At 31.1% G+C, this 72,089-nt stretch overlaps 5 protein-coding genes and 1 pseudogene across 5 annotated transcripts; all 6 read right to left on the bottom strand.

Annotated features, from left to right (window-relative positions):
* Window positions 1–3,280: 3,280 nt before the first annotated feature.
* LOC132938221 (uncharacterized) lies at window positions 3,281–3,838 on the bottom strand (annotated as a pseudogene).
* Window positions 3,839–5,653: 1,815 nt separating this feature from the next.
* On the bottom strand, window positions 5,654–10,277 carry LOC132939241 (uncharacterized). Its single transcript, XM_061006315.1, has 4 exons — window positions 10,101–10,277; window positions 7,708–7,866; window positions 7,003–7,173; window positions 5,654–6,937 (listed from the first exon to the last, which is right to left on the bottom strand). Exons 1-4 carry the CDS (start codon window positions 10,188–10,190, stop codon window positions 6,761–6,763), a joined length of 597 nt encoding a protein of 198 aa, XP_060862298.1. The 5' UTR covers window positions 10,191–10,277; the 3' UTR covers window positions 5,654–6,760.
* Window positions 10,278–39,892: 29,615 nt separating this feature from the next.
* On the bottom strand, window positions 39,893–41,825 carry LOC132939835 (uncharacterized). The gene is made up of 4 exons (XM_061007232.1): window positions 41,659–41,825; window positions 40,523–40,675; window positions 40,276–40,446; window positions 39,893–40,209 (listed from the first exon to the last, which is right to left on the bottom strand). Exons 1-4 carry the CDS (start codon window positions 41,746–41,748, stop codon window positions 40,027–40,029), a joined length of 597 nt encoding a protein of 198 aa, XP_060863215.1. The 5' UTR covers window positions 41,749–41,825; the 3' UTR covers window positions 39,893–40,026.
* Window positions 41,826–51,529: 9,704 nt separating this feature from the next.
* On the bottom strand, window positions 51,530–52,932 carry LOC132939089 (uncharacterized). Its single transcript, XM_061006108.1, has 4 exons — window positions 52,811–52,932; window positions 52,645–52,749; window positions 52,086–52,581; window positions 51,530–52,012 (listed from the first exon to the last, which is right to left on the bottom strand). The coding sequence occupies exons 2-4, from the start codon at window positions 52,718–52,720 to the stop codon at window positions 51,892–51,894; spliced, it is 693 nt and encodes a 230-aa protein (XP_060862091.1). The 5' UTR covers window positions 52,721–52,749; window positions 52,811–52,932; the 3' UTR covers window positions 51,530–51,891.
* A 413-nt stretch (window positions 52,933–53,345) lies between these two features.
* Window positions 53,346–56,933, bottom strand: LOC132939088 (uncharacterized). Its single transcript, XM_061006106.1, is given in 5 exon segments — window positions 53,346–53,550; window positions 53,621–53,731; window positions 53,794–56,049; window positions 56,533–56,739; window positions 56,806–56,933. Coding segments are annotated over 5 exon segments (2,667 nt in total). The 5' UTR covers window positions 56,822–56,933; the 3' UTR covers window positions 53,346–53,473.
* A 5,060-nt stretch (window positions 56,934–61,993) lies between these two features.
* Window positions 61,994–64,951, bottom strand: LOC132938155 (uncharacterized). Its single transcript, XM_061004842.1, has 4 exons — window positions 64,828–64,951; window positions 64,128–64,280; window positions 63,650–63,820; window positions 61,994–62,176 (listed from the first exon to the last, which is right to left on the bottom strand). Exons 1-4 carry the CDS (start codon window positions 64,915–64,917, stop codon window positions 61,994–61,996), a joined length of 597 nt encoding a protein of 198 aa, XP_060860825.1. The 5' UTR covers window positions 64,918–64,951.
* Between the last annotated feature and the right edge of the window lie 7,138 nt (window positions 64,952–72,089).

Below are 72,089 nucleotides of genomic sequence, written 5' to 3'. Positions count from 1 at the left end.
AATTCTTGTATGGTTAATATAACTGTCCATGTCGTATCCGCCGGTGTAATGCGTTATTTTATGATTTATTCAGCAGTTTTTGTCGCCTTTAGTGTTTTGATGTCTTAAATATTTCTTGGAACATATTATAATATCAGTGTAGCGTTTATACTGCATGTCTACTCTGTATAATTGACTAACGAGTTTGTTTTATTTAAAATATATATTTTAATGATTTTTTAGTCGTTAAATCTCTAATAATTGATTATACACTCAACAAAACGAAAAAAAAAATAATAACTATGTTCATGATAATAAAAGGAAAAAAAATCGAAATTTACAATAATATGTGAATAATTTAACAGTTTGAGATAATTTAATGAAATTTAACGAATAAATATCTATCTACGACGGACAGGAGACATAATAAACAAGGGGGGGAGAGAGGATGCGAGATGGCGAATTGGTGCGGAAATGCAATGTTACTGGCCACTGGTCACCTCTGCACGTTCTCCGACCTGTCCCGCGGGTTGACGAGTGTCACTGGCGCGTTTGTTCGGACGCTTGACGACACCTTGCCCAGCCGGCGAGGCCAGACCGAGACGGCCACGGGAACGACCACGGTTGACGGCGACGGACGGCGGCGCGACGACTCGGCTGACGGACGACGAATACCAAGACGTGGAGCGAGCGAAGTGAGATTTTGTGCTGCGGAACCGGTGGGGACGAGCGAAGAGACCGTTGTGGGATTACCGCTGGGCGAAAAGGTGAGAGTCAACACACCACAACGCGATCCTTGACTCTCGGTAATTTTCGCCCTGGCATTGTCCCTTTGGCCGCGTCTTCGTTCCGCCGCCGCGGTGAAGTCTCACGCCACCAGACCCTGTGAAACCGTTAAGTTTCCCCGTGTTCCTGCATGCAAATCTCCATACCACTCACCCCGTGCCAAAGTCTCCGCCGCTGCCGTCGTACCGAGTCGCCATCGCCGTCGTGCCGATCGGTGTACCGTCAGGGCGGAATCGTTGCCCGCGCCGGTACCTCTACTATAGCCGCCGTGTCGTCGCCGTCTTCCATCGCCGCCGCTCCACGCGTGATCGTAACTGCAGTCGGGCGATCGCCGAGCCGCCAGAAGGTCTCGCGCGTCAACGACGACCGATCGCGTTACGCCAGCGAACCCGTCGCGCCGCGGGTGGTCGGACAACATGCGTGGGTGACTTACCGCCGCGCACCGTCCGTGCTCTCTCTCGCATTCTCCCCCTCCCCCCCCCCCCATTCTCTCATCCTGTCCTTCGTTCTCATCCAAAACGTCGTCGAGCGGTCCGCCCTCGGGAGTCGGGGCCTGTCGATCCCACACCGACTCCCGAGGAGTAGACATGCAACGGCGCGTCCACACACGACGACGTACAACTACGGCTCGTCAGAAAAACGGAATGGTCCTCTTATTCTACTTCCGAAATGTTCGAATTGTAGTTGTTGTTGCCGAGCGGTGCTGTCTCTGGGATCGGAGTAAGCTCCGACTCTGCTGCAGATGACAGCGCATCGCCGCTCGGCAATCCATCACTGTGCAAGGAGACAGAATCCTCGACGTTTTCGTTGAACTCTTTTCTATCTGCGCCTCCAAGAATCGGATTTTGTCCTTCAGGTTCCGACTCCGGGGTCTGATCGTCGCCACTCGCAGTAGTTGCGCCCGTATCAATGGCAGACAGAAGAAGAGTAACTAGACGCACGAGGTATTCGTCGCTTTCGTCAGCGTAAGTGCCTTCCATTTTGTTGACTACAATGTCTTCTAAGATTTCGAGCAATGACGTTTACCGCGTCGCGGTCGATGTTATCATATAGTTAGTTGCCATCTTTTATTTTTTGAGTGAAGATAATATGTACGTGTGCGTTAGGATTGAATTGAGAATTGGTAATGAGCTAAATACAAATATTCCAACGCAGAGACCGATCTCCGAGAAAATCTCCCAGACGACGACGTCTATTACCTACTAGCCAGCTAGTATGTTTATCTTTCTCGTCGGCCCGCAGCATTAGATGAAGAATTTCGAGCGCGTTAATTTTTATAAAGACCATTATTATTAGGTAGGTAGGTATTGATATAATATTATTATATCTAATAGGATAGTTTCTGGTATTACGATTTGTACATTTATTCTGTGACTAGATTTAAACTTTTAGGTGATATTTTATATATGTTACGGGCAAAGTAGGAAACTGAGCATGGTTCAATTAGATTTGGGCACTGTAGGTTAAATATTGAATATATATTAAAAACCGTATAAAACATCTTACTGAGTACTTAAATAAACATAAAAAAAAACTTCAAATAGATGCTTCAAATATTAGTTGCCTAAATCTATTATTCAATATGGTACATCCTACTGAAGAATTAATATTTTTTATCTAAAAGTGGTTTGACATGAATGAGATGATTGATGAATATTATATTGATTATTATTAAATTATAGTTATTTTAATAGTTTAATTTAAATTAATTATTACTAATTAGACACATATGATAGCATTATATTACTTTATTTATTATCACATACACAACTATTATAACACTTCGAGTTACAAAGTCAACCAGAATTTTTGTACTTCCACCAGTTGGTTTTACATAATCATACAAACTACGCGACGTTGTGACAATTATCATTCAAAAATATCGAATAGGTGTTTAATGATTAGATAATGAAATATTATCTAGATTTATACATAATATTAAAATAGTAGTTTTAAGATTCTGAGCAAAGCGATTAATGTATTGTTTTTTACAAGGATATTTTTTATTTTTGTAGACACAAAAATGACGAATCAGACGAAGACAATTTTTTAAGTAGAAAAAAATCCTCTGATCATCGACTTTGATGGAGGTTTCTTGAAGATAATTTGATCTATATAGTTAGTACTTTTGGGAGGTAAAAATCGAAAATACTAAATGCTTTTTAAAATAGGTAATCAGGGTAAAAATATGAAAGTCTGATGTTTAAATGTCGATGTATTCACGTGTCACGTCGTAAAATAACGGTAGGTACCTATCTCATCCAACGATTTTCTTATTTTGTTATTATACTGCGTTTACATGTTCTTCAGTACTTGTCTTAGTAACATTGTTATTTAGGAAATTATTATATATTATTAAATTTTTTAGTTACTGTACTATAATTATAATAAAAATTACAATTTGAATTCATTATATCCATAAGCCTCTTCATTAAAACCTCTATCTTTGTTGTTTTAAAATCATAACATATTATTTAAATTTAACAAACTACAAACACAACATGATTTAACCCATTTATTCAGTTTTCCAAGGACGTTTTATTTCAATGGTAAATGAGAAACATACAAGTTCATCGCCATTTCTTTCCAAAAAAATAACTTTAAATTTATAAGTTCCATAAAAGTCTTGTTTTGGTAAATTTGTATTTGATGGATAGTTTGATAAATCATAGCCTTAGGTGATATATATTCCCTAAAAATATTAATTGTCTTATAACTTTGGTGAGAACCTTTTTTTTAGAAAAACTTACTGCTGGTAAAGAATTATATATTGTGTCATTTAATCCAAAGCTTTTTAAACAATTTGGAAATTCAGCTCAGAAACGTTTTTTAAGACTCGAGAATGCTTGAGGTGAATTATATACATACGCATTATTTTTCCAACTACCAATTTTATCTTTTATTGCCATATTACCACGAAACTATATAGGTAATACTAATTGTAAATATATTTTATTCATTAATCAAGTTAACCTAACCTAACTAGGGATAAATTTGGGTGAAACTTGAAATCTTTTGCTCCAACATTGACTAGAATCATGAATTCAGCAAAAATTATAAAAAAGTACTTCATTATGGTTCATAGGTTTAAAAAATTATAACATACAATTTCAAAAATATTTTTTAACGAATGATATTATTAAGATCGACCTAAAGGTGTATCTGCTTCTGATAAATATTGTACTCAACGTCATAGTTTATTTTTTCGTGACCTTGCGACTTATGTATTATCATTATGTGACAATCTTAATAATGTATGTTAAAAAAAAAGAATAATGTTAATAATAAATGAATTGGGCATACCAATTATATTTCATGATTTTTGTGTATAAGTGTATCAAGATTATTCTCTGTATATTCATTCAAATGCAATTGCTAGTTATAAAGTTGTAAAATTATGAACAAAAGCTGATTGGATGTTGATACCATATTATGGGCAAATGCAAACTGGACAAGTGATTATCTCTTTTGTTGTAAATTCAGCCATATAATTTTCACCGGTAAAATATAATAAGTATTGCGTAATTTAATGTGAAAATAATAAATAACTTATACATATAACCTATGTATAATATAATATACATTGTTAATGTTGTATAAAAGGAACTCATTACCGTCCCTCGATCCTGTTGAGAAAAACGAACGCGTTTTCGTTCTTTTACATTTATTTTACGATCTGAGTGGTTGTCAATGGTGTTTTTTGCAGACAACTTTTAAACCAGAAATAATCGGCTAATTTGTACATTCATTACCTTTTCTGATTGGTAGGTAAACTAACTCAAATCATATAATATATTCTAGAAAATATTATTATTAAAAATAACATGCGTTTTATACTTTAATTTTTTATTTGTTTCATAATTTAAGGAACGGAAATTTTCGTTTAAGTCCCTTAAAAATAGGAACACTTTCCCGTTCATCGTTCCAATATTTTAAAAAGAACGCGTTTCAGGAACACTTCCCAACACTATTTCAGCTACAAAGAATTTCCATGCTTTTTTGGTGGTATGAAAATAAACTAGTTTTTGGTGGATAATGAGATAATGAGATGATGAGATTAACTTGCATGTTGCACTCCTCTGATTAATGCTAAATGGATCTCAAAAATATTATTAGATAATTATTAATTATATATAAGAAGATCTGGACATGTTATTATTCATTTTTATGTGAAAAAAACTGGCCCGAGCTAAGTAATTTGTACTTTTTATAGTGACTACAGCAATATATATTTTTTTTATTGTTTGAACTAACAGGCGTTAGGGCCCGTCACCCGCCTACCATGTTCATCACCACGGGCAGGGTAAGTGGGGACCATGGCTATTTTTTTCATTGGTTGGACCCACAACCATGTATTGGCCTCTGGGCTCCCGAAAGTCTTAATCCAGGCTTGAATTTTTCACCAAATTTAGTATATTATATTTTATAAAATAAAATTCCGTTTCCTCACCGTTTACACAGACATAGTTATATTACAAGTATAAAGTACTATACATAGTTGTACATTTGAACCACCATATCCGATCGTCTAACCGGATCTTAAAAGTTTTTAGTCGTTTTCTTTATCCTTAATAGTTACCTATAGATGTGAAGGAGGAGAACTCACTCTGGCTATGAAAAAGCAGAATTAAAAACAGAACGCACTAGGGATATGCCTCTATATCCTAAGTTTATAAGATGCTCATATATTTGACTATTTTAATTTTGATAACCGATTTACCCATAAACCGTACTACGCTTACGCCGGTGGTGACTGTCAATTAGACACTCAATCACAGATTTCAAATTGACATTTTTCTTCCACACAAAAAACACCAGACTAGTAACGAAGTAGCACCAATCACACCACCAACCCCCATCCCATATATTTGCTATCGGAGTAGTGTTGAACATTTTATTTTTATTTGTATTATAATTATATAAATAACAAAGTATTGTTTTTGTGAACATAAAAAAAATATTATTTTTCATTCAACGTAATTAAAAATCTTTCGTATGGAGCATAAATAAAAATATTATGAAATGTTGTACTTATTAAAACCAATAGGTACAGCAATTAAATACAATTTCAGAATTAATCTATTAACATTTAGTATTATAATTCGATTCGTAACAATTATCCGAGTATAATAAGTAGGACGTACTATGCTAAATATTGCATACAACTGATATGTTATGTAAACAGTTATTAGTGTTAATATAATATGAAGCTTAATAATAATCCATAAACAACGAATATAATTTTTTATATCAATACGGGACCGGAGTGGCGCAGAGGTTACGCAGTTGACTGCGACTCACACAGCCATCGGTTCAATTCATAGCTAAGTGCAAAATATTTGTGTGGTTCTATGCGATTACCATTTCTCGTGCTGTCGTTCGATTGGTTTCCAACTAGGTCCCACTCCACTGGAAGTAAAGACACCACCCTATCGTCTTGGAGAAGGGTGGTAGTATCATGAATATAGTGGATATATACATAGATAAATAGATCACAAGATCTCCCAACTATCCACTTGTGATAAGCATAGACAAAGACCTTGAGGTCATTTCAATGAACAAATACAGAAAAAAAAATTTCAATGCAATAATATTAGTAATTCTTGTGTTTGTCTTCTAAAAATTAAAATGCCTATTTTACAATTTTTTATTGCATACAAATCCTAGTCCTGTTCATTATACTTCCCACGGACCTTTTGACTTTAATGACAAACATGTAACATCCAATACATCGTATTTTTTTCTTGTATAACCATACTATAAACATTAAATTTGTAAGTTCTTTAATACATTTTTTTGGTATATTTGTATTTGATAGATAGTTTGATACTATTAATTATTTAATTACTGTGCTATAATTATAATACAAGTTGCAATTTGAATTAATTATATCCATAACCACCTTTAGTAAAATCACTTTCTTTGTTATTCTTAAAATCCTAACATATAATTTAAATTTAACAAACTACAAACACTATATTATGATTTCACCCAGTTATTCAATTTCCCAAGGACGTTTTATTTCAACGGTAAATGAGAAACATCCAACATCATTGCCATTTTTGTCCAAATAAATAACTTTACTTTTGTAAGTTCCATAAAAGATTTGTTTAGGAAGATTAGTATTTGCTGGAAATTTTGATATATCATATCCTTTGGTGGTATATATTCCCTAAAAATATTAACTATGTTCTTATAATAAATTAATTTTAACCTTTTTTTAATAAAACAACTTACCGGCGGTATAGAATTATGTATTGTGTCATTTACTCCAAAGCTATTTAAAAAAAATGGAAATTCCGGTCCAAAAAGTTTTTTAAGACTCGAGTATGCTTCAGGTGAATTATATACATACGCATTATTTTGCCAACCACCAATTTTATCTTTTACTGCCAAATTTCCACGAAACTATAACAATACATACACTGGTAAAATAAAATATAATAGAACGATTGTTTTATATTGTTTTAATTCAAAAACGAAAAACCATAATTACTTAAAATGTTGTTTTCGTAAGTTTTTATAATACCGGGTATAATTAAAAAAAATATTTATAGATATTTAAGATTTATATAAATTCATCAAAATCGTAAGAATGTGCAAATTTTTGTAGTTGAAAAATTATAAAATGTTTAATTATTATATCAAAGGATTGAAAATTTTAAACATTTTCTCATAAATAGTGCATACTGTAACCAAAAAATCAAAAATATTTACTTTATTATTAATAGACAATAGTAAAATAAATTATTTTATTAGCAATAATATCATAAAATGTACTTAGGTAGTAAGGCTAAGGTTAGGTTATATAGGCCAACATTATATTATATCATTGAATTCAAATTTAACATGGACTCGATAAACTAGCCAAATCAAAAAAGGTAATATGCTACCTATATAATAATTGTGTGTAGGTATGACAATTTTATTTAACAACCTTACCAATAAAGAATCATCAAATGCTTTATTATTAACAGTTATATTTCCTCTTAGTTCAGTTGTAGTTCTAGATGTCTTGAACAAAAAAAAATTGAACCTCAAACTTGAATTCGGATTTGCATTACATTGTTGAGTAGCGATGACATTTACTCGATATTCTCCCTGAAATCACAATTTCATATTTATTATTTCTATTCAAATTTATAATATCATATAATCTTCCTAGAAGATTTTATTCAAACATTTATCTTGTAATATAATATGATGGTTAGACGATTAAAAGTTTTTATTAATTCCAATTAGGTATTATGTTGATTCCAATAAGGCTATAAACAAAAAATGATTCAAACAACTTTAGACGACATACATAAGTTATACACGAATTGTATCCAAAAGTGCATTTTATTACATTACTAGATTTAATTAATAAAATATATTCCTCACGACTTGATTTAGTTGTCGACTGTCTTTTAAGAAAATGTGAAATAAAACGCACCAACATATGATTTTTGTAAAACTTAACATAACCTATACATTAAGTATTTATAAAATTGTTCAGAACAAATTTAATTATAGTAACTAAACTGTTGTGGCCTATAATTGCAATGATTATTTATAATAGTTGATTATTTGAATTTTTAATTATTACTTGACAAGAACTATAAAAAAAGTCTACAGAAAAAGCAAGTAGGAAACTACCTTACAATCTACACTATGTCTTCATTATTTTTATACATATAGACATTGACCAATTCTAATATAACACAAGCATATATATTTTACGAACCGATATATATAATAAATTTAATGTTTTTGATTACCGACAGCTATAGAAATTTTGTTGTAATTACTGTTTTTAAAGTTAGACAGTTTCATAAAAAAAAACAATGGGTTTAAACTATGGTAGAATTTTTGTAATAATAGCTTATCCCGAGCACTCCCGATAATAATAATAATAAATATGAATATCTAATTATAAATGTATGACGAAAAAGATGGGCAAGTGGGTGTCACTTTGCTTAACTGTAGGTTAGAAGTCGATTACTGTAATGGATTGTATTAAATTTGAATTCAATGAATATTATCATTGTATAATAAAAACGATTCTGAGCGCAGCCAGTCAGTCAGCCTATGATATTATTAAGTATATTTGATGATATTATTGTGAATAATGTAATTTATATATAAACTATTTACGTGGAATCTTGTTTTTAATTTTAGTGGAACCTATAACAGTTGAACATTTTATACATTTTTAACTACTAAATAATTATTAAATTTTAAATTTGATAAATTTTGTCAAAATTTGAACTTTAAATGCTTATAAAAAAAAATTGTGCTTATGTATTTTTAATATTTTTCAACTGCTATTGTAAAAATATATCAGGAGCCTTGCATTAAATTTTCATGCTTTTTTACCTAACAAATATAATGTTATTGATAATTATAGGAAAAAAAAAACAAAAAAAAATGAAAACTGACAATGTCCATAAACAGCTTAAAAAAAGTTTTAATTTCAAAATATTTTCGAAATTTTATGATGTATAGCAAATGAAAATATAAACATTCAGTAAAATGTATTTAAAGTTATTCGTTTTTGAATAACAATAAAATAACAAAACCGCTACATGAGAAATATTACATTTTAAAATCCCAGATTTGAAAAGAAAAATTATTATGAATTTCTAACTCAAAATAATTTGCTCATTTTCGTGAATTTTACGTATTTTGTCATTATTTGAACTTTAAATGCTTATAAAAAAAATTAGAACTATGGATTTTTAATATTTTTCATCTGTCTTTGAAACAATATATTAGGAGCCTTCTATTAAATTTTCAATCTTTTTTACCCAACAAATAAAATTTTATTGATATTTATAGAAGAAAAAACTAAAAAAATTGGAAACTGAAAATATCCCTAAACAGCTCAAAATAAGTCAAAATATTTTGAAAATGGCATGGTCTATAGAAAATTTTAATATTAACATTCAGTCAAAATGTAATGTATTATTTGTTTTAGAGTTACACCAAAAACCAAAATTGATTTAGCGTAAAAATTCCCATTTATCCTTAATTTTTTTTTGTTTTGACGGTGCTTTTGAAAACTACTGTCGAATTTTTACTTTTGACCCCCCCCCCCCTCAAAGTACCAACTAGATTCACATCCCTATTAGAAAAGATACTGTTGAAGAAAATCTAAGCACTTTTACTGTCCTAAAAAGTAAAGTAAGACACAAAAATAAATTGAATATTAAAAAACAAACACACATCATTGTAAAATACTCATCTCTGCTCAGAATCTAATGTTTGATTTTACGGAAGTCTAGATTGATTAATTGATGTAATAGAATTATACTAATTGTAAATATATTTTATAAAAATCAAGTGCTACTTACTAGGGGTAAATTTGGAAAAACCTTGAATTCTTTTGCTCCAGAATCGACTAGAATCATAAATTCAGCAAAAATGATAAAAAAGTACTTCATGGTTTATCAGTTTGAAATATTATAACATGAAAATGTAATGAATGTTTTTAAACGAATAATGATATTGATAATTATGACCGAGCTAAAGGTATATCCGCCTCTGATAAATATTGTGTTCAACGAGTTATGTTATATAGTTGTTTTTTAGTGACCTTGCACCTTATGTATTATCATCATGTTAAAAAAAAAAAGAATACCTAATGTAAATTATAAATGAACTTGACATATTATATTTCATGATTATTGTGGATAATTGTATCTAGATTATTCTTTGTATATTCATTCAAATACAATTGCTAGTAATAAAATTTTAAAATTATGATCAAATTCTGATTGGATGTTGATACGATATTATTGGTTAGGTTAGGTTAGTGGTTAGTTGCAAATTGTGCAAGTAAACTCGGTCTGATAATTTTAACCGGTAAAATATAATAAGCATGACGTCATTCAATGTGAAAATAATAAATAACTTTATAACGTATGTATATTATATGTATATAATTTATTTCAGCTATAACGAATTTGCATGCTTTTTAATAATATGAAAATGAAATAATTTTTGGAGTAAAATGAGATAATGAGATTAACTTGCAAGTAGTGATGTCTTTGGTTAGTGCTAAATAGATCTCAAAAATATTATTAGATATGACAAGATCTGGGCATGTTATCATTTATTTTTATTCGGGCCGAGTTTACATGTTAATCATTTTTACGTGAAAAACCTGGACCGAGTTGGATCGCACTTATAGTGGTGTATAAGTCATAAGTATTAAATGTTTTTTTTTTATCGTTTCAGGTTTTGAATGCTGAAAAGTACTATTTTAACGTGATAAATATGGGGTCTAAAGCTTCCTGAGCAGCTGAGACACGATTGAGCATAAAACACCTTTTTTGCGACACGATTGAGCATATATTATCGGTGTATCAAAGGAAAATGTAATACAAAAGAAAACCAACACGATTGAGCATAAAAAACTCTGCAACCTTGCCATTTTCAATTTTGAACTGTATTACACAAAAATATTTATTTAAATAATTATAATATATCAAAATAATAATAATAGTTATGACTTATGAAAATAATAAAATCAAAATATTTATAAGTCAATAATAGTCTCAATAGTAGTCACATTATAATATAGCATAATGGGGAAATAAATGCCGAACCAAAAAACATTTTCAGCCATTTCCCTAGTTCATTACTGTTTTCCATGTATGTTATTCTGAGAGAAGGTTCGCAAACAACCTACAAACAAATTATTATATTTTAGTAAAAAAGTTCTATATTATATAATTATTTCTTACTTTTCTCCATCACGATTGTCTTAAATGAAATCGACATCAAATTATTTTAATATTTCCAAACACGTCAGTAATTGCCTGATGAGCTCCAATTTCAAAATCAACATGAAATGTGTTAATTTGCAAATTTTTTTCGCTTAGTTTTAAACATAAATTATTTTAAAATTACCACATTTTAATATAAGTAGACCTAGTTTTATTTTGTAAAAAAAAAGTAAACAAGTGGTAAGTAGTATCCATTTTTATATCCATGTATTGTGTACAATTGAATAAAATATTTAGCATAATTAAATGTGCCATCGCCAAAATACTCGGTACAATTATTTGTCATAAGTTGTATATTTTATTCCATAGTTAAGCATACAAAATTATCATCGGTAGGCATGTAAATGAATTGTTGACCCTTATATTTAAAACATTCTTAATTTTGCAAGTCACTTAATTGATAAATTGCTTCATCCAAAGAAGTTGGTAATTTAGGATAGGTCTGCTTCCGTTTATCATACATTGATTTCCGTACATTTCGTACATTTTGATTGTTTACATTTGATGTTGAAGATGAATTTAAAAGTTCGGTGCGAATAACTTTAAGTGGCCGTGTGGAAATTGATTCTTCAGCTTTTCTCTTGCAGTTTTCTCTCAAAACTTGTGTTTCTATTTTTTCAATAGAATTTTAATCGTGTTTATGTTGTCCAACAGTTTCAATCATTTTACGTTTTTTTAAACCTGAGAACATTAATGCTGAACATGTATTATTCGTACACCTCCATCTCAATAGATCATCTTTTTTTCGCTCCCCAATTAATTTATATTTGTATAAATTCACTAAGGCCAATTCTTTGCCTCTTTCTGATAAAATAATTGTTATATAATTTATATCCATATTAAAACAAATAGAAACTATAAACGCACTTATACGAAACGCACTATACAGGACTATATAGGTGATCGAACACTGATATTATATCTATAATAATTTTGGAATTGTATCTTAATTTATTATCTTATATTTCCCCCCAATTTTAAACATTTAAAACGTCGGAACTTTATTGATCCAGAACTAATTTATTAATCGATAACATTGTCGATAAAGCTGGGCTCAGATCACGGCTCGCGTCTGGTATCATAATAATTGGTATAATAATACGTGAAAATAATAAATAACAACATTTCGGCCACGTGAATGTGGCAACATCGCAAAAAAAAATTCTATGATCAATCGTGTTGCTAAAAAGGTCTATGCTCAATCGTGCTTTACCGTCCTGAGCACCACCCCTCGTGAGTATGCCACTGCATTTTCCTGTTACCTGCAGCTACAACGTAAAAATAAACGCGCAGACGTGACACTACAGAAACCGTGGGCCCTTACGGAAAACTCGACCATCATAGGTGATTCCCATAACGACGACATATATAATATGATATAGAGGTATATATTATAGTAGCGTTCGGATTTAGGTATAGTGTTCGTAACAATATATGTACGACCTACCGTGCAGTTTCGACAGCCCACCCTTAAGGCACATCGTTTTGCCGACGATAATATGTACTTATGCGCACGTATACACATAATATTATACAAATAGGTTGGTATTAGGGATCTGGTATCTGGTATATATATATATGTTTTTCCGACTTTGGAGTTTTGGTCATGCGCGCGCTCCATAATATTATGTGAGCTCTCCAAAATATTCACATCGCTCTGCACATAAGATTACCGCGGTCGGTGCCATTTGTCGAGACGTCCGCGACTCCAGGAGAGAGATATGCGCGGCGAGTGCTCTCGCAAAGGAAGGATTACACGTCGCGCGCATTCAAATCGCGCGCGGGCTTTGCTTCTTACCACCACCGCCGCCGCCACCACCGTCACCGCGTAAGACTCCTGCAATTGCCCGATAAGAAAACGAATATAATAATATTATATTATATATATATATATACCGTGGCGAGAAGTAGACGACGACGATATATCACTACGCCAAGGACGTTTTTATTTATATTATTACGCAGCGTGCTTTATACAAAATATACATATAACATGTATGTGTATACCTCCACACCCTCACCATTACCACCACTACCACCACCACCACCACGACCACCACTGGTAGCGATTGACGAGCGGGTTGTGCTATATTATCGTACAGCACTACAGCAGTCTTTCCTGCGGTTGCGGGAAGGGTGGTGACTTGTATATATATATATATATATATATAACACGACGACGCGGACGTTATCGCCGGACTCGTGCTTTCGTCGAGCCCGGCTTAAGTACGCGCGAACACTGCGCAGAAACGCATAAAGCTGTTCGCATGGGGTTTCATTCTATTTTTTATATTTAACATCTCGTTATGTTTCGTCGTATAATAGTACTAATACGCGCGTGTCACGTGGGCGAGCAGAACAGAATTTTTTTTTATACGATTGTTTATTTGCCTCCCTTCCTCGCACGCGTACGCTAAATAACATAACTCCGAATGACCGGGCCTATATATAATATCCCATTATATTGTACGTTTATACTTATGCGCCGTATATGCCTACCTATACATTCGTATACATACCAGCTCCTGTATATATTGTAGTACACCGTCTCGGAGAAATTGCGCAGCAGCATCGTTTCGGCGGCCGACGGACGACCAAAGCGAACACGCGCTTGTGTGCGTACAGGAAGAGAAAAAAGAACGGCGGAAGACCATTGAAAAATATTGTTAAGTGATTCGGAAAATAAAGGAGAGAAAAGGGTCCCGTCTGTCCTCCCCCCCCCCCCCCGCCAACCAACCCGGCCGACCAGTACACAGACGAAGAAGCTCCGCTGCACTGTATATAAGGGTTTTATACTTGCACGAGAGGGTCTCCTCCGCCGGGCCATTTGGTATTCCCGTAACGTACACAGTCGGGCGAAATATAAAAAGGAAATTGGAGAAAGAACGATAGTAAGAGTGTTATTATAGATGGAAGCCGATCGTGTATACAGGGTGGCTACATTTTGAGTTCTATCACGGACCAAACATCGAAATATTCGTATCCTGCAGTGTATTTGTCCCACGGTTTAACGTTTTATAAATTTGATTCTATTTTTTTTTTTAGGACATATTGTATTGTTTTTTTTTAAATTACAAAATGTCTATCTTTAAATTTTAAGAAAAAATACATAAATAAAATCGCATAACGATGTGTACCCAAAAAAGATAACATTCGAATGAAGAGGGAAAAAAATCACCCTGTATATAGGGTATACCTGGTACATTATATTATATAGGCAGGTACAGACGTACAGTAGTCGATCGACCATCCGCACCACGACGCTCAGTGTTCCGTTTTAATGCAAAATATATTTATTGGGAAATGGCATTTTTTTCTGCCTCAGAGTTCTCTAATCGTAGATTTGGACCGAGTCGTGGTGGCAGGGACGGGGATAGTGGTTATTCAAATTAATTTTCCGCGGCCTCCGCGTCCGGGGCTCCAAATAACGATTAATGTGCACGGTAAAGGCCGAAAAAGGAATTCCGACGCTAGTACCTTCATATTATTATACTCCTGTTTATACGTATATAATATATATATATATTTATATATAAGTGTGTGTGTGTGTGTGTGTGTGTGTGTGTGTGTGTGTGTGTGTGTGTGTGTGTGTGTGTGTGTGAGTCGATATCGGCAGACTGTGTTTTTCAATTTTGAATTTCTGGGAACCGTTTTCTGTTTATAAGAATCTATGGCCAGAGGAATGCGCGTGATTTCAGTAACATCATACAATATGTACACCGCACACGCTGTCGTTTCCGACTGGATTACCTACATAGATTTTAAACAAACTGTTATAATTGCATAGGATCACGTACACCATATTAATTTAATAATATTAAAACACTGAGTGCCACGGATCAATAATTACTAAAGCCACTTAGCCATATCGATATCGATAGCAAGCAATACTCGAAAAGTATGAAAGGTGCTGTCGTGTTTCTAAATATGTCATATTTTTTAGTGTTGGTATTTTTGGTATTTTAAATGTTTAAACTAAGTGTTAATAAACATTTCGTTTATCGATAGGAAAATATTTTATGGATTTTATTGGAAACTAATATTATTCGAGATGGTTTGAGAATTCCGCCCAAATTGTTTAGTATCACACTTCCTCAAATTAATTTTTCTCCCTGAATCAGAAATATTCAAAATACAAACGCGTGTTTTCTATCTAATAGGTTGTAGGTTATACCTCCTTAATTTATGCATGGTATAATATTATTTATTTATCTTATAGTCTTGTATTACTTTTTGTAATAATATGTATACAAACTTATAGTTTTTGTAAATTGTAAGTGTCAATTGGGTTCATAGACGACCTATTATTTTAATTACCTATATATAGGCATGCCTGTTGAAGTCGATGTGTATATATTATACATTGTAGGTATTAGAATTTAGGTACCTACTTGAAAATTTAAGTCAATATTAGTTGGTCAGTACCCTATTGGTAATTTATATATCGCCATGAAGCGATTTATAACCTATCTCTCTGTTAAGCTGCCGTCACACACCAGTTGTGCCAGCAGGGCCGCAGGGGGTTTCCCGATCAGGTCAATTTTCGTTGGAGATGACTAACAACCAGACACTATAACTCAGCTTTACACTAAACTTATTTTTATACAAAAAAAGTCCAGAGCGTTGTCCACAAATCCATCACAGACGGACCGTCTAACTTTGGAAAATGCGATGCTTTCACCCGTGAGCAATATATTAACTATCTACCAAATTATGTAACCCTCCTTATAAGAGTGCGTTTTTATCCATAACATGGCCGTACTTTATATACTTAATGATAAACGGTATTATCTCGTATATGTATATGCAAATATAACCAAGTTGGTTGTATACATGTTTGACTTTTGTGATTTTTTTTCGTTGAGACGATTCCTCCTTTACAGTCCTTGCTAATTCCTAAACTATTAGGAGCCGAAAGGAAGTCGAAAGTCGAGATGTCCGAAAGAGCCCAAACTGTGTAAATATGAGGTAAGTTATCAATTTTGTATTTTAAGTGACCGTGTTTTCTAGGTGGACGTATACTGTGGTGGACGTCGTTTGCGGTGCAATATGACATTCATCGAGACCGTCTGACCGGCTGGGTTGGCGCCTGTAGGTTAGGTTAGGTTAGGCTTTCTTAAACGACAGACACTAACCAGTGGGGTGGTTTACTGAATATTAGCCTCAAAATCTTGTCAGCCGAGAACGTACAGTGGTGTTGCACTTGCATAATATGCACTTGCACTCATCCGAGTTTTCGCGGTCACCCGTCACCACCATTCAAGTGCAGTGCACGATATCATTACTTCCACACTTCCAACACTCGCCCGCCCTGAACCAGCAGCGGGAACGCCAATAAATAGCCGGTGTCATTGTTCAATCTACACTAACGCAGTAACACAATCACCCCCCTCCCGTCTATTTGCCAACGCAGTAGTGTTGGATATTTTATTTTTATTTTTTGTTATTATTGTATAGGTAACAAAATATTGTTTCTGCAAACATAAAAAAAAATATTATTTCTCATTCAACGTAATTAAACATCTTTTGTAAGGAGTAGAAATCTAAATATTATGAAATGTTGTACTTATTAAAACCATTAGGTGCAGCAATAAAATACAATAAATTGAAGTAATAATCTATTAACATTTATTATCATAATAAAATTCGTAACGATGATCTATTTAACTGCGTATAATTAAATAGGACGTACTAAGCTAAATGTTGCATACATTTGATATTTATTATTTTATGTTAACAGTTATTAGGTATCTTGGACGAATTGATCGTGAATACAATTGATCGCCCGGTTAGGTTAGGTTAGGTTAGGTTAGTATTGATCGTACTAATTAAATAATTAATATTTAATACAGACATTTCTGAGTTTTATGTATATTATTATTTTAGAAGGTTCATATACTCTTATTTTTTATTTATTTTTAAATAATGAACAGTTAATCCAATTTACAATGTGATTAACAGATATAATAATATATACTATTATATGTAAATATCATAATATTATAAATTGGTTAAGCTGTCCGTTATTTAAAAATAAATAAATAAGAATATTTTAATATTCTAAAATAATAAACATAAAACTCGGATAAAATAACTAAAAAACTACAAATGTTCATTCTATGATCAATTATCCTGGTGACCAATTATATTCACGATCAATTTTCCCGCGATATACGTTCACCGGCGATCAATTTTATTGTTCGCGAACAATTCACCGGATACCAGTTATAGGTGCTATAGGTACAACTTTACTATCATTATAATATAATACGAAGTTTAATAGTTCATAAACAACTAATATAATTTTTTATTTCAATGCAACAATATTAGTACTTAATCCAAAAAGTAATAACTACCTAAAAGTAAAAAAAAAGGTTGGTTCTCGTTATTATTTCTGATAAGTAATTTACCAAATAGTGTAAAAAAATAATTCAAAAAAAATAACATAAACAAATTAATAAAACCACTGATCATAACTAACGCAGCACGCCATTATATCCTATTTTAAGTTTTCCTTAATATTTAAGATAGATTATGAGTTCTATAAATATTTAAATAAATTGTCAAGTAATAATTCAACGAGTTACTATATTATTGTACTTAATTAAAACCACGGAAATAAAAATTATGTTATACGAAACCCATAAAATATTAGTATTAACATTAAGTGTAACCAGTGCCACAACTATACGTTTAGTGGGCCGTGTTGCCAAAATGTATTATGAGGCCACATAAAATAGCATTACCATAACAAATTACTATTTTTATTAGTTTAATACATTACGGTAATAATTTATTATGACACAAATAAACCTTACAGTCAAAATATATATATTAGATACGGTAATAGACAATTTTCAAGCGATAAATGTATCGGTTTAACAATTATGTGTATTTTTATTTTTGTTTTATCTCCTTTTAAAACAAAAAAAAATGCTTCAATCTTTGAAGATGGTTTCTGCTAGTAAATTGACCTAAATCTTTGAGTAAACTTTAAATAATCAATCCTTGAAATTTAATATCAATATATAATAATATATTAAACAATAATCATACATATTATAATTTATAACTATATTTTTTTTTATTCAATAATTTCAAACGGTTTTAATAATACATTTATTATATAATTAATAATTATGGTACTATGGTAATAAAAAAAGGATTTACTCGATTTAACGTCGATATACGTTTCGTGTATAATAAAAACTATTTTAAGGATAAATATATGAATTTATATGACCACAAAAATTCTTAAACTGAGTAAAAATGTTTAACTAAAAGTTAAACTATAAATCACAGAGGTACATATGCAAAACTTTAAAAAGAATACGAAAAGTTATTATACTATTGCGAAAATTTGTTAAAACAACTTGTTTAGGATCGTAAATAACAAAAGTTTTAAAATAAATTTTTTTAGGTTTTGTAAATAATACTAACATTCTTCAATGTTTAAATTCCATTGGTGCATATTTATTGTAATCCAATAAATAATTGACACACAGATTGATAGGTATACTTTAACTTTGGTGGAATCTACAACAACCAGTGAATATTAGGTAAACGGTGAGCCTCTTAAATTAATTCATTATTCATTATGGTACCTAAATAAGAATGATTATAAACTATAATGTGTAGTTACTTATTAGAACATATGCACAATTCTACTATTTTAAAAATAAGTTAATTATACTGTTAATATATTTATAAAGAACAGAAAATATTTTTAATCAAATATTGTGGTGATCTTGAAGTACCAAACCAGTATTAAGTATTTATATGTGTGATAAAATAATTTAGTTATCTATAGGTAAATAAGTTTTCTTTGTCTCAATAAAAAAGAGAATTTTGGAATGAATCAACTAACAAGCATTTATTCATATGAGTGTTTCGTATAATTTATATTAGTTATGTACTTATGTCAAATGTAATACTGATGATGCGTCAATGCAGACTACCAACTCGGAGAGTACTTTTCTGTGGTTTTAATTTATGCGTTGTAAAGTTGGATTATTATTATCTTTCTACGTGTATGCGAGTTACGACTTTTAAACATTTCAAACGCATATAAATACAATATAGCAGCGGACGTTTTTCGCGCTCGTCCTTCATTCGCAGAGACTCATCGAGAGAACCGCTCATAAAAAGAGTGTATATTTTCTACGTAGGTATATAATAGTAATTATAAATCGATATTACAAATATCGAACGTTCTCTGCAGGTAGGCACCAACAATGTAAGACGTTCGGTTTTATGCGATTCAAATATTTACAACGAAAGAGGGAAAAATGGAAAACCTCCTCACAACCACCGCCCACTATAGTTTCCACGCCAGAAACCGCCAGCCGGCAAACAGCGTATCTATATACGTTGTACGTATATACACATGCACTGTATATTATATGGCGGAGTGATTGGATGGCACACTCCATAAATATTGAGAACGAAAATCTAAAGCAACGAGCAGTGCTGCGCGTGCGTGTAAAAAGTGTTCACATATATATATATAGGTTAGGTATATACGTCCTACCTATACGTATATTATAGTAATTTATTCGAACAACGCAACTCGTCGGAGATCATCAATATAAATAATACTACGCGTATACAGCCGGCGGCGAGGCATGGCAATCGGTAAAACGCGGTTTTACGATGAAAACTGCAAAACGTTGAGAAACAACACACACACACACACACACAAATACACACACATACGAGTATGGGTACCTACACCACAACGACCGACGTTCGCGAGCTCCCGTATATAATAATATAATGTAACACGTATTATATGTGTGTATTAGATGATGTAAGACGATGTTGCAGCGAGTGTCCCGAGGGATCTGCAGGAGCGAAAGCGCTCGCCCGCCCCTGTGGCCCGCGAGATAGTATTATTAATATAGTTTATATTATAGTATTATAGACGTGCGTGTGTGTGTGTGTGTGGGGGGGGGGGGGGGGGGTTAGATGTGTACATGGACGAGTGTGACGTGCAAGCGCGCGCGGCCAATATTCGTCGTTGATTAATGAATTCGCCGGAAAAACGGATATTGCGTAGGCGGAGAAAATAACATGACGATTTGTGGCAGTACAACGACGCAAAACACCGTACGCCAGTGTATAATGTAATTGAAAGTTATTAATCCATACTATATAGACGCACTATTATTATTGCTCGTGTTATTATAATATCGCGTACTTCGTTGCTGTGTGTGTATAATAACACGGCACACTCGTATACTGTAAACGGTACGGTCTCGGTCGTGCGCATATATATATTATTATTATTACTATTATACATATTATTATACTTACGGCGTGTAATTTATCACAACGTTATACGGTAGGAATGGGCCCATTGAACACTCGAAAACCTAATTTGATTTCGGTAACACATTACAATGGTAATCGAGTTTGACACTCGGGAAACATGAAATTGCGAAGAAAACTAGTGTGTGTGTTTTGTGTGTACAATACAGCGATCGCCCACCTCACACTTCGGGTCATACCTCGCGTTTCATAATGATATGATTTGATACAGTGACGTTTTTACTTTTTATTCGAATTTCTATTATTACAATTTTAACGAGCAATAAAACCGTATTTTGAAGTGATTATAGTATAAAATCGATTTTAGATTATGCGGTGTGCTGCAGATGGCTGGCCAGTTTGTAGGTCTTACTATACAAAATGGATACGTCATAGTAATAATATATACTTATAATATGCGTTTGTTTATTTAACGCACTTACATATTTTGGTTTATTTTTGGGGCGTGTGTTAATACAGCACGTTTGTAGGCTGGCGATGAACCAAAGATTTGAATACAAATATTATATTCTGCAGACTGCAGAGAGAAAGAAAGACAACCACCGGCATCATTAACTAATTGTACAAATTTTTTCTCATGCGTAAATTTACAAAAAATTAAAAGAGCAAAATATTAATTGTGTGGAGCTGAAGAAACACGTACATTTCGAAAATAATTCGTCAGTTTTACTTTACATCACATAGCCAAACGAGATCGTATAGGGTATAGCATTGTATAATATGTGAGTGCTATGTCGTTTTCAAGAAGTGAAATTTTCGAAACTGTAGATCTATATGATATTATAAATTTCTTCTTCTTTAGTAATCAACCCTAAGGTGGGTTTTACAGCATTCTTCCAAACTCCCTTAAGTTTTCCCTGTTATTGGACAGTCTCTTTAGTTCCTTATAACCTCCGAGTCCACTATCTTTAATAACTTGTTCTAGGACGTCCTCTTGCTTTCGATTTGTCCTCAACTACTTTCTGATGTAGTTCTTCATAATTTCTTAAAGTGTGTCCAATTAATTTCTATCTTCTTTGTTTAATTGATTTTAAGAATCATCTAGGTTCACCTATTTTATTCAGTGCCCTGTCATTGGCATGAACTCCATTCAGCTAACTATTAGCATCTACCACCAGCACCACATTTTGAAACTTTCTACGTATTATTTTTCTTCTGATATGTTTATCACTCAAGTCTCTAATCAATATAGAGCCATGCTCCACACAAACAATTTAAAAAGTTGTTTTCTTAAATACATGCATATATTATATATTTAGCTTATAATATAATATGAAAACAACGGTCATAAACGACAAACGTATAAAAAGCGTTTGTACATTTTACGAATCATAGACCATAATCCAACTATCATATTTTGAGATATTCCAGTGAACATTTTTATAAATCATTAATTTCATTATCATGAATAAGTATATTTGTAGTAAAAACTAAATACGAGTATTATTTTGTTAAATTTCATTTTTTCTACTTATTTAACCACTGAGTAAAATACTCAATGTACCTGATTTACGAGTAAATCAGTAATTAAAAGTAATAATAGTTAATATCTAAATTCTAAATGTATTCACAGATTACCTATCATTTATCAATATTAGTATCAAAATACTATTTTGCACTGTCCAATCATCATATCCCTATGTATATAGTGTATATGTTACAGTTAAAGTGTTGAATCAGTTAGTTTATGAAATAACTAGGTAATTCAGTGGCGTGACGAAGGACTTTATTTGAGGCACGTACCTCGGCTTAAAGGGTGGTGGGTGTCCTGGAGACTAGGAACATTTCACATAGGTATAGTAAGTAATATTTTATTAAGTACACACTAAGACTAAGCCAATCATTCTCAGTTACCATTACGTAAATACTTAATTATTTATATATAAGTATTTATAATTACCAATATAAATTATTGTGCCTCATATGTTAATGAAGTTCGCCACGCCACTGAGGTAATTTATAAAATAACTAAAAATTGTAGGTTATGTATATAATTTATACTTTAACTAGTTATTTTATACATTCCCTGGAATCACTTCGTTATTGTGTAAAATAACAAATTGTGCAAAATATCATGTACAATATCGTTATTTTATACTATCCAATATAATAATAAATCAGATAAGACTGGCGTCGTTGTTGTCGGTGACCGCAATGTTCATGTACGTTTATCGTGTTATTATAAGATTATCGTTATTGGTACATGTATTGTATTATTAAGATTGTCAATAAAATTGGTAAGGTTTAAAGTTTAGTAATAGTTTTACAATCACACGTGTTCACTGTTGGTTCGTCTGTCTCCACACTGTTATTTTAAGTATTAATATAGCTCACAATGAATTCGATTTAATAAAAGAAAAGTTTTTTATATTAGTGTTAAAAATCGTTCATTAAACCAAATAGTCCAGTTTTAACAAAATTAAAGAAAAATATGCAAGTTTGATGATAGAATTGGTTAGAAAAACATTACGATATTGTAAAAATAAACGGTATCGAAAAAAAATTAATACTACCCGTAAGTAAGAAAATGAAAATGTTAAATTATATATTATGATTGAAGAAATTTTTGATTATTTACATGAAATTCATATTTCTTTTGGACAGGGGTAGAGATCACATGTAATATGAAATAAATAAACGTCATAAAAATATTACTCAATCTGATGTTAAGCAATTCTTGGATTTGTATATATACCTTGCTAACAAAAAAAAAAAGGTTATTGTTGTAAAACCAATGGTGTTTGAAGATTTTAACAGCCGTAAATAATGTAATTATAATTAAATTAATAATTTAACGGATATCAAACTTAAATTGTGTAAAATAACTAGATATTCTATGAAATAACTAGTTAAAGTATATAATTCTCATATTTTATTTCATACTTTAACTAACATTCGTAGGTAATTGATGAATTACCTAGTTATTTCATAAAATAACGGAATTCAACACTTAAGCTGTAACATACCTATATATAATTTAAAAGAGACCTACTGTATGAAAATATGAAATGTATGACAAATGAACCTATAATCTTAAACGTAACCACTAATAACTAGTAGGTACCACTTATAAGGTGGTAATAACTGGCTTTCCAAAACTACGACAAATAACCCACAAACTGTATAAAATATTGCCATTTTAATATTATATTTAGTAGGTAACACAAAATATTAAATAACTGATGCATATATTATAATAATATTATACTTGGAGAATCGCACGAGTGGACAAATCGTGGATATCATGACATACACTGGACAGATATAATACGCGTGGTGTAAATTATGCACGTGTATGATGTGGTCGTGTGGGTCATCGCACGTGTGCGCCTTTCCAAAAAATGTCATTTGCATATTTAAACCAGAACTTTCCAGTGGGATGACGATCACCGTCACCGTTATTAGTGTTATCATAATAATATTATACATAAATTACTCTGCACATTGCACATGATAATAATATTATACCTATCATTATTTTTACGCAATGTAGGTAGTTAGGTACCTACATCACGGGGTGGCATACACTGATATTATACGCCATAATCGTGATAAATACTTTTGAAAAAATATTTTAAAACAGTCAAACTCTACGAGAGTGCTTATTCTGGTAAGTTGTTGAATGGAAGTGAAGTACACATTCAATTTGCCATAGAATTTACTCAATTCAACAGAAAAGTATACCTATTATTAGATATTTTGTTTTTCGTTGTTGAAGTTTTAAAATTTAAAATCGCTACATAAATATTTAAAAATATACTATATATTTTATATTTTTCTAAACGTATTATAGGTGTATTTGAAAATACAAAAATAAAAAAAAATTACTCAACAGCCAACAGGTATTGACTACACCACGACTATATTATTATAGTACATTAATAATAATTAGTACCTAAGTACCTACCGACCGATTGATTAACGTGATTAAAATATTAAATAGTAATATGATAATAGAATATTATGTATTGCCGTGCGAAGATAGCCCGTATAATAATAGTCGTAAAACAACGTTAAAACGCGTACTAAAATACGCATAGCACAGATCATATCGAGTACACGCTATGTTAGGGCGTATCCTGCGCGTGTATAGGACTCGTGCGGAGTCTGCTGCAGGTGGGTGAGCGACGGGTGCTGCAGGTGTTTCTATCGCGGCCGCCAAAGGAGCGCATTTTGGATACACGCGTCCAGGCATTTAATTCCCCCCCCCCCTCGCAGCTCTCCTGGAGATTTTTTCGAGTAAAAAAGAGTAAGTATTATAGATAGGTAGCCTAACGATTATTATAATACGAGTTCGACTATGCCATCGATATCGAACATCACGCGTCGACTGTTAAGTTCGAACCGAATGTAAATTTTTTATTTAAAAAATGTGTACAATCAGCTGTAAAACAATAATAATATCACGAGATATCGAATTAATCGGTATATAATAATAATTATTATACCGATTAATTCCTGGGCGAAGACCTAGGGGCAACAACCAGACATATCCTTTTTTGAAATCGTTCAACAGACAAAAAAAACATTGAATATTCCCAAAAAAAAATTTTAGAATTTTTTAAAAAATGGTTTCAGTTTTATGGTATAAGTGTACAACATATGCACTTATAGATAATGTTTAAATTTTAATAATAATTTAAGGAAGCAATAAAAACTTTTTAGGACATATCTGGTTGTTGCACCGTAATTAAATACTTGGAGATGTCTTATTGACTAAAATCAAAACCAGACATCTCCATATTTTATATTATTAAAAATGAGGAGATGTCTTGTTGTTGCACCAAAATAAAACCAGACATCTCCATTTATATGATATCTCTGTATTTAAACGTTTCTCCGGTTGTTCCACCGACGACGCAGTTTTTTTTTTGACAATGAGCAATCGAAAACTTATTTCAACCAACATATGGAGATGTCTCGTTGTTGCCCCCAGGTCTTCATATTTCGGTCGGTGATCATCACTGATCGTCGGACAACGTCGGTGGTTTCAGCGTGTTTCACGATTCAACTATTTTGTATTACCGAAGCTACGCCGAAATCACCGCGGCGATGGACATCGCGGGATCAACAGACAAAACGCATTTTTACGATTCGCCGCCCGTAAAGATTTATGGAGGGGAAACGTACGACGACCGGCACCGCGCAGGAGCTTCACAGTCTTCAGTGTAATATTATGAGCGTCTGTTTTACGACCGTTTCAACACTATCGACACGTCCTTTGTATTTCTGCAACGTACGCACAATATAGAGTACAATACACGCGTGACACGTCGTCGCAATGACAATGTCACCGGGACAGCTCCGCCGAGTCATCGTTCGGCATCACATTGTCGGCGGGCAGAGATTAAACAAATATAATTCTGTACGGCAAACATGATACTAATACAGTCGGTGTGATTTACTATAGAATTGCAGTTCGGTATCATGGCGATAACGTTTTCTTGAGAATAAATTGAAATATTCACGCTAGACTGCTGGAAACGCGCATATTATGCATTATTATAAGTATTCGGCATGTTCAGTAAAAAAACTAATTCGTATCCGATTCATGACATTTTGTTAAAAAAAAGAAAACTACGGTGAAAAATTAAGAGTGCTATTTCTCAAAATATGTTTAATTATTTATAAGTTAGTTTTGTAAATTCATTTACTTAACTTAGTAGTTAATTATTTATCTTGGATACTCTCATGACCTCTACTTCAATTAAAAAATATATGGATTGTAATTATTATATACCTGCAGTACCTAGGTCTACACACTGGTTGAAAATAAACTAATTCGCTTATGGGGCCGTTTTTTCAGAACTAGTTCATTCCAAACACCGATTATTACAATATTTATATAACTTAACGTAGCGCTTACAGACTTGCTGCAAAATTATTTAATCATGTGTTTACATATTAAATTATAATATATACACTTAAGGTGGCGATTTTGAGGGTAAACTATCTATATAAGACGTCTAGGAAATTGTAAAAACAAATATAATATAATTATTTACAATTTGCTTTGGCCAAAATCTCTAAGTCGTGTTCCTTATACCCAATGCTGAATACCTAGCTACATAATATATACATATTGGAACATATATTCGAAGACCTGCGCAGACACTATATTATAATACTAGAAAGTATACTAAAAATATGTTTCTATACATTTTTTTTTATTTTTATTCTCAAGAATAAAACTTTTTCTTCAATATATTATAATATAAAGCGTTGCAGCTCGACTCACATAAAATATGTATACCATCAATTTAAGTTTAAAAATATTTTGGCAATCAGCTATGTATATAAATAAAAAATATACAACACTTGATGAACTCCTTTTTGGAAACCATTTTTATTATGAATTTAAATTATTCGCACACACTCACAAAGTAAAAACCCAGAAGTCAAAAGTTTTAGAAGTTCCTTTAGAGATTTTGCGTATTTGTATTATTTTGACATTTCAAAAATGTTTGCTCATACTGAATTAAGTCCATTTTTAAATGAGTGAATTTTGTATTGTTGTAAAAGAAAATGGAACAGTAATTAAAATTATCATTATCAAAATATTCTGAATGACCGTCTGTGTCGTTAAAACTTAAAAGTATAGTATTTTCCTTTGTCCTAAGACGGTTATCTTTTTTTCCTTTGTATATTATTCAACTTGCATTGAAGTTCCATCCAATTATTTTGATAATTACGATGGTATTTTCAAACGTCCAACGGACATGTATTTTAATGGACTCCATACATTATTGTATAAATATATTATATATTTTAGACTTTATGCCGTATCAAATCATTTGATTTTGATACGTTTTTAAGTATATACCTACATCGATAAATATTAATCTATTATCTACGTTATACAATGGCGATTTTTTTTTATATATTGCGTCAATTTTATATAACCTAACATATTATTAAGCATTCGATTTTCAATTCATAGAGGTTATATATATGACCCTTTTTTGAGTATTTCTACCACCTCAAAAATATATGTATCGATAAAAAAGCAGGTAATTGTGTAACATATGCAAATAATATAAAAAATATGACGTGTTAGCCGATTATTATTTAGATGTTATTATCTAACATATGTTTTGTAAACACTGGTATTGAAGTGGTGCCACCAAGAGTCAAGGCCCTATGTATAATATATCAAATATATGAGTGATTTATGGGGGGTAATATAATATACTGAAATATGACGCTGACGCGACTTCTATCATTGCAGACAGTGCAATCATAACTCATAGGTAGGAACCCTACGTATATTTTTAGTTTAACTATTTTATTTACTTAAAAATATGTAATTATGCTCTCGTAAGTTATTATATATATTTTATTTAATGTTGTTTACTAGTAAGCTGTATAACTTATGGTCTATGACGTCACCTGCACAATGACAACTACTCCCCCGCTTAAAAATATCTAGTTGCTAAAGTAATAAAACGAAAACTCAACGATTATCACTTACAGCCTACGGGTATATAAATTATTGCATTTCACTATCCAATCGTATCAGAATTACTTATTATAAATTTTGATATCAAAATGTCCAGATGACCTATAGGCCATGGACTATAGTGTCTGAGGTTGGATTTCAGGTGCTGTACAGTCTATCGGTACTAACTGGTTATTATGTACCAGTAGTCAGTACCATATTATTCACATAGTAGGACCATAGACCTATAAACTAATGGACAGCGCTTAGATAGAGATCAGGGGTACGATATAAAGTAAAAGAGAAAAGAGAACGTGGGGGAAATATAGTATTAGTTTCATACGTCAATGATTACCCCCTTTATGCTCTTTCTCTCTTTTCTCTCTTCGTTCTTTCTTCTTTCTTGCTCTTATATGATTCCCGTGCATTGATGGCAGGGTGGAGTGGAATGCGCTGTCCATTAGTTTATAGGTCTATGAGTAGGACTTTGCAGTATACGATAACGACCGAAAATAAGGGGTTCGTTTGAGAAAATAAACCGTTTCGTCTTATCATTATTACTATTATTATTTTACCTAAAAATCGATGGGTAGGCAACGTCACCAAAATATATTAAACCTATATGATATTATATGACATAATACACACGACATTATAATATGACATATTATACATATTATATGGTATATACTCTATCGCCCGCGAATACTATATAGGTACCTACCTACTATGCAATATAACGACGTGACGTTTCCACTTCACATAAAACACTGCAGGTGATCCACCGCCGGGATTCATAGGCGGCAGCAGTTCCTTCCTCGTTTTCGCAGCCACACATGCAGTGGAATACTAATGAACAATGGCTATGGGCTATATTATGATGGCACTCGTGTGTAATATTTATAATAATATCAAGTCGATTCGACGTATATTTATTTGTTTTACCGCCCCGCGGACCGTTCGTGGCGAGACTCGGAGCGCCGCCGGTCTCGGTGTACCAATATACAGTAATAATATATGTATTTAATCATAGTTTAGTAAGTAGGTAGATTACACACTTACTAAACTACAACTACAATACGCGGTAGGTGTATTAAATTGCATAAAAATTTCCAAGGAAAAAATTGCAGAAAAAATTAAAAGACCGTGTAAAAAATTCACAGTATGATGCAATGTGTAGTTTACTTCGTCGATGTCATATTTATAGTGCTTGTATAATATATGAATGGAATCATCGTATTGGAGAGGTCTCGAACATCGGATAGATAACGATATGACACTATATTTGAATTATAATATCAACATTATAAATCAAATTAATACCTCAGAAATGTAGTCTTAAGTTTCACATTAGTACGTGTGTCGAAATATTTTCAAAATGTCTAAAAATTGTATTATTATTAATAATGGTCACAAATATTTAACAGTTAAATAAAAATAAACATAAATTTTACTTATATAATTATGCACGTATGCGATTCAACGTAGATTCAAAACGAACAAATTTTGGCGCCCGTCGTCCTATAAATTATACTTCATGAAATTTTTCAGGTTCTGTGTGTTAAAGTGACTTAGCTAACAATACATTATCTACTGTTTATAAACAGTCATTCTTCGCATCCAGCGGATTCTGCAAATGAGTATAACGTCATATTTTCGGAGTTTTGGAACCGAAATACTTATTCGCATTTAGGGCGTTTTGATGGCTGGATGTATTTGGATGTTCAAAGTTCAAACATCCGAATAAAAAATTTAAACAAACATAAGGGTGATAGTATAGCCGTTATTATCGCGTTGATATGGGTTATACGAGTGTTGGCGGTAGTCTAGGAAAAACTAAATTGGAAATTATCTTTTTCACTCGTGAAATAATATTACTTAATTAAATAACCATGATCATTTATTATTATTATTATACAAAATGTCCATTTAGATAGTTTTCTAGAACAAAAACAGTTTATTTCACTTAAAAGTTAAAACTTATTGTATAATGTACACCCGTCAGTATTTATTATTAAAACACTAACCACAAAATCGAATTAACCGTAAAATATACATTAGGTATAATACATAGGTACACAAAAAGACATATTCATCATATTATCATCACCTGAAATGTTTAAAGTAAATAATGATATTTATGTTTTACGCGTGTTAACACGAATGTTTTTTTTATATTTTTTTAAAAAATCAACTGAGTTTTAATATAGCTGGTTTTGAGTTTTCGGATTTTTAAAGGTTTTCGAGGACGTTACGGATTATAACCATTCGGGAAAAAAAACTCCTGCATGTTTTATTTTTAAATTAAATTTGTTTAAATGTAGGTACGGTATATTTTTACATTGAACATTTATTTTCCCATCCATTAGGATTTTCTTTCGATCTTTTGAGAATTTATATACACGCACTATTTGTCTGTTTAATATAATGCTATGCTGTACGTATAATTTTAATGTAACACTATATCGTGGGCGAATGTTATTAGTTATTACCATTATTACGAATATATTCGGCCGAATGGCGTCAGTGATATTATTATTATAACGTTATGTTTGTAATCATCGTAGTGAGAGATCAGATGACATAAGAAAACATGACGAAATTGCACACGAAGCGCTACATATAATCGTGCGATGGTAGAGAGACGAAGGGCAGGTCGCGATCGTTTAGTCGCATTAAAATACATCGATATCCGAAGGAGAACAAATTGTCTCGGCAATAAAAGGCTATTATTGTTTTCTTTGTAATTATCACAAACATGTACCTATAATATATATATTATACAATACGGCAAAAACGAGTTTACGCAAATCGGTCATAAATTATTAGGCAAATGGTTTTAGAGCTACACGCAGCAACAAATAATATAAACAATTATCGAAAACAATATCCCGTAGACTATTATATTTATTATAATATTGGATGGTCAATGTAATTAATAACAACCACGAGTTGTATTAATTTATCTACATATTTATTATATTATGTTGTTATGTTGGAGTTGATTTAAAATACTGTCATAACTATTATGATATATTTAGGGTAATGACTTATGAGTATCAAATATTTCACATGAAATTTTCACTAAAATAATATTTCAAACTTGAAAAATTCACCCTACTTGAAACATTGAAAAATATATTTCTCTAAATTTTTTTTTATTCTGTGTTTTGTGGTATGTTTCATAAAATCATCACTAGATGGTCTACTGATTTCATACCTGATAAGTGATTATTAATATTTATTTAATATAAGATAAATAATTAATATGTAATTTGTAGAATGTAAAATGTAATAAATATTTCTATAGCATTTAACATTAAAAATTTAACTAAGTAGATGTGTCTACTGTACTTTCTACTATAATTTTAAATTAAATTTTTTTTTTAATCTTTCATTAATATACAATATTTCGTGAAATATTTCAAAAAAATTAATTTCATTATATTTCAGAACCCTAGATATATTAGTATATTACGCGTAAGAAGCAATACATTCGATAGACCTTACAACAGATGATTGGAGTCCTATGAAGTCTAAGTATTGAAATCGACTGTTGTCGAGTGCTATTCAATACACTAACAATTAATATTATTTGGCTAAAACCCAATGTTATATGTTATTAACTCAAATGATAATAAATATAATTTCAGCGTACAGTCAAATTTCATCAAGTCGCGCAAATCACAACTATTAATATTTTAATAAATTGTAAACGTTTTGTCCGTTCTAATATTTTCTGTTTTTCGCAACGTGTCAATGTATATTGTGTTTCGGTTGAATATGTTTGCAGAAGTTTATTGTTATTGAAATGATCAAAGGTGCAGGTGTATATCATGGGAAAAAATATCACGCGAGAAGTCATCGTAAAATCGTGCAATTGCAAAGTACATAATATAACACACTCCTACAAGTTACAATATTTACACACACACTGTGTGTATGCATATACAACAGTACGATGTTATGATGGCGATACGCCGATACCGTACGTATAATTTATTTGTTTTGTAAATAATTTATCGTAATAATAATTCATGTTTTTAATTATTAATGTGGTATATAAATCTTGGGAAATAAGTAGTTGCAGGAGAATTATAATAAGCAGTTGCGACGTCTTTCGATCCAAAATGACAAAGATCAATGAGTGAAAACGAATTTTTGATACGGTTTTCTCTTGTCAAATAAAATTATATACACGTCGTGGCATAATCGATGTTGGGCCATTGAAAAAAATAAGAAAAAAACAACCAGGACCTATAATTTAGTTAAAACCGGATAAATGGGTGGATTATAATACCGACTGTTTAGGGTTTAATACCTCCCACCCCGTATGAGCTCACCCGGATTGTAAGTATAATATTTATATTCTATATTATAGGTATGTAGGCATAGATGTTTTTAATAACAATAATAAAATAAAGATTTATTTTACCAATTGTGTTATTATATAGGAGGTGGTGGAGGTATGCGGCTATTATTATTCACCGAATTCCGTGTACGCGCATTATACATAAACATATTGTTAATAATATACAATAATAATAATATACCATATATATTATAAGTAGGACATAGGTATATAATAAGAGTGTGGGGAAACCGATCACTACTACAAATGTCTGGGAAGCAAAGACGGTGGAGGAATGTATACAATATTATAATATCTAACTATATAAATGTGAAATGAAAATCTCTCTACAGGGTAAACTCTGGAACTACTATTATCAGATCTTCTTGATTTTTTAAATCTATGAATGAAGATTTTAGGAAAATCCACCGGAAAAATATGAAATCTGGATGTCAAAAATACAATAGTGGCGACATCTCTCCAGAAAAAAATAAACTAAATAATAAAATAAAAATTTAGTTTATTGTTGCAGATTAAAATAATAATAGTGTATTATATATCGGTTGCTATTGGTTAATCGGACATGTTTGTTGATTTTTATTATTATTTTAAAAGGTTAAATTTGGTTTTTCTTATTCATCGGATTTTAGTACGGCCAGGTTAGGTTAGGATTTTGTATTAATTGATTATATTAATCCACTATGGGTGGAATTAAGTAAAAACGACAAACTTGGTATAACTTTGATACTTTAGAGTTCAATCATACACTCACGTACAAACAGCACGGGGTCCGTGATCTACCGCAGGTAGATTGCCTACCTGATAATATACTGCTGCGAATCAGAATTTTTATTCCAGTCAACAGAAAAGTTAAGATAAATTTTGAACCCCATACACCGAATATTAAATAACGAACTGAACAAAATTTGAGTCATAATAGAGTTGGTACATTTAACGGGCAACGAAGTGCACGAGGTTAGCTATTATATTATTATATGTGTTCGCGCCGCCGTCACCGCCGTACTCGCAATGTAATAAATTACAGGCACTAGTATAATTTTCCACCGACCGACACACACACACACACACACACACACACACACACACACACACACACACACACACACACACACACACACACATACACACACACACACACACAACACGTATTCGTCATTGTATGTCTTATTTTTGAACTATTTTGTGGTTGTGTATTGTATAATCGTAGATTACGCCCGGCGCGTTGTCAGCCGCCGCCGGTTCACTGGTATGCAAATTTAATACGGCCGCCCAGTCCTCAGTCCGTCAAGTTCCGATCCTTAGTGACAACGCTTTACTATATACTGTTTAGGCACGAATTGCCAGTATTGTTTTTTTATTATATTTATTGTGTGGGCGCGAATTGTCACCTTTTCAATATTATATAAAATTTATATTCATTTTTTGGTGTGCGCAAATCGTGCGCTTAATTATATTGTGTAATCAAGGGCGCTAATCAACATATATTATTTATTTTGTGAGCGCAAATCGCTAAATATTATTATTTTTTATATACTGGCACGATTCGCTGTTTATACTCATATATTATTGTTATTACTCGTGTCGCAGTGGCGCCGGACATGTACTTTTATGGGGCGGTTCGCCCCAGTATTTAATTATGGGGATGGGTGTCGGATGGTTGGGTCTTGTATCGAGTGTATAAATTGACACTCTAGTTTGTAAATCTTAGGAATATACTAATATTACCCGACAGCCGATCAGTAGACAGTAGGATACTATGATGCAATATACTTTACCCCAACTAATGAAATGCAAGTCATTGCCACCGCACGTGTGCGCTAATCGCCACTGATTGTATTTTGTATCATTGTCAGTTCGCGCTGATCTTTTATTGTTATTTTTGTTATTTATTATAATATGGGTGCAGGACCAGCTGGCCAGACTGCGTTCCACAAACCTGTGAGTTTTGAAATATTATTATCATTATTACTGTTAATATTATTGTTGAATCCATTGGCTGAGCAAGCTCATGCTTGTAATTATTTTTATGATATTTGTCGAGCCAAAAGGGCTAAATTTGTATATAATTTTTGTCGTGCCAGAAGGGTACCATATTATTATCATGTTTATTGCTTATATATTTTTGATATTTATTATATATCATTTAGTGCATTACACAAATAAGTTACCATTATTTGAGTTACCTATCTATCTTTAGTTATGAGCACACATATATACACCTACACACCCACCGCATGCTAGCACTCGGAGTTTTGATCGGCGAACCCGTTTACTTCTTCTGCAGAGTTGCTATACCTAATATGCACACAGATACACAGGTCGGTCGGTGTGTGAGTGTCACACAGAAGTATACGCAACCGGGCGCATGGTCTATCATCGTACCGTATCCGGTACGGATAATATAGGTACCTTGTATGTGTGTACCACTGTGCCCATGTATGTATGGCGATGGATCGATGTGCATGAGTAAGTCGTTCTATCATAATATATAAGAGAGTGTGTAGTATATGGTATTTACACACACGTATAATATTTATATATGTATGTGTACGTAATATATTATGATGTGTGTGCTTAAGCAAAGGTTTATATTACATATTATGTAGAAAAAAATTCCAAGTTTCACATAGAATATTTAGGTACTGGCGAATAACGATCAATAACCCCATCGTGGTTACGATAATTCATACGTATTTGTTTTTGGATGGTTAATTATTTAGTTTCTAGGACGAAAAAAAAAAACTGTTGAAGGAATATGCGTAACAGCTGTGGCATTGCTTTAATGCAATAGGAAATAATAATAATATAATTTGAATCCGCGATAGTGATACGATTCATAAAGGAAATCGTTAAATAGATTTCAGTTATGTACAATGTACCTACACGTACCATTTAGGTAACATAACCTATGTGTACTGTGTATGTATATAGTATAAACCAAACATCAGTGGCGCAAACAGGGGGGTCCTGGATTTGCGCCCCCCTTGAAAAAATTCTGGTGTACATTATACGCAGTATATCCCGAGGTATAGAGTTGTCCTTAGAGTAAGAGTAATAATATATTTAAAACTAACCAAGGGCTTTAATGGACAATACACACCCAAGTGTCCCAAGTATTTACTTTTTTAAGTACATAATCCGAAGTAGAATTTTGATTTATAAACATTTTATTTCAGACAAGAAGGTATTCAATTAGTTATACCTGATATTGAATGTTTAAATAAACCAGATGTACTTCGAAAAATGTTGGTCCGCTACTCTAACAAACTCTAGAATCGTGGTTCTTAACCAAATATAGATCATAATATCATAATATGGCTTCCGATTCCTTGGGAATTCCTGATTAATTGATGAGAAATCAGATAAGAAAATCGCATGGATAGCAGATTGTGATACAAACCATTTTTAGCAGAAATTAGAATAAATTAGATAAAACAAGAATGAAAACAAAGATTTTATCTCCCAAAAATGCAAAAGCGAGAATTCAATTTTATATTCAGAATTTTATTTATGTGATCTTTCAACGAACATTTGAAGAAAAGTCAAGAGACCGAAAACTTCACTGGGAAAATAGCAAGGTTAAAGAAACGTGGAATATATTATAAAAAAAAATATGTTCAAGATACGTCTACTAGGTAAAACGACAAGTAAAAATAGGGGATGAAACACGCTGAATAAAGAAACCACTGTTCAATACAATCTACGAAGAAACTTAAAAAAGAAGAAGGAACATCAAACATGAATGGCGTTTGATAATAAAGTAAATAAATTAAATAGATGCAGGAATAGGAATAGTATGGCAAGTGACTTAACTCAGATGCAAAGAACATACTATTAAAAATATAATAAGAGAATCAGTAAAAGATAACGTAAGTAAAACACTCAAAATCCATACCGGGAGAAACATTATATGAGTAAATATTAAAAATTCGAAAATTTACGAATATGATACATTAATCACATCCAATGTTGTATAAAAATACGAAGTCTAATAGTGATCAGTGGACGGAGGACACAATACAGTCTAAAAAGAAGTTATTACATGTACATAACAATAAGGAATATCAAGCATGAATGGTTAAATATTTTATAAAGTAAATACGTTTTAATTTTTATTAGAATTTAGAACAATAATAGCTTCTAACTAAAATATAGTTGAAAAATATGGTAGTTTTGTCAATTGTATACCATTATATTAACTGTATACGTAAACCCTTATAATAAAATCCCTTTCTTAAGACTTGAGTATACTTCAGGTGAATTATGTACGTACGTCGTACATATTATTTTTCCGATTACCAATTTTATCTTTTATTGCTGTATTACCACTAAACTATAATAATACATGTACCTGCTTATATAATGTATCACAATAATTTTAATAAATAAATGATCATAACTATTATTATGCATATTTCAATCTTTGTAATGCATCACGCATTTCTTAAGCCATTCTAACATTTTATAACTAAAGTCTATATAATATAAAGACGTATACCTAGGTCCTAGGTATATCGTATATTATAAATCATGAATATCATATAATATATTTAAATATTTTAGATTCTGAGCGGGTGCGATGAATGTATTGATTTTACAAATAGATGTGTTTTTATTTTTTTATTCGTGTGTCAGTGTAGGTATCGATAACTAAGTAGTCAGAAAAATGCATGGATTATTAAATTCAGTATTTTTTATGGTGAGGCAGTGAATCTAATTGGTGAATTCGAGAAGTCAAAATTTTAAATTCCAAGTAGTTTTTGACTTTTTGTAATCGTCAGGAAAAATAATTAAGGAATAACGGTACATTTTAAGCAAAATCATTTTTTGACAAAATCGTTATTTGCTCGGTTGATCAACTTGAAAATTGAATGAATGATACCTCATAAGTTGTTTTAAGTGTAATAAAAAAAAAAAAAATTGAGCGTAAATTCAAAAAAGTTTTTTTATTAGCGTCTAAATATATACTTCATATTTTATTTTCGTCCAACAATACACGATTAGCGTCTTTTGTTGTTCATTATTATTATTTTTGTTTTACGTTGAATTATTATCGTATTTTTTTTTTACCATCGAAATTTCTTGTTGCAATTATTTTACAGCACATCTGATCAAGACTGTAATATTTTCTTAAGTTCCTACACTTTTCCGTTCTCTTCATATTATACAGTCCACTATCATCGCACGGCTAGTGACTGTACATCGACGGGGCAGTAACAGTACGCCAGCGATCGCCCGTGACTGCCGTGAGCGGGCAATATTTTACGACACCCACTACACCGTCGATCCGTCACGGCTGCTCAAATCAGGTTGCCTCCACACACTAATATTAAGTCCAAAATATTGGGTACAATGTTATAACTTATTCGCATAATGTTTAATAAAATATTATGATTTTAATATTTGTAGAAAAATAGACAAGATTTTTGACGAAATAAACTTGTGGAGTAATATTAAAAGTAAATTTATTTTACTATGAAAAAATAACAATGGAAGAAAAGGGTTTTTCGTTTTTGAGGAAAATGGTCATCCCGTAATAAAGTACACATAATATTATTACATTTTTCAGGAAATTATGATATAACTAAAATAACAATTTTAAATTAGATAAAAATCCAATACCAAAACACTTCAAACGTTGCAATCCATCTGCTTACGACTATAGTAGCGTATTCTTCTTGGTATTTCACAACTATAATTTTCCCAAATACCTGAAAATTCTTACCCTTAATCAATAAGCAAAATTATATTACTTTAAATTCCAAACTAATTTAAACTCTCCCAGTACACCATTAATCAATAAACTATACTCCATCTTACTTTCCGGTAATCTACATATAGGCCTATCCACTAAAATAAAAAAATTAAGCAATAAATAAAATAATAGGTAATACCTAAAAATTACCTGATCGGGTGGCACTGCCGAGTGCCTGCTCAAAAACGATATTTCCTGTCCATTTATCAAATTTGCTCATAGTACAAATTTACAATTGTATTGTATGGATTGTAAATAAATATTTAAAAAAATTACATAAATATAATTATATCAATAATACGATTTAATAAAATCTCTTTCTTCGTTTGTATACAGAAGTACCTATATCTTCTGGACCTTTTGAGAAAATAATAAAAAGTTTATACCGAGTACTTCCGTTAATAATAACAATAAATATCTAATAACTACTAAGTTACGCTGATATATTTACAGCAGTTTTTAGTCTTTACGAGATTGATTTGGCATAATCGTATACATATAATATTATACTAATTGAAAATATTTTTTATTTATTAATTGCACTTACCAAGGGTAAATTTGGGAAAAACTAAAAACCTTTTACACCACAACCGACTAAAATCATAAATTCAACTAAAATTATAAAAAGTTACTTCAATGTTCATCAGTTTGAAATATAATATGGAAATGTAACAGTCACAAACGAATGATAAAATAATAAAAAAGTTAAACGTATATCTACTTTTGAGTTCTAATAAATATTATATGAAATGAGTAAGGATGTAGTTTATTTATTAGAGAACTTATGCTTAACATATTATTATAATGAACATCTTTTATTATTTGTGTAAAAAAAAAGAATAATGTCCGTTATTAATGAACTACATTTATATTCCATGACGATTGTAGATTAAATACGATTTCAAGTGATGAAATTGCATAAGTATAAACAAAAACTGATTGGTATTTATATCATAATACTATACCTTGTAATTCCACAAACATCATGCAAACTTCCAGTTTTTTTTGCGTGTATTCAAATACTTATTTAGATTCTGAGCGGAGTCCAATTTTACAATGATGTGTGTTTTTTTTAGTGTGTGTCTGTGTACACGAATTCGAATTCGATTTCAGTAATTTTTTCCAATATGAAAATGAATCTAGGTGAATTTGGGAGGTGAACAATTTAGACCTAGTTTGTAAATGCTCCAGGAAAAACAAAAAACAATTAAGGAAAAACGGGAGTTTTTACGCAATACTGTTTTTTAAAAAAATCGATTTTGGTTTTAGGTGTAACTTTAAAAAAAATTACCTTAGAATTTAGAAACACAAAATGTCCGCTGAATTTTTATATAATATATATTATATAATTTTCTATACACCATAACATTTTAAAAATATTTCGTCTCATGTTGATCTATTTATAGGCCTATGGAATTTACGATTATAATTATTTTTTAGGAAATTATGATATTACTGTAATAACAATTTTAAACTAGTTCAACATAATTATATCAATACAACCATTTAATAAAATCTATTTTTTTAATTTTTTTTTTTTAATTTTAAACAATACTTCTAACAAATTACTTACACTACGCATAAATTAACAAATTCATTCCACTTCCAATTCCCATGGACGTTTTACATCAAGGACAAACATATAACATGCAACAACCTCGCCATTTTTTTCCGTATAATTAATATTATATTTGTAAGTTCCATAAAAAATTTGTTTTGGCAAATTTGTATTTGATGGATAGTTCGATAAATCATAACCTTTGGTGACATATGTTCCCTAAAAATATTTATTTTATTATGTTCATATAAAAATTTGAAAATATTTTTAAAAAAAACTACTTACCGATGGTATTGAACTTTGTTTTGTGTCATTGAGTCCAAAGCTATTTAAAAAAACATGAAATTCACCTCCAAGAAGATTTTTAACAGTTTTGTAAGCATGGGGTGATTTATAAACGTACGCATTATTTTGCCATGTACCAATTTTATCTTTTACTGACATAGCACCATGAAACTATAACAATATTAAACAATATTTGATAACTATAATTTTTTGTATATCAAATGTCAATTTTATTTAACTAACATACCCATAGATTATTATCAAATGCTTTATTAACAGACGTAATATTTCCTCTTAGTTCAACTCTAGTGCTAGATGTCTTGAATAAATAAAAGTGTTGCTGAATAGCGCATTTCTGGCTACATTGTTGAACAGAGTTGAAATATAATCGATATTCTCCCTGAAATCAGTTTAAAATTTAAATTTCTATGTTTATAATTTTCATCCAAACTTCTATTATCATATCCATTTTACTAAAAGCTCTCAAAATTTCCGATGATATTACTTTCAATAAACAAAAAATAATATTAATAATAGATGAATTGTATACAAAGGTACATTTTATAACATTATATAAAATTGTATAGATGAAATGTATTGCTCCGGCTTGATTCGCTTGTCGACTGTATTTCAATAAAATATCATACTAAATACACCCACGTATATTATGATTTCCTCAAAACTAAACATAACGTATACAATATAAATTACGGATTTTGAAAATGATTAACAACCAAATGTCTGATGTTAACTATTATAACGGCTGTAGCCTATACGACTTCCTTAGATATTGTACTTTTCATCATCATTCGATTTCCCCATAGACATTATATGATTGTTGGTGATGTATAATTCTAATTTTTTCGAGGGTAGAAATTAATTTTCTACAGAAAATTCAAGCAGGGGACTAGCTTACATGATTCACATTTTTAGTTCACAAATAATTATAACATTGACAAGACAGGTTACTGAATAGTTTCAAGTATTTTCTTCAATAATATTTTACGCAAGGACATTGAATATTTCTTATTTAATAAAGGCATAACTAAGAATGTATTTACAATACAATATGTCGAATATATGACAATATGTCTTAGAATACCGTCACCTACACAGATATGGAGGGTAACTACTGGATTCATAAGCAGGACATTTTGTGTAAAAATAATGTGCATCAGATTATGGTAGAATTTAATACTTTTGAGAAAAATATTAAATTTTATGTATGTTATAAGGACTGTTTGCTTAAAACAGTTAGAAAATTGAATAGAAGATCTAATATTATAAAGTTATTCTGAAATATTAGTTTTTACGGAAGTTTAGAATGATTTAGTTTAATTCTAGTTGAAAATATAGTATATTTATTAATCAATTTTTACTTACTAGTGGCAAATTTGGGCGGAACTTGAAATCTTGTAATTCAGAATTGATAAGAATCATAAAATCTGCTAAAAGTATAAAAAAGTACTTCATAGTTAATTAGTGTGAATTATGATCTGAAAATGTAATAAATGTTCACAAACGAATGACGGTGTTATGATAGAGTTAAAGTCATATATTATGCGCTTCTGATCAATATTATATTCAACAAGCTAGTTTATAGTTTATTTTGAAATGTATATAATCAATTGTGTCCAAATAAAAATGATGAATGTTATTATATTATATTACTATAGACATAATAATTTTCATAACTATTGTATGATATAATAATAACCATTGTGGCTTGGATCGGAACGGTTACTGCAATCAGTCACATAACATGATTGATATTACCATTGATTATAAATACTATAGATTGCTCACTGGACGGTTGTTCGTAAATATTTACTGCCACGGAAAAACCATCCACTATCCAGTGAACAATCTATAGTATATTTTATAATCAATGATATTACGCAACACCGCAGCAATTATAGTTCCCGGACGGGTAACTATCCGAGTTCTTAGTGGCCAAACATACAACACTTGCCATACATACACGTTCTGCCAACCAACCTTACCAACCAATCCAACCCTACCAACTGTATCCCCTACAATAAAGCTATATACACCTGTATATAATATACTTATAGTTTTATGTACTTACTTCTATAGAATGAATTTTTAAGTGATATAAATTGTATATTTAATTGCTAATGAATCCATGTAATATTATACATATTTTTGGAACTTGGTTTAATAATAAAATATTTTAACTGATTTTATAACAGGTATTGTAATGCAAACTATTAACCTTTAAATATTTACTGATTTAAATAACCTCTCAAGTCTCAATTGAAGCATCGGTGCAATAACCAGGTACGTCCAATTTTTCAAAAAATGGTTTTCTATACAGAAATGTTAAAAAAAAATTCTTTATCGATCGTTGTAATTACCAGATACGCCCGATCAATATGATAGAAAATACAATACAAAATCTATATTTTACGTTATGGTTAGATGAAATAACCAAATACGTCCAGACGTAATTGGTTCTTGCACCAAATGAATATATAGAAGTTTTATTATTTTATTCGGTACAATTATAAGGTTTTGTATGTTAGCTTGTAATTGTATTACCTTAATAATTAATACAATAATATATAAATATTAATTAAATATTTGCATAAATATATATTATTGTATCACTGAGCCAACTGTTACTAACATCATACTACTTAGTACTTTGGGTTCATGTTAACTTATCAAATCATAACAAATAGTAATACAATATTATTTAAGATTTATTATATGATCGTTCTTTATAATATTTTATACTTGACAAGACATGTAGTCTAGATATTTTTATACTTTTTAATTTGTATTTAATACAATTTTTTTTTTTTTAATTTTGTTATATTTATTAAGTCAGGCCATATTTAACATACATATTGACGATAAATAATTATTGACTTAAATAAAATATTTTGTTAGTTAGTTTGCTGCAAAAATAACCAGTTATGTTCAAAAACAAAATTGGACGTAACTGGTTATTGCAATCATTGAAAATATAATTATCATTATAATTTTTTAGTTTTTTATAAATATTATCAAAAATATAAAATTTAAAACAAAGAAAATGGGCACAACTAATGTACAAAATTAATAAAACCACATATTTAATTTTTGGTTGATTTCCCAATTGTATAGATAGTTTTTTATGTTTGCTGAACAATATTGAAAAGTGGACGTACTTACCAAGTTGTTGCACCGGTGCCATTATTTGAGAAAGCAATTTAAGTCTGTACATTATAATGGTCGTTATAAGTATGTGCATGGGTTAAGACAAAAAATGAATTTTATCGGGTAAAACAAAAATAATATATTTTTATTTATTTTTAACAAATTGTAATTGAACTTTACAGTTACCTACTTTAAAAATGTGTGTATAATTAGCAAAAAATTGTTTTGTGAAATATCTATAATTTTATCATATCCATTAGTGTATAATATGACATTGTATTATAATTTTAAACAAAGACTTCAATGAATTATTTGCACAACATCCTGAAATGTGGTTATGGAATAACAATTGTATTAATTAATAGCCCGCTACGCATTATATGATTCACATATTGAAATAGATACCAACCTAGATACAGGAAGCAGGAAATCGTACGAAGGCCGGTCATCTATATAGGGTATTTGCGTGGTATGAGAGAGTAAAAACAAAAATAAAAGATTCATATCGACTAGAATTATAATACACGTGTGTATAGTATATGTGTGTGATTCATGTAGAATATTATAATATTATTAGTATACTGTTAATTTTCCTAAAATATCTTAATAATCTTACACGCCTTGGAACGAAATGGCCTATATAATGTTATAATAATTACAATATTCAGGGTATTATAATATTATTATCATGTACGTACCTACACCTATTTATACTATCAGTTATCACTATACATTGTACATATTTATGTATACTTACGAAAATAAAATACAGATACTAGTTATTAATATTACGCGTAAAATAATATTATACTTTAGTTAGGTATATGTATTAACCATTAAAAATGAATTAATTAAACAGAGTTATCAGTCATAAATTATGTTGCAGAAAGAGGAGTTAAGTTAATTCAAGAATACAGTAGTATACTGACGAAAGACGAAAATCAAAAACAATTTCTATTACAAGTTGTAAATGATTATAAAACAAATTACCCTGATTATAAAAAATACATAAATTCGTTCATAATTAATAGATATTTTATTTGAATGTAACGTATCTAATTTTCACATTGTATTACTTCATTGAACCACTACCTATTTATTTTTAATGACATCAATATTCAATATGTTCTTGTATAGGTAAACGATTTTTTTTTAAGATTAAGTTAACATTTTGTATACTTCAAGATTAATTTCTTAATATAAAACAATTGTTGTAAAAAGTAGTATATAATAGAGAGTTCAGACCGCTGTATATTCAGCATGCACGACGATTCATATGCACGTGATGGATTTAATCAGCCTAAGGATGATATTTTAGCTAAGGTAATTTATATAAACATAGTTTTAAAAATAAAAACACAATATTTATTTTATATTTATTTTTCCCAGGCACTAGATCATATTGACGGACCTGCACGGACACCAGCCGAGATCCGCAACCCGCAGGCATGCGAGGTAAACGATGGACCTGATTTTTTCTACCAATTCAGGACGATATCACCAACGCAACCTTACCCAACTTTCACCGAACATCCAGTGCCATCACACAAACGATCTCAGTCAACCTTCGCCAAGCATCCGACGCCAGTACGTGATGTTAAGCGACGTCTATTTTAATATTTGTATGAAAATAACTAATTTATGTGAAAATAAAACAAGCGTGATACTTAAAAAAAAGTTTTTTATTTATTAAAATAATAGTAAGGTTTACAATAAGTATTTACAAGGTTCTTACTTCTCCATTAAATGGATTATAATTTATAATTTGGTCATGTAATATTAAGCAATATGCAGATGTTGAAGCTGGGAACGCTTCGTCTGCTTCTAGTTCAATCCTTAGGTCGACGGTTGATGTTTTCACGTTATCGTTCTGTTTGCTCATGTCAACAATTATAATTGGAGACAGATTTTTGAAATCTGCTCGATTCAACAGAGGTTTCACATCTTCATGTCCGTAGTAAGATTTCTGGAACTCGGCATACGTGCGATATAATGTCGCCATCTTATTCTTGGTAAAGTCACACTGAAAATCTTCATAGGGGAATACTTCTGCGTTTAAATAGACCTTTAGGTTTTTTATTTTACAATGGTTGAAACACGACATTGCTTTAGTCGGACTATTTTTTCTAGCGGTTTGAAAACCGATTATTACATACCTAGGTTTTTCTAATTTGTTAGATCTCTTCACTTTCCACGAATGCGAAGTGTTTTGAGGTAAAAATGGATATTCACACAGTTCCCACGATCTAAACGCACATGTCAGTGGTTTCTGACTATTGATTACTTTCAACAGTCTAATTTTTTCTCTGTCACTAACTCTCACTATAGGCATCCGCCACAATATTTTTGTTATGTTTATTTTCACGTCTTTTAGTTTAGGAGCGTCTGCAACAACTTCATTATTTTTAAACTGCTTGATGGCATTGATATCAATCGATGCTCTATTTAATATAAGTTGCTGATTACAGTTTATTAAAATTTGCTTATAATCTTCACAAAAACCAAACAAATCTTTAAGATTAATACATCCGTTAAAATGGTCGTTATCGATAAAATCTTTATTAGCAGTTTTAATTTCGCTATCCCAAGCATCATTATGATGCGATGAAATATTTGTTTTATTATACGAGCAATATCCTTTTAATGTGGACGATATACCCGGATTGACGAGTTTCTGAATTTGAGTACCGTTTATTTCGTATTTCATTTCAGAGAAAAGAAATGCCAGTCCGTTGTTTATGAATCTAATCTCGTCAGTTATTTCCACAGGTTTGATTATTGTCCCCTCGATGTAAATATAACTCTCACATGGTAAAGTATAAGACTCTGTGTTATGCAGAGCAATACGCACCTCATCGTTATTGGAAAGAGCAGATGTTGAATACAGTAAAAAAGAATGATAGTCAATTTAAGTTATTTTACAATCGTCGGTGTATCCAGCCGTTACATCCAAATACAAATCGTCCATATTAAATAGCGTTCAGCGAGCGTAGAAAAGCCAAATTATCTGCTGTTAGACTATGATCAACTTGTTTACGTTTCGAATATTTCTTCTTCTTCGGAGTTGTTACCTTTCTACTGTTTTTAATACGACTGACAGGTTTTACATATGCAGTGCTATTTATATTACAAAATTTCAGACCCATCACAAGTCTTGAATTAATAATCGTATCGATACTGGCTCGCCTCGTAGATCGACCAACTCGTTGTCTTGATTTTTTAAAATTATACTCGCGTGCGTTATAGATGTAGAATTAATTGGGTAAAATACCAAATGTGTTGGAACCTCTATTATTTTATAACCTGGAGGTACATTCGGGTAAAACTCATGTATTGTATGGCACTGCTTACCGTTAACGAATGAACCCATAACCAGATTTGAGTCGATATATATACAGTTTGTTTTAGTAATATTGACCAACGCATCTGATACGTGATTGACATTAGCACCATACTTACGGTTTTTAAACCCCAATAACTGTCCTATACTATCAGACATGGAAAAATCTACAGTTTCGCTACAAAACATTGAGCATTTTAATGTAATATTATCTGCTCTCAGCATGAATAAAGTATCTGAATTAGGTAATACACGTATTATTGCCGCTTCGATTTCCTTCAACTCATAAGATCCAGTGGGTATTATATTATAGCTTCCGCTTGTACGCTTACCAGCGATATTATTTGTGATTCCTATTTTGCTGCATTTTTCGTTTACATTAGGTATAGAATTATTTGTTTGAAAACCCAGCAGACAGATTTTAGCATTTTTACTGACTTCTATAGGTGGAAAAAAGTCGCATGATAATTCACTCGAGTTGCCGGTTAACGTTATAGTGTACATGATAAACATTGTAAGCACAAGTGACCACAGTTTGTTGTATTATATTTTTGATGTCTATCGTAATTATATTCGATACTGCACCCGTTGAAATATTTCTGTAATTCTAACGGATTTTTAGATTTTTTAGATTTTTTCGCAGCTGACAGACATGTTTTTACTAATTTAGTTATATTTTTTTCGTTAATTTTATTTTTGATCGAATTTTTAGCAGCCAAATCCATTTGTTTAAATCCGCAACCAGCTCCAATCTTACGTTTGACCTTCATGGCTGTAGTGACCAGCCAAGACGCAGCTTTTTCCTTGATACCTGTGTTTTTAGATTTAAACACTTCCCAAGCTTGATTTTCTAATACTTCGTACGCTCTGTGTCTATCGGTTAGTGAATTACTTTCTTCGTATGCGATATCGTGGGCTCTGGCCAACTCGTCAAGACGGTCTATTCCGCGTTCTCCACGCGCTAGTCTATCTTTTAATTTGGTTCCAGGACCGGCAAATCTATAACAAATATATATACATAAAATGTAGACAGGTTTTAATAATAACAATAATATTATGTAGTGACTTACCTATAGCCTGGTAAATGCAATTCCACGGGTAAATGATTTATCACAGAGTTAATAAGACCGGATTCTTTATTGTTGTTTCGCTTACGAACGCGAGACATCGTGTGACGTTATCGCTAACATTGCATCTATATTTATAGTGAAAAATTAAAAAAAATGCGTCTTATTGAACAAGAGAAAAAACTTCGGATTTATAACATTGATACCCCCGAGACAATTCAGCTGAGACACGGTGAACTTTTTCCAAATACGATAAGGTCGTTGTTACTTGGGAGCTCTGGTTGTGGTAAAACCAATCTGATGTATTTTCTACTCGTCGATGAAAACGGTTTGCGATTTGAAAACGTTTACATATACTCCAAGACGCTGGAACAACCGAAATATAAATTACTGAAACGTATTATTGACGGTATTGATGGTATCAACATTTTTACCTTTTTCGAGAATGATAAAGTAATTCCACCCGAGAAAGTTTTACCGAACTCAATTTTTATCTTGGATGATGTTATCGGAGAACAACAAAATGTAATAAGAGATTATTTTTCTCGAGGTCGCCACAATAAAATTGATATATTTTATCTGGCTCAGAGTTATTCAAAAGTACCTAAACAGCTGATACGTGATAATGCAAATTTAATAGTATTGTTCAAACAAGATGAAACTAATTTAAAACATGTATATCAAGAGCACTGTTCAGGGGACATGACATATGTACAGTTTAAACATTTTTGTATGACATGTTGGAACCGTGAGATGTTTACATTTGTTGTTATTTGTAAAGATTGTGGGCGTGATAACGGACGTTATAGTTTTGGGTTTGATACTTATGTGCTTATATAAGGCGATACAATTAATAAATATTATCATTTAAAACGTAGTCATGACGGATGCAACTACTGTTCTAGATGAGCTTGTCAAAGCTAAGGAAAGTATTAAACGTAAATATATCGCATTAAAAACAGACTCGGATAATGTTCAACAACTAATGACACAGACATTAAAACCAATAATCGATCCATTAACTAAAATATCGAATAAACCTCGATTAAACAAAGAAAATATTAACGTCAGCTCGAAAAACTCATTTGCAGACGACTATCAACAGGAAATTGAAAATTGGCTACAGTCTACAGACTTGGATAATATATACGGTCCGAAAAAACTTCCAAATGGCCATATTATATTGAGCGATAAAGAAGTAAAATTCATCGAAAACACTATACTTATTGACGACGGTACTGTTTATAACTTAACCTCAGGTCTTATTCAGTTATTATTTTTGAAAAACCCGCTTGTTTATACCGATAACGATTTAGATGTGTATAAATCTATATTGGCACAGACATCAGCACATATAGCTATTGGAAGAAAAATAATAAAAAAGGGTGGCTTTAAATATACATCAATCATCAATAAATTATTTCCCTCGGGCAGTGGACTGTCTATGAAATTGCAGAAAAATAACTTAGTGTATTGAGACAATCCAAACGAGTTGGTCGATCGATTACGTCTACTTCTAGCGTCAAAGGCCGCTGGTAATACAGGCGTTTCAAACGAAATAATATCGATTTTCGAAGAATTACGTGAGGCCGGTCTAATAAAGCGAGTTCCAGATGTCTAAACGGGAAATCGCTAACGAACTTCATAAACCAGCAAGGAAAAATTTCACTAGGCGCCGAGTTAACGTCTATGGAAAAAATGATTTATGGCAAGCTGACTTGGTTGAAATGATAACATATTCAAAAGTAAATGGTGGTTACAAATACATCCTGGTTGTAATTGACTGTTTTACGAAATTTTCTTGGGCGAAACCGTTAAAGTCTAAGACAGGTAAAGAAGTTACTAGCGCGATGGCTACAATATTAGTTGAACGTTCACCAAAACTTTTACAACTCGATAACGTAAAAGAATTTTACAACACCACTTTTGACGCTTTGATGAGCAAGTATGGCATACACAAATATTCAACTTTCAGTATTCTAAAGGCTAGCCTCGCGGAAAGGCTTAATCGTACATTGAAAGGGAAAATGTATAAGGAGTTTACTGCACGTGGCTCTCGCGAATGGGTTTCAATTCTACCAAAGTTGCTCGACGAATACAATAATTCACCACACAAGACTATAGGAATGACACCAATACAAGCAGATTCCGACCCCGCCTCAGTGGTAATAAAACAGCGTAAAATTAATAATGAAAAAATTAAATTCAAAGTCGGTGATAAAGTTCGTATAAGCACACAGAAAGGCGTATTTACAAAAGGTTATTTACCAAACTGGTCTACGGAAATATTCGAGATTATCAAAATAAATAAAACATTGCCCGCTACTTATCAGTTGCAAGATTATATGAGTAACCCTATTGCCGGTTGTTTTTATTCTTCGGAAATAAGCAAGACCGATTTCCCAAACGAATATTTAATCGAGAAAATTATTCGCAAAAAGGGCGATCAAATGTACGTCAAGTATCTAGGATTCGATAATATACATAATAGTTGGATAAATACACGTGATGTTAAAAAATAGTGTCAGTCGTTTTATAACTATGAACGTGTTTGGTAGTTCTCAGGTGAGTGACACTAGAAGAATTATTTCAGATATTCAGTCAAGTAACAAAACGATACTAAATGATACGAAACTCCAACAGAAAGAAATTGATACTTTGAAAAGTAATATTGTTAATCTACATGATAAGATACAATTGTTGGAAAATAATATACAAACAAGTAATAAGTCTTTATTAAATTGCGAAAATATCGGAGCTATTTAATAACTGTGCTGAAACTAGTACAGCAATCGCTATCCAGGGACTTGACGTGGCTCAATTAAAAGCTGAAGTAAATCGTATAACTGGAATATTTGATGAAAATTCATTACCGAATCATGGAACATATATTTCAGATTTAAACTCACGTTTAGAGATCATTGAAGGCAAAAATATTAAGAAAACTTAATTTTATTTAATATACTTACTAATTAGTTGGTTAAATATATGAGAAATTGAAGTATAATTTCAGTCGACCTGTATACCCCATTGTGTGCGGTAGTCCTCTGTCAGTGATATAAATTTTTACAATAATTTAATAAAACCTGTAATTATGTCGTCGGCTATCGTAGACATGCATTGCATTCTTGGAACAATAAATAAATATTTTATTAAAGAAATGTCTATAGTCGACACAGCAACGTGGGCAACTCAACACTGGATTTTTAAAAATTCAAAAACTATGCAAGACAACAAGAGTCAAAAAACTAACAAGTGGCTGGAACATAACTATCATAAACTAACTATAGAATATGGTGATGTTGAGTATGAAGAATTAAGTAGAATATTGAACTCATTAAAATTCACCTGCATTTATGTCAAAGGCGAACAGAAAAAACAGATGCTCGCAGAATTTATACCTCAAGTCGCAATAATCAACATCGAAGACCTTGGATGTCCACGTTTGGATCAAATATGCGATGAAGAAACCTTACCTTGCTGTATTTTTCATATGGAATTTAATCCAAAACAATGTACATTCTATAAAGTATTTGCTATAAGGAAATGGATTATAAATAATTCTTAAAGATTTTTGTATACATTTTATTTAATAAACATAATAATATTTTAACATTGTTTTTTTTTATTTATTTATACATTTATAAGATTTTTTAATTAAATATATTGGCAAAAACATGGTTATAGCTTAAACAATTATATAGGAAAAAAAATATTACAAGAAAACATTGTAAACTATCTTACATATCTAGCAAAAGCATACTGATACGGCATAGAGTATTTACAAATTATACAATATAAAAATAAAAATTATACATTTACATACAAAGTATGCATTATAAAGGTGTTAATACTACAAATTTATACACTAATCTAATATTTTACAAAAATATTTACAAATTACACAATAATCTATTATCAAGTATTTACATTATATAACAATTAATAGGATAATATTTACAAGTTATTTACAATAATCAATAATTATAACAAAACAATAAAACTATATATAACAAAAAAATAAGTAAAGTTTCTGAAATAAAACTATTTAGTTGTGTAACAAAGAAGCTCCCTCATAAACTCTTTATCCAGTTTACTCCATCGTCGCCCTCTGTCATCTACCTCATAGTCGAGTTCAGGCCATTCATCCTCGGGTTCATCTTCCCTATAAAATATAAAAGTAAAATCATTACAATAATTTAAAAATATATAAATTACTCATTTACTCGATTACTCACTCTATACTATAATGTCCATGTGCTAATGTATGTATTTTATCCTCTAACACCACCCTCTTGTCATCATAGCTGTTATACGTTAATTTCTTTGTTTTTATCGTCATAAGCTGGTGGTTGAATGATCTTATCGACACATTCTCTGTATATAATTCCAATCCATCTTCTTCAAACAAACACTTCCTATGATCTTCAAGAGTCATGTGGTTTTTAACCACATGACCTCTTATCCCCTTCACTTTGATTTTTTCACCACCAACTCTTTCCTCCGGTCCGGCATACACATTGAAAGCATATGACTTGGCTCTCGATCCACAGAATTCAGTAATTATATCACCATCAACTTCATCAGAAAAGTACCCTGGGGACTTCTTTCTTTCTATCACATAACACGGATGGTCACTGGGTAGGTTGCCAGTATCCATCCGGTCCAACAAGCTACTGTTAGCCGCCAAGTCTTTGTAGAAGTCATCCGTTTGAATGTGATACACTAGTGAATCTAGAAAAAGAATGATATTAAATTAATATATTATATACATGAGATTATTTTAATTATATTTACCTGTGTCAGTATACATAAGAGTTAATCTAGGGCCATAGTGTTTCTTCATTACATTGTAATGATAGTCATACATCATTGTTTTTGATATGTCTAGTACTGCAAATCCTGAAAAATAATAAAATGTGTTAATAGATTTATGATAAAAGTGGTAAAAAAGTATATTTACCAATATATATATAGGTTTATCGAATCTAATAATTGTATTCTCTAAAGCGACAGCGTTTAGGTTTTCATTATAATTAGTACAGTGTTTGAATGTACACTTGTTAATCAGTTTCTGCAACCTCCTCTCACACGACACCAACTCCATCTTCATCTCTTTCCTCTTCGATTGCATTGTTTTACCTGTAAAAATAAAATATTAATAAAAATATAATAAATAGTATAAAGTAACATACCAAATACAGCATTGTTCATCAGCTTAAAAAAGTCTTTCTCAAAATCGTTCTTAGCCTTCTTTCTCATCTCTGTGTTTAACTTAATATATTTAGCCAACCAATCCGACTGGCTAAACTGAATAACTCTGTGTACCTATAAAAAATAAGAGAAATGTTAAAAATCTGCTTAAAATCTTATAAAATATAAATATTTACTTTTTCAACTATCAAACCATTCTTAATGGACTGCTGTAGGTTCCTATAATGTATGATGTAATTCTCCTTTTTCTCAAATGTCGCCATCAACTTCCTCACCTTCGACCCTCGAGGCACGCTGTTTTGCGGCAGGAAAGGCAGGTCGTTGTGCTTATCATGTAATTTTTGTGGGTATGTTACATCCACCTCATACACTCGCCCTATGGGTGATGTGTCGTTCAAATCATCAAGTCCGTTTAATGTAGGTTCGACCCAGTTGAACCCACCGTACGGCATGTACTGGGACATTGCCCACCCGTACAAGTTGTTATACCTATAAAATTAAAAAAAAAAAACTTAATAAGTATGAAAATATTATTAAGTTTTGAAAAAAATATACTTACAGTCCTGATACACTATCCACGATTTCTCTTTCGTCTCATCATAGCCCGGGGTCTTTGCATTATTCGCCTTCGCATATCGTTTGCTCGCTTGAACCAATCCACCTCGTCTACCTATAAAAATAAATAAGATTAATATTATTATATATATACACATTTAAAAATAATATACTAACCATTCTCGAACATCAACAACATGTCGTAATCGTCCAGCAACTGCAGCTTTTGCCCCGTGAACTTAAGCATCGCATCGAAACTAAGTCCAGGAGCGGTGAAATAATGGGCGGCGTCCAGGTTGTATGCCCTCATGCACACGTCGCGGAAGTTTTCGAACACATCAGCCAACAGCAATACATCGATTTTGAGATACAGGTCTGAATACTCGCCCAACGTCGTACAGCCAAAGTGGTCCCAAACCAACTTCGCGTGCTCAAAGTCTTCCTCCTTAATCCCGGTCTCTGTCAACGTACTATAAAATTCTCTCTTCCTCGGTAACCTCGTCTCCTCCAGCCGCTCCCAACTATCCGTGTACTCGTACGGGTACACCCCCTTACGAGTCACGAGTGGCATATCTCCGGCGACAAAATGTTTGGCTGTCTCACGGAAGTTCTCATGTTCGGGTGTAACTAAATTTTCGGCCAGGGACGACAGACTCGACGCCATGAACCGGAACGTGTCGATAAACCGAACAGTGAAGGTACTAATTATATATTTCGAGAAAGATATAAATTTCTCCTCACTGTTCGGTATAACGTTGATCGCCTGTGTATCATACCCAAGTTCAGTGATTATGAAGTGCGAGTCGTAGTTTGAGAGATTATGAAAAAAGACAGGGACAAATTTAGGCTGTTGTAACTCTAAGTTACACCTAGAGCACAAGGTCTGCCTAAATTTGCCCGTTAAATGATCATGATCCCTAACCTTGCCACCCCCGGCTAATATGCATTTGCATAAGTTACACGCATTACACTCTTTATGTGTTTTTTCTTCGTCCTCAGTAATGGTTATAGGTATATTCGTCTTCATCAGACCTTCAATTTTCCGGGCCACATCAACTATCGTCTCCACAAAATGTCTCGCCACGTCCGTCCTGTTTTCGCCCCCTCTATGTTTTACCGGCCCCGCCGGTATCTCGTGTTGAACCAATAATTCCGCCGGTACGTCATCGCTCGCCTTCACAAAAAATGTATAACTCATCGGCTCATGATTTTGAATAATTGTTGTGTTCCCCCCTTTTTTCTCCTCCGCCTTCGTCAAGATCGCCTCGAAATCCGCGTAAATGACAAACGGGTGCCTAACCGTGTTTTTCCACGCCCTGAACTCAACACAATCACCCTCCTTCGGCATCTCCGGTAAAATTGGCTTGTGCGCCCCACAAATCAATTTATGTTGGTCCAGGGCCTACTGTCCGCTCAACTTGAATTTTAAATTTTGGTTGTCAAAGCTGGTGAAGCACCTTTTACAAAAAATGACACTGCCATTGTGTCTCGTTTTCTGCGCACGTATGAGCCGTGAAAAATTCGAAATGTAAACATAGTGCGAGTTATTTTCGCCGTCCGTCACCAACAACAGGTCGAAATGATCCTTTTTTTCTTCGTCGACCACACGTAACGGATACACTTCATACGTTGGGTACTTACGGGGTGCCTGGAATTTTTTGTCGAGGCCGTATACATTTATAGAGACGTTATTATTATTTTTTTCAAATTTGGTGATGTCTGATAGTGGTGTCGGGAACGATATACCGTTAAAATTATAATTTTTCTCATGCTTTTTATAATTTTCTCCGACACAATATTTATATCTATCAGATAAATTTTCGGCCACAAGCCTCGCCAAAATCGCCCACTTGGAGCACTCCTGATCCGTGTTTTGTTGGTTGATGGTCCCCCGTTTTCTATCTATATATTCAGGTAGTTGAATATACGACGAGCCGCCCATCGGTGTATATTTATACACGGCCAACAACAGCCCATCGATCGACTCCAGTGTAAATCCACTACCCCTCCCGATGTAGTCATCTTTCTCCTGAACCAACTTCATGTACGCTCTCTCTACATTAGTTCTTATATCGCTGTCAGGGTAAATTTCTGTCGCCACTGTTTTAAATGCCCGGTTCTCCGACGAATTGGGGACGTTGGGCCGGTTGTACGTAGCTTCGAGCTTCAGGTTGAATTTAATAGAATGTTTTTGTACGGAGGTCTTTAATAAAATGACTAGTTCAGGCATGAGGAGTCGGATAAAGTCGGAATAAATCGTTGTATTGCCGATATTTTTAGCATAGTACCAAACTATTTTTCTATTTGCGGACGACAAAATTTCTACGAACCCGGGAGCCTTAACGAGATTCAACCTAACCCTTTTAACGTTAGCAGCCGAGGCGGTATTGGCCGTAGAAACGCGTTTACCGTTGACGGTAACGGTGTAAGAATCTTTAAAAATAAAAAAAACCTAATATTAATAGGTATCTAATAAAATTAATACCGTATCTATTAGAAATCTAATTAACCTCACGATCTTAAAAAATAGAAAAAAAATCTACTGATATAACTACAAAGATATAAAAATGTTGATATATAATAAAAATCGCGTTGAAAAAATTAAATCTACCAAACGATCTGACAACCGGTGCAATGCCGGAATACTCCAACTATTATACCATTGATCGCTTCACAGACCACTTGATAAGTTTAAAATAAAAATATAGAATTTATATTTAAAATTTATAATAAATCTAAGTAATTGATTAAGTGTTGTACGATAATTTGCTGAATTTTAAAAATCTATTTTACGATATTTATTTTTAAAAATCTAATTGATCGAGCAATAATACTTGTCGGTATATCTTTTTTAAAAAATGATCCGTTAAAATCAGCGGGTCTTTTAAAAATCTAATTCTTATAAATAAAACTAACCTGTATCCTCAAATTCGTCCATGGCTTCCATACACATTTCGTCTTCGGTTAACATGTTCGAGCCACCGGCCGGGACATCAGGAACAAATATTTGGGGTGCAATCTGAACTTGAGCTGGAGCAACCTGAACGATTCTTTGCTGTACCGGTTGTGTAATGATCGGTGCAGCAGGCATTGGTCTGAGGTGAGCCGGAACGTTGACGATACCTTAGGAAAAATAATAAATTAATATTTAATAAGATTATATAAAACGTATACAATTTCTATACATACCATGAATATTCTTCATATGCCTTTTAAGATGCGACTTATCGTTGAACAATTTATCGCATACAGTGCATGGGAAACGTATGCCCGCATGAGTTTTGCCATGTCTAACCAAACCGTCTTTACGTGCGAACACCGACGGACACTGATCGCAGTTGACATATTTAAAATATTTGAAATAAAAACGAGATGAAAAATAATATAGTGTTTAAAACACTTGTAAAAATTAAACACAGAGTGATAATAATTGATTATATTATTTTAAATAATGTCGAGCAAATAATAAATGCTGAAAAAAACACGAAAGGAGCTAACGCATAGAACGTGTACAAGTAACTGTGACACACTGAACGCCGTTGACAACGGCGGCAGCTGCAGCTGGTGTAAGACAAGGTTGTATCGATAACAAAGGGATAATAGCCATCTATTCAATAGATATATACGGCTATTTGAACGTTTTCAAAAAAACCTACACCGTACCTACTCCAAATGTAGACACACAGTAGATATTTCTGAATTATATCAATAAGCGTTTATTTCGTGATTTTCGGCTATTTGATCGTTTTCAAAAAAACCTACACCGTACTCCAAATGTTGCTACGCAGTAGATATTTCTGATTTATATCAATAAGCGTTTATTTCGTGATTTTCGGCTATTTGATCGTTTTCAAAAAAACCTACACCGTACTCCAAATGTTGCTACGCAGTAGATATTTCTGATTTATATCAATAAGCGTTTATTTCGTGATTTTCGGCTATTTGAATAAATCTACACCGTCATAACAATAAATATATGCGTCATACGATATTTAATAATAATATGTTTATTTTTAATTTCACACTCAACGTTGATAGTAGGAGTTAATAATTACTAATAAGGAGATTTATACACCGCACACGTTACGGATAATCGTTATCACTAATGAGGAATGGTGACTGGTAAGGTTACGGTAGTAGCATCAGATGCTGATAGTAGGAGTTAATTACTGATAAGGAGATTTATACACCGCGCACGTTACGGATAATCGTTATCACTAATGAGGAGTTAATTACTGATATGAAGATTTATACACCGTGCACGTTACGGATAATCATTATCACTAATTAACTGAGGGTGCGGAGGGTGCGGAGGGGGTGCGGAGGGTGAGGAGGGCGTGGGGGTGCGGATGGCGAGGAGGGCGAGGAGATCAGCGGTCTGAACTCTCTATTATATACTACTGTAAAACTAGATTAAGTACATTAGTTTTAAACAATTTTATTTTATTTCATCTTTGAAGATTTGTATGTTATTGTAAAAGCGATCATATAGAAAATATATTGAAATTTTAGATTTTTTTTCAGAAAAAGGTAATAATTTTTATTTTATTCTAATTTCCACAGAAAATAATAGATTTACGAGAAATTGTGTCCGAACGTTTTTTATAGGGAATACCTGAATCTACAATTTAGGTTCTATACAACGTTATGCTAAATGTAATATATAATGAATTAAATCAGAATAACCCTAAAACTACCCTATTTATCAATATTCAACCCTCTTGCGGCACCTGAAGGGGGTTATTAATCATCACCAAATTTAACCCACATACCTTTCGTATGGTAATGAAACAATTGAGTGGGTGAGAAATTAAAAATTTGAAAGTTATAAATAAGGGCCACCCTAAATTATGTATATTGTATACTGTATATAAATGCATATTATAAATTACTATATACCCAAATATAAAAAAATTATAATTATTGTATGAATGGCGAGAGAAGGAGGGGTGGATTTGTTATCGATTGATTAATAAATTGTTGTATAATTTAGTTTAACGAAAAGTGTTTGTAATTAATATTCATCACTTAAATAGCCCACCCACGAGTATATATTATATACACTTAAGAAAATAATATAATATCGAGCGCCCGCGTTCGTCTGCAAAACGTTCACACCTCATTTTTGGAATTCCGAATCAAGCTATAATATTATAATATGTTTTCATACACTTCAGGCTGACGACGCGCGACATTAAGACAGCGGATTTTCAGACGTTAGTACAATCTAAATTCCGCATATACCTATTAATATATACATGCTAAATAAAATAACGTTTTACTGTTTTGATGTTGACGACTATGATGTTACTGTTTATTTTGGTTTTTTTATATATTTATAATAATAATAATGGTGACCTAATGAAATAATGCGGTATTAGAAATGTTTACAACATCAGGTTATAGTGAATTATCTATGTACGGGCCGGAGTATATAATAATAATATACGAGTCCGGACACCAAACTCCTTTTTTTACGCCACTAACACCTAGGTCTAAAAAATATAGAATGGAGGACTAGCTGGTGTGTAGTGTTGTAATAGCTCGAAAAGTAGTGGTCGGGATCGCCTAGCAAATACTGTCGGCTATGTAGTGCTTGTTGTGTATTATGTGTATTTGTGTATTAATATGTGTATGTATGTGGGTGTGTGTACAATAAAACAAATAATAATAAAATGGTAACACGGTTTCTGGTAATTAAGTTTCTGTATAACACGCAAATTGAAATAATAGCAGTACAAATTATATATTAAAACTCACCGTAACACAAATGTATAAAAATTATATAATAATAATAATAAATGACTTATGGCCAACCGAAATAATAATAATATATTGACGCAGCTATTTGAACTGAAGCTCGTATAAAATAATATGCGGCCCTTCTGTCCAACAAATTAATTATAATAAAAAATATCTATAGCCCTTTTGGCCCAACAATTAAATGTGTATAATAAATAAATAATAATAAATATAATGATAAAACTCACAGTTTGTGGAGCGCAGACTAGCTAGCTGGTCCTGTGCTATAGTAGGAATACAATACACGTAAATGATAGTAAAATAATAGTGTAATGATAGCCCTAATGGCTCACAATAATAAAGGTATGGTTGTGCCGATACGGTGACATATACTCGACGATTAACGCACATACAATAAAAATAATAATGAGTATTGCCCTTATGGCTCACAATAATAAAGAAAAAAAAAATAATAAAATTAATACGTATATAATAAAAAATAGTTGACACACGTCGGTGTTTTCGGTAAGACGTACAAAAACGGACAGATTCACGGCGGCCGTGCTAAATAATATTTGCATAGACGGCGCGGCGGCGTGCGATAACGTTTAATCTACATAATATTATATAACTCACAAAACACATTCAATACGAAAATAAAACAATACAAATAAGGTGGTATGTGTGTGTGAGACCAGCTGTCCTCAATGACCAGTGATAATTGACTATATAAAAATAATATTGTTGTTATGTTGCGGCGGAAACAATCTAAGCTAATGTATTGTAAGAATTTCAGGACTTCCTTGTCAGCCATTAAATTTTACCATAATGCTTGATTGAGGGATTTAGGGTCATCAGGAACATTTTTATTTTATATAGCAGCTTTCATCTGTCTGTATTCAACGAGGAGATATTAAAGACTGTCAGTTGACTTACACAAATTTCCACATTGAATTGGATCCTCTTTGCTCAGGAGGAAGCCGTAAGAGTATCGAGTGTTATGTCCTATTCTTAGTCACATAAGGATGACTTTCTTCTTTTTTTTTTTAAATATTCTGGTTTTGACCAACGTTCAGTAAACCATTTTATTTCACTGAGTTTGGTTTATTTTCTCTACCATTCGGATAATCATTGAGTATCAATTTTAATATTAATGTGGCTTGTGATATCCTCTTACGCGCAGTGTACCTACCTATTAAATTGATATTATCCATTTGGTCGCAAAATGCTGTTTCTTTTGTCATTACATCTACTTTTTCATTCCTGTCAATATTGCTGTGGCATGGTATCCTGGTCACTATTTATTATTTATAGTAATTTTATCTATGTATCATTTTATAATATTAAGCTTATATTTTAGTCCTAATAATTTTTTTTTTCGTGGTTTCGAGAATCGGAGGGGGGACTACGTTAGCATTACGTCCCCTAATCCTAATAATTAAACTACTATACTATATTCAGCTCTTATGGAAATCAAGTTGGATATTATAAAACATAATATTATAATATTTATTTATACATAATAAACCATGCATTATAATTTATAAATATGCCAACAACGTCTTACAATCAAAAGTATACCAATCAAGTTTTGATTGTAAATATAAATGTATTATTAAGTTTATTATATTTCTAATATTTATGAAAAAAAAAATAAATGAAAACAATTATACCTCCATGATTCTAATATTAATAAATAATAATATAATAAGTTTGATATTATAAAACATAATATTATAATATTTTGTATTTATACATAATAAAGCATGCATCATAAATATACCAACAACAGTGCCGCAACTACACCAATTTAACATTTGAGCCCGTGTATAAATAAAATGAATGCCCCCCCCCTCACTCTTGAAAATAACCTTTTGATTATTGTAAAATTGATTTTTCTAAATACTCTGGATTTTTGAGATTTTACTTATACAAAAATAATAAGGTTAACATAATTAAAACACGTAGTTACCTATGTATTTACAAATAAATAAATGTAATAATTTGTAGCCTTTTTTTATTTATTTAAAATATAAAAAATTATAAAATAACAAATAAATTGAACATACCATACCGTCAGTTAGAAACTCATAAATAAATACTGTACTCACTTTAAAAAATTCATTTTTCTTGCCTTTTTGTTTGAAAAATTGTCAATTATATTTCCTATGTTAATATAATTTGTTTTGTGTCTTTCAATATTGAGCAAAGCTATACTTGAAAGTCTTTCTTGGCCGATTGAGTTCCGTAAGTAATTTTTGATAAGTTTAAGCTTTGAAACTTTGGAGAACCTGAAGGTTTCAGGTGTAACTTTAAAAAAAATTACCTTAGATTTTAGATACATAAAATGTCCGCTGAATTTTTATATAATATTATATTATATTATAGAATTTTCTATAAACTATAACATTTTAAAAATATTTCGTCTCATGTTGATCTATTTATAGGCATATGGAACTTACGATTATAATTATTTTTTAGGAAATTATAATATCTCTGTAATAACAATTTTAGGATAGATAAACATAATTATATCAATACAACCATTTAATAAAATCTATTTTTTAAATTTTTTTTTAAAATGTTTAACGTATATTTCTAACAAATTACCAACACTAAGCATAAATTAACAAATTCATTCCAATTCCGTTTCCCATGGACGTTTTACATCAATGAAAATCATATAACATGCAACAACATCGCCATTTTTTTCCGTATAATTAACATTAAATTTGTAAGTTCCATAAAAAATTTGTTTTGGAAAATTTGTATTTGATGGATAGTTCGATAAATCATAACCTTTGGTGACATATGTTCCCTAAAAATATTTATTTTATTATGTTCATATAAAAATTTAAAAAGGTGGATAAGTGGATGTCGCTCTGCTGTACGGTAGGTTACAAGTGGGTCACTGTAATGGATGGTGTTAAATTTGAATTCAATGATTTGTATAAGAAAAACGAATCTGTGCGAAAAAGGTCAGTCAACCTATGATATTACCAAGTATATTTGATGATATTATTGTGAATAAAGTAATTTATATATAACCTATTTACGTGGAGCCTTGTTTTAAATTTTCAATCCTTAGCCATAATAATATAATTAATAAATTATAAATTTGATAAATGTTGTCAAAATTTGAACTTTAAATGCTTATAAAAAAAAAATTGTGCCATGTATTTTTAATATTTTTGAACTGCTATTAGAATGATATATCAGGAGCTTTATATTAAATATTCACGTTTTTTTACCCGACAAATAAAATTTTATTGATATTTATAGAAAACAAATCTAAAAAAATTGAAAACTGACAATATTTGTAAACAGCTCAAAAAGAGTCAAATTATTTTCAAAATTATATGGTGTATAGAAAATGCTAATATAAACATTCAGTGAAATTTTCAAGTATCTACAGTCATTCGTTTTTTAATTACAATAAAATAAGAAAATTGTTACATCAGAAATCGAGTAAATATCAAATGTTGTAAGAATATAAATATCAGACCCTCATAAAAATTTAATTTAAGTTTCTTGTAGACATTTTTTTTTTTGATAAAGGTAGACAAACTTATGAGTAATCTTATATTACATTTTCAAATCTTAGATTTAAAAAGAAAAATTTTTATGAATTCTCATCAAAATAATTTGCTATTTTTCGTGATTTTTCCGTATTTTGTCAAAATTTGAACTTTAAATGCTTATAATTAAAAACTGTGACTAAGGATTTTTAATTTTTTTCATCTGCCTTTGAAACAATAAACTAGGAGCCTTCTATTAAATTTTCAAGCTTTTTTACTCAATAAATAAAATTTTATTGATATTTATAGAAAAAAAAACTAAAAAAATTGAAAACTGACAATGGCTGTAAACAGCTCAAAAAGACTCAAAATATTTGGAAAATTTTATGGTGTATAGAAAATGCTAATATAAACAACCAGTGAAAATTTCATGCATCTACGGTCATTTGTTTTAGAGTTACACCAATAACCAAAATCGATTTTGCGTAAAAATTCCCGTTTTTCCTTAATTTTTCTTTTGTTTTTCACATCGCTTTTGAAAACTACTGGGAAATTAAAATTTTGACCTCCCCAATGCACCAACGATATTCACTTTCCCATCGAACAAGATACTGAAGTCGAAAATCGAAGCATTATTTCGACTACTTATCGTGTACACAGACACAAAAATAAAAAAATAAAAAAAAAAATAAAAAAAAAACACACATCATTGTAAAATCAATACATTCATCGTTTCACTCAGAATCTAAAATATTTTTGAAAAAACCACTTACCGGTGGAAATGAATTTTGTTCTGTGTCATTAAGTCCAAAGCTATTTGAAAAAACTTGAAATTCACCTCCAAGAAATTTTTTTAAAGTTTTGTAAGCATGGGGCGATTTATAAACGTACGCATTATTTTGCCATGTACCAATTTTATCTTTAACTGACATAGCACCATTAAACTATAACACAATATGTATTCATCTATATATTATGACCAGTTAATAAAAAAAAACTAGATAGTGAATACATTTTAATAACGATTTAAGTGTTGTGTGTCATTAAAATGCTTCACAATTCTTAAGTCCTTCAAAAGTCTTATAACTCTGTAATTTATATAAAATCGTATAGGTTTACATATTATAAATCATAAATATTTGTATGATCACATATGAAAATATTATATTATATTACTTATAAATCAGCAATGCCAATTTGATAACTATAATTGTTTGTATATCAAATGTCAATTTTATTTTACTAACATACCCATAAACTATCATCAAATGCCTTATTTGCAAACGTCATATTTCCTCTTAGTTCAACTTTAGTTCTAGATGTCTTGAATAAATAAAAATTATACTGAATAGCGCATTTCTGATTACACCGTTGAATAGAGTTGAAATGTAATCGATATTCTCCCTGAAATCATGTTTATAATTTTCATCTATACTTTTATTATCATAGTATATATTATACTATTTATTATCATATGTATACAATATACATTACGCATTTTGAAAATGATTAACAACCAAATGTCTGATATTAAAGATAGGTTACTGAATAGTTTAAAGTATTTTCTTCAACAATATTTTACGCAAGGGCATTGAATATTTCTTATTTAATATAAGCATAACTTAGAATGTATTTACAATACAATATGTCGAATACATGACAATATGTCTTAGAATATCGTCACCTACACAGATATGGAGGGTAACTACTGGATTCATAAGCAGGACATTTTGTGTAAAAATAACAATAATGCATCAGATTATGTTAGAATTTAATACTTTTGAGAAAAATATTAAATTATATGTTATAAGGACTGTTTGCTTAAAACAGATAGAAAAATTGAATACATATATAGAAGATCTTATATTATAAAGTTATTCTGAAATATTAGTTTTTACGGAAGTTTAGAATGATTTAGTATGATTCTAGTTAAAAATCAATTTTTACTTACTAGTGGCAAATTTGGGCGGAACTTGAAATCTTTTAATCCAGAATTGACAAGAATAATAAAATCTGCTAAAAGTATAAAAAAGTACTTCATAGTTAATTAGTGTGAATTATGATCTGAAAATGTAATAAATATTCACAAACGAATGACGGTGTAATGTCAGAGTTAAAGTCATATATCATGTGCTTCTGATAAATATTATATTCAACAAGCTAGTTAATAGTTTATTTTAATATTATAATATTTTAATTTGAAATGTATATAATCAATTGTGTCCAAATAAAAATGATGACTGTTGGTATATTATATTATTTTTTTAATAGGTACTGTTGTTTAATTATATCATAATGATTTTCATAATTATTGTATGATATTATGATAATAATCTTTGTGGTTTGGCTCGGAGCGGTGGCTACAATTAGTCACGCAATATGATTGATATTAGTCCAGGGCTCGTAACCTCATGCACTAAAAATTGTCAAAATATGCATTCAAATATATACTAAAAAGTTCGATAATATGAATTTATATGCCCTAACATTTTTAAATTATGCACTCAAAATATGAATTATGTAAAAAATCATGACCAAATTTCAAAGTAATAAGAATAAATCCATGCATTTTAAAAGCATTTTATTCCTTTTAATTTATATATATATATTTAACAGTTTTAATAAAATAAAAAATAAAATTAATATTTGTGAAGTTCAAATGAAGTTCAAAAGCTTTGTTATCTTTATAAATTGTAATTAGGTAGTCATTTTTTGTCTAATTCGTATACTCCCTTATTCAGCACCTACAATGAAAACATTTGAAATGAAATATTAGGTAATTCATTTTGAGATATTTTAGTAAATTATTAAAAAAATTAATTTTAATTTAGAAATTACACTGTAGGTACTATTAGTGTTTTTTTTATGTTTTCCAACTGAAGAGGGCGCACTATAATAGACAAAATATGGCATATAAACATGGTTTCGTAATTCAAGTAATATGGCTTATTGAAGTGGTTTACAGTAAAATTACCTATCATAAAAATTGTGGAGGAGAACTTTTTTTAACAATCGTAAGCCGTCCGATTTTCGATATTTTTATTAATTAGTTAAATATGTAATTAATCGATAAAAAGTTTAAAAAACATGTTAATTTACCATGGTTATTGGGTGATTGGAACAAGATATCAAAAATAGTGCTTCTAACTCTAGAAAAATTCTCCTCTAAAATTTTTTTAATAGGTATTTATACTGTAAAACCCTTCAATAAGCAGTATTACTTGAATAAATTACAAAACCACAACCGATTGTCTACCAATAAGTTTTTTGAGAAAACTTTACTGTACCAATATACAAAATTATAAATGCGGGTTGGAGAGAAGCTGCACGCGTGTACATACCTGCACAGGTTTGTTTCGACGACGGACTCTGTACGGTGGAGAATGGTAGTGGTAGCGATTACATTGTTTCCTGCGTTACCACGTAAAACGCATAATCTTTATAGATATGTACTTGGACACTGTCTAGGTAATCACACAAACACACACACACACACACACAAGAATAAAAATAAATCAAAACACTATAATTTGTTTAACAATTACATATGTATTTAAAAATATAAATTTCAATAAACAAATTACTGATGTATACAAAATACGTGTACTTAGGGATTCATCTTGTAAAAATTACTACCTATTGTATATGATGTACTACCAGAATATTATTAAGTGATAGAAATAGTGTATGTAATTGTTGTAATCCGGGGTATATATAATACATCTAAATATATGTTACGAAAATAAGTACATTGCTTGATGGGAAATTTAGTCCTGACGCCACAAGTTGGATCACTGCAAATAATAAATAAACAAATTATTTTGTGTCCAATATTTTGTATTAAATGTATTACTATTTATTACTTATCTTTCTATATATTATAATTCTACTGTACAGCATCAGAAAACAAAATAACACTAGAACTTCATAATAACCAAGATTACCCCAAAATACCACAAATAATTAAAAAATAAAAAATAATTAGGTCACCATGGACAAGCTCATACAACATAAACACAGATCTAAACTCTATGCCCAAGGAAAACACACCACCAAACGTATACAAAAAATCTTTTAAAAAGTACCATTGAACATCTAAATGATTTCCATAAAATATTTAATGATGCCTCCAAAAATGATGAAGGGGTAGGAATATCATCAGTAAAAGAAAATCTACAAACATCGTACAAATTACCTCCAACATGTTCCATATTATATGCAGCCGAAGCGATAGGTAGCCATGCTATCTGCTCAAATGACGCACAATACATAAATATCTTTCAGTACACTGACGTAAGAAAACAGATTAAACAAAACACAATTTCCCTTTGTCAAAACATATGGAACACCCAAACAAACAAATTGAATGAAATTAAAAAAAACAGTAATAAGATGGAAAAGAAACCTAAACATTGCACCACCAATGAAAAAAAAACTGAATCGAGCTAGAATTGGACACTCAAAATTGACTCACGGATATTTAATGGCAAAAAACGAACCACCAATATGCCCAACATGTAACGTCACACTCACAATTAAACACATTTTTGACGAATGCAGAATATACCAAATACAAAGAGAAGAACTTAACATAAGCCACGACATCGGAACAAGCCTAGGTCAAACCCCGAAAATGAAACCAACACAATAGAATTTTTCAAAACAATAAAAATATTAAACCTTCTGTAAATTATAAACAACATTTTGTAAAATCTATAGTTGTATATTGTACTCATTACTGATTTATACATAAACTATATATTTTTTTTTTTTTTATTTATTTATTTTGTTTTGTCTGTAAAAAAAAAAATGTAACGCTAATGGCCGATGTTGACGAAGCGGAAATTTAATTAAATTTAATGATCAATAAAAAAAAAAAAAATCTACTGTACGTGTGTTATGATTGAACTCGTCCTAAACGGTTGGACCGATTTGATTGAATTTTTTTGTATTCGTTTGGGTGACGACCCAAATTGTTTAGATTCACAAATCATCAGTGGTGGATAGACTAACATTTTTTTACCAGGAAGTAATTTGAAAAAGGGCCCCCAAAAATAAGACGCGAGCGAAATTTTATTTTGATATAAGAATACAATACACAACTATATAATATGTAATATAAGTACTCTTAGTACAAAATTGGGAACAATTCTGGTTTAGCATCTTTTCAGAAAAAAATCAAAATTATGCCCCGTTTTGCTGTGTAAAACCACCTTGGGTAGGCCTCGGAATTAAACATAGTTGTTAAAAAGAACATAATCGGCCAACGTTGCCACTTGCTCGCTGCTCTGCGCTCGGACAAAAAAATCGAAAAAACACCAAACACGAGTTCCTCCGCGCAACATTAAAGTAGTGTTGCCAGTGGTGTATTGGAGGGTATACGCGGGTATACGTCGTATACCCGGATCCCTATTTTTGGATTTATGCGTATACCTTTAAGAAAAATAGTCTTTTATGGGTATACGCACGTTTCTAATTTATCATCAGACAATTTAGTCATATTATCACCAAACAAAAGTAAAAACTTAAAAATAATAATTAAATTTTACCCTACTACGAATTCTTGCGAAGACGATCGGAAACTGCCGAGCGTATAATATACAATCAATGTACAGCGGTTCCCAAACTGTGTACCTACTAAGTTTCAAAAATATATTATAAACCACTGCTTTATCGTGTATACCTATTACCTACACTGAATCGGTCGCGGTGTGCCGTGTATGGTTAATCTAATAGTTAAAAATAGATCCATAGTCAAAAAATCGTGTACGATTATTGATAATATAAAACAATAAACATACGTAATTTCAAACTAAATGATAATGACAAATTGGAATAATAATAAAATAATTATTGTTGATTTATTGTGTTATTACTTGTCATCCAATAACCAAATTATAAAATCGAACTATTAGTTTCTTATTATATTAATTCTATTAATTTTGTAAAATATTTTATATATAAATATATTATAATATTATATGATCGATAATGGATAATAATCGTACCGCTACTTCACAAAAAATCACTAATTATTTTTCTGTGCCGTCGACGAAAAAACATAAACCAACACCAACTGATGATGAAGTTGCAATAACTAATAATCTGTCAGAAAGTAAAAAATTAAGTTATTAAATTGTTAATGTAACCTATTATAATTAATTTATTAATTTACATAACTGACAAGAATTACATTAAAACTGCCTTTTAAGATTTTTGTTTAAACAGTACCTATAATATAATATAAGTTCTTTATTTCTGTGTGTAAAATTAGTTTAAATTTATTAATTATTGTTGTTTATTTTATTGGTCAGTGATAGTTTATTCTAACAATGTTACTAATTACTAATAATTAGTAATATTTTAAGTTTATAATATCAAATATGAAACTATTTAATTATATTTACAGGAAGTTACAGTCAATAATGATGTTGTCTATACATTAGATTCTGCTACTAAAACCATTAATGAAGTTTATGGACAATTGTTAATTCTTTAAAATGATTTATATAATAATATTTAAATTTTGATATGTTATTAACATAGTTGTTTATTGTTTTATATACATAACATATAAGTATTTTACTGTACAATTTTTTTAAAGTTTGATAATAAAAAATTGTATTATTTATGATATATATGAATTGAATCAATTTAAAAAAAAATAATGCATTGATACTTGGTACATATTACACACAGTGGAGTATCTGAGTATATATGAATTAATTTTATGGTTGGGGGTGAATATAGGGTGAACTGGGGGGCGTATATAGGGGGGTATATACGTCACTGCATATACATATACACATGAAGAGTAAGTGTTTGTAATAAAGTAATACAAGATTATTAAATACTAAGTGTAATGATTTTTCGAGCGGAGCGATAAAATTTTTAAGGTAGGTATATCGTATATATAGGTATATTCAACTACTTTTAGGTGCGTATACCCATAAATTTATTTACCAATACACCACTGAGTGTTGCGTACATGCGTATAAACGTAAAAATGCAAACTTTGGATGACTGTAACTTCCAAAACAATGGTTTCCGCAAAGAAATTCAAACAGTTTCAAAATCAGCGTTAAAAACCACATTTTTAAAAAATTTTAAAAACTATAAAAGCGTATAACCCCCGCATTGGTACATTATATAGTACAGCTATAATCTACCGATATTAAATACGGTTTTCTATAACTATAATCACGGACTAAGATATAATGGACTGAACGAGCAGATTATCAGTGGCCTCGAAAGTATGTAAAAAAGACGCCATCTGTATAAAACACGGACTAAGATACAAAATTTGACGATAAATAAAACCATTGGTAGCCCTGAAAACATCAATTATGAGTGTTGATGATAACAGAGGAACCTTTTGCGAGCTGTCCCCCATCACCATAGATCAGTGGTTCTCAATATTTTTTGTACCTCGACCCAAATTTCCCTCGACAAATCTGTCACGACCCATGTGGTTTAACTATTCAAAAAGTAGTTATAAAAACAAAATTTGTTTATTACTTTAATTAGGTATTTATTATTTTATAGGTTTATAATCAATATATTTTTACAAAATAATGTACTTATAATAATGAGGTGTATTAATACCCGTCGTAATAAATAAATATACGACAAATTATTATTTATTACCAACGTAATATTTTGTACTATATTACTATAATAATAAAAGTAAATTTAATATTAATTTAATATACATTTCTTGGAATCTATATAATTCAAACAATTTTTCACGACCCACCAAAAATTGACTGACGACCCGCCACCAATGGGTCGCGACGCACAGTTTGAGAAACGCTGCCATAGATAATACAAAATGGATAGGATTTAAGAACTTATCACATGAAACTTAAGTGATCATATTTTTAAGATAATATGGGGAAAATATTGATATGATAATTGATAATTAATAATAAATATTTTGAATATTTTAATTATTTAACAAAGTTTAGAGTAATTTTCCAAGTGGCACAACAATCAAAATACAAACTGACAAATATCTAAATATAACTATCATGTTATCATTATTATTTAATAAAATAGTTTTGCAAATAACCTTAAAAAGCCCCATATCGTCTTTTTCTCTTTGCGTTCTCTCTTCCCCAAAAAAAGCACACGGCCCCATATGGAACTGGTATAGGCATGTCCTATCCATTTTTATATTATCTATGTCCGTCACCCGCACACCTTGTCGTTTCCAGTCCATTATATCTTAGTCCGTGACTATAATCTAAAAATAAATCTCAATATTCCCAATGATACAGCCGATACAAGGAACAAAAATAAATATTGTTTATACACCCAGAAAAAAATCTTTCAATGTTTTAATAAAATGGAATCATTATTTTTAAGTACAACGGTTTAACTAGAATTAATACTGAATTGTATTAAATTAATCAATTTATCTTTAAAACAAATCCGTATTCAATATATTAATATCCATAATTTAAAGATAACTCAATTAAATGTACGAAACATAATTGTTTAGAACAATGAAGTCCGTAGATTCGTTTCATGCACACAATATACTTAAATGTAAAAAAAGTATAATTAATTTAAAGAATAGTGTGAAATATTTATAAGTTTATCATATCCGTTTTTTTTACAAATGAGTATTTATTTGTAAGCACTAGATTTGTCTTAAAATCAATACAATTACGTATTTGGTATGATTATTTTATGCCATTTATCTGCATTAAATGAAACACCTAAGTATATTTTTATCATTTATGACTGGAATTTTCTCGAACTATTTATTAACTAACAATTTATATTTTGATAACGGCGATCCGCAAGACGGCGCCAACGGATAATACAGCAATGCACCGTCTGCACGCTTTGGTACTCGATGTCCATACTCCATCACGCGGCTGTTGATGACTTTTCATATAATTTTTTCGTATTCTCGTGCCACTTAATATTTTTACTGTTAACTAATCAACAACTTATTATTAATTATTATTTATTTGTGAATGTTTTAACTGTTTAACTGCCCGTATAGCTTAATGTTTATGGTATTTTCTTGTAGAGTGGTTAAAAATATTAAATTAGTCAATTTGCATTTTTATTAAAATTATTTTCAATCTTCCTTACACAAGGTTCATTACTTGATACATGGTCCTAGGGCCCCCATAAATCAACACAGGATAGGGCCTACCGGGAAAATCCCGAATTCCCGGCGGTGCATCCGAATTGCAT

This window comes from Metopolophium dirhodum, chromosome 2, assembly GCF_019925205.1.
Source record: "Metopolophium dirhodum isolate CAU chromosome 2, ASM1992520v1, whole genome shotgun sequence".
Classification (NCBI taxonomy): Eukaryota; Metazoa; Arthropoda; class Insecta; order Hemiptera; family Aphididae; genus Metopolophium; species Metopolophium dirhodum.
Note: the sequence above shows the minus strand (reverse complement) of the source record. Positions and strands in the feature narration are given on the sequence as shown.

Bases quoted from the DNA above. Each gene is read 5' to 3' on its own strand.
- LOC132939241 (XM_061006315.1), bottom strand. From the start codon at position 10,190: ATGAAGTACTTTTTTATCATTTTTGCTGAATTTATGATTCTAGTCGAT. The intron at 7,867-10,100 runs GTAAGTAGCACT...TTGTGATTTCAG, and splicing joins TTTTTCCAAATTTACCCCTA to GGAGAATATCGAGTAAATGT. The intron at 7,174-7,707 runs GTAAGGTTGTTA...GTATTGTTATAG, and splicing joins CATTTGATGATTCTTTATTG to TTTCGTGGAAATTTGGCAGT.
- LOC132939835 (XM_061007232.1), bottom strand. From the start codon at position 41,748: ATGAAGTACTTTTTTATACTTTTAGCAGATTTTATGATTCTTATCAAT. The intron at 40,447-40,522 runs GTATGTTAGTTA...ATATTGTTATAG, and splicing joins CATTTGATAATAATCTATGG to TTTCATGGTGCTATGTCAGT. The intron at 40,210-40,275 runs GTAAGTAGTTTT...AAATATTTTTAG, and splicing joins AACAAAGTTCAATACCATCG to GGAACATATGTCACCAAAGG.
- LOC132939089 (XM_061006108.1), bottom strand. From the start codon at position 52,720: ATGATGTATGACTATCATTACAATGTAATGAAGAAACACTATGGCCCT. The intron at 52,582-52,644 runs GTAAATATAATT...TTCTTTTTCTAG, and splicing joins TCTTATGTATACTGACACAG to ATTCACTAGTGTATCACATT. The intron at 52,013-52,085 runs GTGAGTAATCGA...TATATTTTATAG, and splicing joins CATGGACATTATAGTATAGA to GGAAGATGAACCCGAGGATG.
- LOC132938155 (XM_061004842.1), bottom strand. From the start codon at position 64,917: ATGAAGTACTTTTTTATACTTTTAGCAGATTTTATTATTCTTGTCAAT. The intron at 64,281-64,827 runs GTAAGTAAAAAT...ACATGATTTCAG, and splicing joins TCCGCCCAAATTTGCCACTA to GGAGAATATCGATTACATTT. The intron at 63,821-64,127 runs GTATGTTAGTAA...ATTGTGTTATAG, and splicing joins CATTTGATGATAGTTTATGG to TTTAATGGTGCTATGTCAGT.